Raw genomic sequence first — 65,677 nt, forward strand, 5'->3', positions numbered from 1 at the left:
AAGCCTCTGAAGTCAGCACTCTTGGCAAGTTACGACAACAGCCTTTTGCTAATGTAGATACAGGTTATGTTTAACCTATAACATTTCCATCTATATGTGGCATGTACCATAGATGAGTATTTCCTCTGGATTGCTTAAATTTACTTCCCAAGTGAAAACATAGTTGCCAAAGGGTCTGACAGTGATATAGACAGTGTGCTACGAAGAATGCTAGTAAGACTAGCTGGTGGAAATTTTTATTCTTACTATGTTACCCTCCAACAACTGAAATGTTCTGGAACTTATATCACTAATGCCTGAGACTCAGGAGTGCAATTTAACCTTTGGATTGCTAATCTTTACAAGTACTTAACAGTTGCATTCTCGTATAAGCATGGGTTTTGTTTCTATGTTTGCATGACAGCAAAAAGGCATTTGAACAGCATTGCTTCAGGTGTGGCAGCACTTATTACAGCTCTTCTTCTTGATAAGTTTATGGAAAAATATATTGATATTTCCAAAGTTCAATTTTAAGAAAACTGATTATCTTGTTTGCCACATGCTATTGGTCTTATCGCTGGTGGGTGTTGACAGATTTTTAACTACAATTACGGCACTTCTATAGCTAATTTTGTTGTGACTCCTGGGCACAGGAGTTTATGGCATATAGAAGTAATATACAACTTGGACAAGTATAATTTAATTCCCGAAGGCAAAAGATCAGTCTCTTCACATGGGCATCTGTGTAATATCACACTAAAGAACTACAGACTTTAAAAATGGCTAAGCATATTTATCATTTTCTCCAGGTATCCAGCTTCAATTACAGGATTTCCTTCCCTCCCCTCCCACCTTTCCTTGAACATTTAATTAATTTCAAATTATTGACATAAACACTTTGATCAGTGCAAAAGGATCAGGGAGGAAGGGTAAGACCACCCTGACAGGGTACATGTTATCACACAACTCTTCAAAGCAAGAGTGGTATGCTCTGAGCTGTACTCTCAGCTAAATGCAAGCCTCTGCTTCCTTTTTCAGTGGCACAGCTGACATTTCTGATCACCTCTACTCCTTTAAAAATATTCTTCTTTGACAATTCACAAGCAGAAGGAATACCCTGGGAGGGAAGTTGAAAGAATTAAAAGATGGGTGTTTTGCCCATGCCAGAAAGTAAGGGAAGGGCTATGCTCGATGAACACCCTGGTGTGCATACAAACTCTTTGCAGTGCTGCTCCATCATCTGGAGAGAACAGGGACTGTGCACGTGAAGATATAAAAGTAGTTTTAAGTTGTGCACATTCAAAGAAGTGCTGCATGAGTAAATTCCAAGGCGGTAATGTAAATACACAAATCAAAGGTCTCTAGCCTTTACAGTGGGGCATCAATTTATAAAGAGATACAGAGATAAGACAAGGAAAAAAAATACAGTATGTGTTTTTACTGAAATCTCACAAGTCATTTGCCCGGGTAGGGGAGAGAGGATAAAATCAACATCAAGCAACTTCTCACAAGTCGGTTCTGTGGGTGGGGAAGCGAGAGTGCTTTCATTACAGTCATGGGAAGGGTAAGAGAGTGCTTCACTGTGAAACTGGGATAAAACTGACATCAAGCAACTCAGAAAAAAAAAAACTTCTAGAACCTTAGAAGCTACAAAAAACAAAATTTTAAATGAGTTACATTTATTCAGTTAAAAAATTGACAGTTAGTAATGGTCACATGAACACCAGGGAACTGTATCTACATTTCCTGACGTCAATATGAGCGGCACTAGGGTTTTTGTTTGTTTTCTTTTATGTGTACAAATCTAATGCCAGTTAAAAAAATACAAAACTGAAACCCAAGACACTGTGAAATCAACACTGCTTAAAAACTCAAAATTCAATCTGATATATTTGAAAATAAATAATTTTTACCTTTCTTGTTAAAAAAGACAACTCACCAACTGCTTTCAAAGCAGTAACATCTTTAAGACCGTTCCCAAAAATGTTTCATAAATAATTACCCATTGATTGTCTATTAATGCAGCATCTCTCAGTCTTAGCTGGGGTCTTTTAAATTAGGCCATACAGTATTTTGTTCAGACACAGTGTTTTGTGTTTCCCCCCCCCCCTTTTTATTTAGGTACATCTTCTTTGAATATAGCATATCATGCTGGCAAAGTTCATGCAGATGACATAGCATGAAGCATAGCAGAGCTTAAAATCACCTGTTTAAAAACAAAAAAGAAAAAAAGACAAGGAATGTAGTGTTAAAAATCATGACAGTGAAAAAGCAACTATCCAGTCTCATGGATGACAACAATTTCAAATGTCCTCTCACAGTTGTCTCATCTACTACAATTTGTTTAAATATGTCTTTTTTAATCCAATTCATTTAATTCTCTTTAACTTTCTTCCACCAGGGATAAGTAAAAAAATAAAAGGTTAATTATTAAAACTAGTCTCTTTTCCCTTTTAATCAAAATAACCATTTTTCCAGCCCTCTGACTGTACATCTTATTTTAATAATGATTTCAAATAAAGAAACTTACGAATCTGACATGTTTGACATCTCCTGATGCCACGACATTTAAAACACTCATAACAATACCTGGGTTAAATCTCTGAAAATATAAATGGTTCTTGAATCAACTTTAACATTTGAAAAAGGCCACATCTTAAAACCTTCAGAACATTTTCACACAAATTGTAATCCTAAGGGACACTTACAACTACTGAGCAGGCAAAGAAGCCTCCAGATGATTCTCTCTCATAGGCAACTGTGCAACTTAAAAAGTCTCCTTCCAAGGAAGCTATCATCATTAATCCCTTCCCCTGGCCATATAAAACACAAAGCCAACTGGTTTTAGAAGCCTTTTTAATCTTGCACTTTGAGCCTCAAAGGATCACCATATTAAAGAAACATTTTCCAGAAATGTCTCTCTTGACAGTTTTATGCATGTTATTCCTTGATGCCCCCCCCTTTTTAACAGTTTCACTGACTAAAGAAATAAACTGTTTTCAAATAGTCTTTTCAGTAAAGTGCTTGTTATTACTCAAAAAAAAAAAAAGAGAGAAAGTGCTATTTGAATCTTAAAAGAATTTCTTTTTCTGTGAAAAACTGCCTGATATAGCTTTATTTTATTCATTTTCACATAAAGCTGAAACGAAACCTATCTCTTGTAAGGATACTGGGTTACTAATTTTGGTGTTTGGCAGTAGGCAAGATGCCCACAGAAGGTGGTGACACACTGGAACCGTAGTGCAGAAGGTAAACCTTCTAGATGAAATTGAAGGCATATGGAGAGCTCCTACTAGAATCCTTTCATATTTATATACAAATATAATATATATTAAATATAATATAAAAATAGCTATATTCTTTTTCTCTGAAGTTATCCTAGAAGCTTTTCTTCAAATCCTCACCCATCGCAGGCAAACAATGTCTGTCTCCTAAACTCCATGCAACTATCCCATCTTTTTCACTCCATTATGTACCACCAGCTCGTTACTTCATAAATACAATCCTCTCCTTAACAGACTCCTTCCCTTCTGTCAGAGTCATTCTGTAACATTTACACTCTAGAACCTGCAGCATCACAGCATTCATTATCATGCTATTTATTAGGATGTTGCAAATAAGTCTATAACTGTAGTAAATGAGTCGGGCAGAAGCAAAAGGCTGATTAAGAAAGAGGTAATAGCCTGGTCCTCTTCCCACTAAAAATGAAGGACAGTTCAGCAATTGGTTCAGCAACAGGGGAAGCCTGCAGACCCTTTAAATATACACTTTTTAGTCACTAGCTGTGAAACAAAGCATCTGCATACTTGCACAGAATGTGGACCAAGTTCTACATACTTGTTTTTGTAAAAAGTTCGCCTGATTCATGGCAGGAATTTTTCAAACGCGTGCTGTATTTTTCCAGTTTCTTTGAATTTTCCCATCTTCTATACTTTCTCTACTAGCTGGTAGTTCTGTAATTGAATGACCTCTCTCTGAGGTTACAGAAAGCTTCTTGATCAAAGCATACATTTCTATAGTTCTCTTTCAGCAGCCGTGCTATTGTCATCATCTAATTTCTCCCTCACCTAGTTTAGCCTTTTTACTGACAGACTTGTAGCAGCACACCAGAGTATCTGGGAAGGGGGAAATGGGAAAAGACGTTTAAATGAAGCTTTATATAAAAAGCTGCATCATTAACCGTCTGGCTGGTATCTCTATTTTCTGTAATTCTCAGTATAATAGCTTAATAAACCTATTTTACCACTATTCAATAGTTCTAACAGCACTATTAAAGCTCTCCCAGTTTTCTTTTTAGTGCTATATTATTATTGTAATTGGTTAAAAAAAATTTACCTAACCTATTTTCCATTAAGCAAAAGTACTGATAAGCACAGACCTCTAGTCAACGCAGCTTAATTTAGAAAGAGGTGGAATGGTGTGGTAGGGATAGTAGAGCAAGGCAGGATTTCTTTACAGAGAATTTTGCAGAAGCAGGTTTCTGACAGTTATTCTAGCCCAGAGAAGCCAGAAATCCCTTTAAAGAAGGGGAAGTGTTCCTTGCTATGTTTGGTATTGGCTCCTTGCTCCAGGTTGCAAGAGGCTTCCTGGAGCAGAAAGCAATCTGATTCTCTTTGGTACTGTTTATCATGCTCTCCTTCCTTGTTCACTACTCTGCTTTTTGGTGTCGAACTCTTGGTTTATAACCGGGGAATAACAAAGATCTAATGGTGGGACATGTTCAGAGGCACAGGCTAGCCTCAAAATGTAACCAACTGTATCCAATGCTTGGCTAAACTGGTATTATCTTCCTGTGGGTTTGGTTCATCCAGTAATACAATCAAACTGCTTCATAGTACAAAACAGTCCATCACCATTTAGTTACATTCACTCAGCTCCCTCCTCGGTATTCAAGATTTACCCAGCTTTCTCTCCCTAGTACTAATTTTAACTGCTTTTACTGTTTTTGTTTTTAATTATCAGATCAGCATTTATTCATTTTCTTCTGAAGTTCTGGTTTCCACAAACTAGTACCCTAAAACCTACTGAACATTTACTTAAAATAGCACATCTGTTGGAACTTTTTATTTTCTTTATAAAGTGAAGTTGCCTTCTGAAGTCTTAGTTCAGTGATATCTCTTAAATCAATAGCCTGGTAGTGTTAAATGCAATCATGATCTCCCCTAAAATACACTTTAAATGCTACCAAAATTATTTAAAAAAAAAAATATATCAGAAAAAGCTCCCAAAAAATCAGCTTACTATTCCTTCTCCTGCAAAAGGAGTTCTGTACTTCTAGATTTTCTGATCTTTTAAGAGTATTACCTTCAAGATCTGAGATTTTAGACTTCTCTGTTTCTGGCTAGTGTTTGAGGGAGAGTACCACTCAAAAATGCTCATGGTCTCAACTCAGACCATTATTGAAATCAACACAATACAGAAATATCTATGAAGTAAATACACAAGTTTGGTTGACAATGTACTAAGACTTCAAAATTGAAAATGGTTACAGATTCAAGACATTGCAATTCAAGATGTTCAACATTATCACCTGAATTAAAATCAAGGCACTATGGGTTTGTTGTTGTTGTTAAAATGACCCTGAATTAGTTCTGACTAATTTTTGAAGGAGAATAAAAAGATTCCAACACATTTTAACAAGTTACAATTCTTACCACAGAGAAAGTGGTTAAAAAGTGCCCAAAAGGTTATTAAATGTAAATATATTTTTGTGCAAATTACTCCTATAACTGAAACATTCTTGAAAATTACTGTCTTTTTTTTTTTTAAACCTTTTACATAAATATTTCCAACTATGAACTATATCAAAAGATAGCTCTGGGGAATAAATTTCCAAACCATCCGCAAGAAAGCAGTGCAAATTCCTATTTTTCAAATAAAACGATGAATTAATTATGAAATGATGGATGATATTTATGAATCTGAATGTCCTGAACCCTGATGCATGATCACCAGTTCAAACAGTTTCATCAATAATTTAACCTCAAGAAGTCAACTAACCAACACACTATACCTCACCAAACAAACCCTGACATCACAGACAAAGCACAAACAAGAGACTTGTGCCCACATTACGGGTGAAAATAATGATGCATCATGTTGTAAACAAAAGGGTAGAACAGAGGAAAACATTAGTGTGACTATGGCGTGAGAATTCAGGGAAACATATTCAAACCTACGAATAACAGATTACATTTTCATGCATCATATAAAATATTTTGCTCTTTCTCCTTTTATGCAGACATATACACAATATTTTACAGCATCTGTACAACAGAGAACTAGATTTCACACAACATTTTCAAAATATTTACTGTCCCATAATCATCTGAAAAAAATTAGATGGTTTTTGGACTATATTCCTGGCATTTTTTTTCCTGCTAATTCAAACATTGCTCCATGTCCATTTTAATACTTTAAAAATGTACAGAATTGATAAAAATACCAATATTTTCAGCATTTCAGTCACATTTTCCGATTTCACCCGGACAAATTAACACATGGCAGCAAATCCTTTAGAACACAGAAACTGGGGCAACTATCAAAGTTGGCCATGTCCCATCATCGTCTTGTGGCTTTTCTTAACAGATTCCAGAAGTTAGAAGTAGATCTCAACACCATGTTAGAAAGCCTTCGTACTGCTACCTCTGTAGCCTCAGTGCAACTGCTTGTGGAGCAGCTCCCTCCTCATAGTTTACTTTAAAAAGAGGCAGAGCCCCACACTATTGTGGCTGAACTTTGGAAGGATCAGACATCTTGTCAGTTCTGTGTCGTGCAAGTTGCTGCTGCTGCTGCTGAGACTGATGCTGCTGGTGGTGGGACTGAGTAAAAGTGCTTTGTTGTAGTGGGAAAGCAGCAGAGAGGATAAGCTGAGCTGACTGATTTCCGTGAAGTAACCTGGATGTCTAAAACATGGAAATAGAAAAAGTTTGGTTTTCCTGATGTACTGAGAAACATAGGCCTAAGCTGCTTTTTAACTTTTCGTAAGGGTTCAATCAAAATAAACTTTTGATATGGTTGTTTAAGCTGAGCAAACAATGCAAAGATTAGTTCATCCTAATAAAGTTAATTAGAGCATCTGACCAATTAATAAAGCAACTGTGACTGGTCTTCATAATTTCCTGTGACAGTGGGTAGGAACACATGGCAGTTTGTCTCCATTTCAAACCATAAGAGCATACCAGGGCTTAAGAATCTATTTGAACAAGTGCAGGTGGCTGTCATTGCAGTCAAATGAAAAAAAAGGGCATGACTTGGCACAAACCACATTTATCCCCTACAGCCAAAACGAACATTCAAAGAAAGTGTCACATTTGCAGACTTAAACATCCACTTTGAAGAAGATTTATTACTACTGGAAATAGTATTTAGTTTTAATATTCATCTTCTTAGAACTAAAAGATGATGGTTACTGAAGAAAAGCCATGAAAATGCACTTGGACATCTCAATCCTGAAACACGTTCTGCAGCGGAGAGTAAACTACATCGACTGCTGCACCTGCAGAATCAGACTGTAAGAAGCTCCAGTGAGCAAAGGCAGGAAAAGCACTTTTCTCCCCTTTAAAAGAGCATTTGCTTCACTTCAAATTCTAGCACTTTAATAGTTTGTATTAAAAACACTAAACTTCTGCCTATAAAGAAATTCTTGGACAGGGACAGACCTTTGGAGATCATCACCTTTTACAAAGCTTCTGTTTCACCAGAATTAAGCCAAAATTGTACAAACTTTTAAATTTAGAAACAGATACAGACACTACCAACCTGGCTAAACAGCACTGTTGTTACAGCATTTATCTGACTTGTCAGGGAACACATTCAAATTGTGCTCTGGTTTGATTCAGTTCAAGAGTCTCCCACTACATGAATGAGTGCTGAAATTCAAATCACTAGGTATTTGTCAGCCATCTTTTTGAGAGTCAGCTTGCAGCTGAAAAGCCTTTGCCTGATGCATGACTGAAATCGGTATGTTTCCATGAGAGGTTTTTTCAACAAGGCAGTATTTTCTGTCAATGACCTAGTGAAAGAAAATTTTACTCAGCCCTAAACAGAACTGAAACCATTCCTTGTGCATATAGATGTAGGTTAAGCCTCCAATTACCTACTGCATTTGTATATATTCCACCTATGCACAGGATCCCAAATTTAATGTGAATGGGAGTCTACACATAGTGAGAAATACTTGCAAAATAAGGACTTTTAATTTAAAGAGTAAAAAAATAAATTTACATTCCCAGAGTAGTTAAAGAATGTTAAGAATGTGCACAAACTCCATCATGATGGTTACACAGAATTTATCTTTCTTTAGAGAAGGCAACATCAGAGGCCAAATTAATATGTTTTTTAACCCATGTCTTCTTGGAGGCACTTCCTCTCTAGTGTTCTAGCTACCACTGTATCTCTCTCATGAACATCACCTGCTCAGTGAGCTTATGTGCCAGTGATTAACTGGCATCAAGTGGCAATAGATTGCCTCATCAATTCTTTCTATCTTCTGGTTCTTTGCCTTTTGAGATTTCCTATCTCTAAACTCCTTGGGTTTTGCCTTCCTTCTCTTTTGATCCAATCTCTCTTCTTTCTCCACTAAAATAAAGTTCTTGTCTACTCTCTGCTTACAAGGTTACTTGCTGTAGCCTAGACAGATGTTCATGCCTCAAGTTATGGGGACATGTCTTGCTTTGGTCTGCATACTGGTTTCCAGCCCAACCAATTCTGTTTGAGATCATCTCTCATATCTCTTGCATTAATATGTGAATGAAAAGAAAATGCAAGCTGTTTTTTCAGATAAAGCACCCCTAGGATAAGCTAGCAATGCTGAAAGTGTCAGGACTTTGAAAAATTTGTAGAGAATGCTGCATTACCTGTAGGAACTGCTGGGGGTGCTGGGTCAGCTGCGGCTGAGCTGGTTGCTGAACAGTGGTGAGCTGCTGCTGCTGGTCTTGCTGACTTTGCTGCTGCTGCTGTTGCGTTATTGACAAAGTCTGTGGCTGCTGCTGTTGGGCAGCAAAAGTGGGATATGCTGTCACCACCTGTCCCATAAACATTGTACTTGGTACCATTACTGCTCCACATGCTACTGGGGCTGTGACAAGTTTTGTTACAAGTTGTTGACCTTGAGAAAATCTGTTGATAGAAAAAGACATTTGGAGTCCCTTTAGGAAAAAAGAACAATCAGGCATCATGTGCACTTGAGAAATGCAGGTTTGTCAGGTTCATACTTTGCTATAACAACATGGGTTTTGGTAAGCCTGTGAACTTGTTAGTTTGGGCAAAGTTTAACTTAACAGTTGCATCCATATATAGTTAAATAATAAATGAGGTGATTTTTTTTTAGTGCGACTTTACCTCTTTTTGTAGCTATGTAAGCCTAGAATTACAGAAAGTCATCTGAGTATTGGTCTTGAAGATTTACCTGATTTGTCTATCCTGTGTAAAAGTGGTTACTGCAGCAGCATTCTGGTTATTGTTCTGTGGTAAGCTAGAAGGAACCTGGACCACATTTCCTGTTGTTGGCTGAGAAATCACCATAGTGTTATACAAAGATGCCGGGACTGTGTTCTGTGACTGACTGGCAAGAGAAGACTGTTGATTATGTCCACTAAGTACATTTTGTTGATTATGCTGAAAAGAAAAAATATTTTATGAGAGAGTAATTTGAAAACAGCCAGGTATTACAGCTGTCCTCCTCATTTTTATTGCCCATACTTCACAACTGCCCATGTTTTGCTATTACAAATGAATTCTTAATTTAAAGTACAGAGGTATTTCTACTGACTGAGGATTTGGAGGTGGGACTGGCCCTTGGACATCTGAAAATTTCTCAGATTAACCGCTTCTCCTGTTCAGGTTATTTTTTTCCTGAATTTTTCACATTGATAAATTTCTTACTTGAAAATTTGGAACTAGCTTACTGCTGAGATGGTAATGCTGTCCACTGCCAGTCTGCCTCTTCACAAATTTCAAAAAGAAAGTATGGAATTTGCATAACGTTACAGAGGAGGGTGACAACAGAGATTGGAGGCATAAGGAGCCTTTATACAAAAAATGGTCAAACCCACCAGAAGTGTTCAGCTTGAAGAACAGGCTTCTTTGGGAATACATGTGACAGGGGACTTTGAAATCATGTATGACTGAGAAAATGAAAAGTGAATAGCTGCTCAATGTGTTTCCAAGTATATGATCTGGGTGACAAGTTTAAGAAACAAACATAATCACATTTCACAGAAAGTAAAGCTGCAAAATTCCCTACAAGATACTGTGGATTTCAAAAGTTTACATGGAATCAAAAGAAACTGAGTAAACTTATAGAAAAAAAAGGCTATTGCATTACAGATGTCACACCCATGGCATCTGACTGAAATTGCTGAAGAACAGAAAAATCAACTGCAGAAGCATCAACATATGCCTGTCCGGTTCCTATGCTTTTCTAGTTATTTGCTGTCTGGACACTGGGTGTCAAACTCACCTAGTACAAATCTCATGTTATGTGTTCTATCAATAGAAAATTCATAGACATTCAAAAAAAAGGCAAGCTAAAAGTTTTCTTGCTATTTGTCTTTCAAAACCCCTACTTGTTATTAATTATTTATGTGCCTGAGTCTTACAATAAAAACAAAATTGCATTATCAAGAACATCGTATTTCAACTGTAAAATCTGGAACATGAAGAAATTAATATGACTCAAAGAATGTTGTTCAAAAAATATTTGTGAGGGGGATGTCATGGAAGCTATTGTTGTGTTTCAGCTATGGTTTTCAGCATATATTCTATCCAGCAAAATCAATAATGAGAATTTTACCTGTGTTGCAGTAGTCTGCAAAGGCTGTTGCTGTACCATGTGTGGAGCACTTATATGGCCTGTGTTCATCCCACTTTGAGTCTGATTCGTCTGAACAACTTGACTTTGCATGTTTATTGGAGTAAGCTGCTGAACATTTGAAGAACTTCCAGAAGCAAGCTGCACAGAACCAAAGTTGAGTCCAGAAGCTGACTGCTGCAAGAACATCTTAAAAAAAGTTCCGCCAGTTATCTTTTAAGAAAAATCTGTTAATTGTTCAAGAATGTTTTAGAGAAACTAAACTTAATTATTTTAAATCAATATAAGATAAAGTTTCATCTTAGTTATTAGAAGTGTTGAAACAGCATTGCAACCACCAAGAGCAAAAGGCCCAACTCCCATATGAGGTCAGTGTTCAGAGATGCTACTGTAACTGATAAGAATCAGAATCCTGATTTCTAGAGCCACAAACATTAAGGTTTAATATTTGTTCTTTAAAAAAAAGTACTGTTTGGAGACTAACATAATGTAGTCTACAACTGTCTAAAGACAAAATGTATTTGAGATCACACTTCTATTTGTAGGATCTCCAGCAGTGAAACTAACTCAAATGAAGAAAATCTCAGAATCAATAGATCCAGGCATAGCACCAAGAATGTAATCTTCCTTGGCAATCAAGAAATCACAATGACTATACTATATTGAACTTTCCAACATTTTTGCAATAAATTGAATTCAGCAAAAACATATTTGAGCTTTTACAACAGGTTATGCCAAAGATTACAAGTCCCCTCGTTTCCACAGTCCTGAATCAGGTCCCTCCACAGTGCATGGGAAAAGAACTGTGAATCTCTCCTTTTGAGGCAGTCTACTGCTGGCAGGCTTATGCTAGACATGATAAAACACTGAAAATGGCACATGCCAGAAACTCCTACTCTTCCAACAGAATTTAAGTAACATACTCAATACTTCCAGGAATTATTTTTTTCTATTCTTTATTCACAATCCACACCAAAACCATTTAGATTATTAAGGTATTTTTTAGTTTTGTGGAGTGGAGGGTTTTCTTTAACTAGAAAAGCCAAATAGGGTCATTATTTTCTCCCAAAGATAGCTGCTGAAAAGAGAATGACAAAATTAGAAAAAAAAATACTGGTTAAAATACAGAAATCAGGTAGTCAGCTGCTAGACTGAGCAATGCATCCTCTAGACTTGTAGTCTTTCTGGCTCAGTAACTACTTCAGAATACTATGCAAAGTAGAACCACTTCACCAGGAGGGTGTGTAGGAAGACCACAGCCTCATCGGTAGGACAGTTTAAGGAAAAAAAGGTATGAATTTGGCGCCCTCAAGCTTAAAGAGGAAATAAATGATCATCTTGCTCATTTTGGATTAATATTCTAATGCAAAACTTTGCAAGAAGTAACAACTACTGCATCCTTTTATATTTAGGCTTAGGCATAAGCTAGGCTGGAGCTTCACAACACTGAAAAGATACACTGCGGCACTTCCAGATACATTCAGAAGCAAAATGGCAGGTACCTTGGGAACAGTAGCTTTGGATGCTAGGGATTTTAGGCACATTAGTTCCAGATGGCAGCTGACAGGGGGTAGCTGACAGGGGGTAGGGAAGATCACCTTGTGGAATTAAGTGTGAAAGTCTCATTTTAGATGTCTAAATTCTCCACGAATCAAACCAGTAAGAGTTACACTAACTTACCTGGAGTCCTTGACCATGGACAATTTGAAGCTGCTCTTGAATCTTACGCAACTCTTCCTGCTGCCGATGAATATTTGCCTCTATCATTCGTGTTCTTTGCTCTAGCTGGTCCTTTAGATGCTGCATAGCTCCTAATTGAGCTGAAAACTGAAACACAGGCTGTAGTGCAATGAGTAAATTAAAAGCTGAGCAAAAATAATGACATTTTTTTTACAAGCAGTAAATACACTCCTCCATAGTAGCAAAGAAATCAAGCACTTTTTAAACTGCTAATAATCATAATCTGAGGACAAATTAATTAGTATGAAAATGTCACAGAACTCACATATAATTGATGTCACATTTAACTGACGCATCAGAATTGGTGAACTAAAAGAAAAAAATCCATAGCAGAAGAAATTGACTTGTATCTGAATCACCAAGACTATATAAAAAGCCTTAGTAATTTACATGGTACTGCAGATGTTAAAGCTCTCTCAGGTTAAAAATTAGAATTATTCCAGTTTACCAAAAAAAAAAATCATCCAGAGCTAAAATTTATAAAATAACTTGGGAATACCCTCAGTCACAAACTGCTGAAGGCTGAGCCCACAGAGAAGCTATGTTTGGCACTTCTGTTCTTCCCTAGACATCTGCTACGGGCCACAAGTCAATATAACCTTTTGATATTTATATCCTATCTACAGGACATAGATCTTCAGTTGAACCTGATACCACTGTTTTTATTTCACAAAAGTGTTTCATAGACTAAGTTGCCTTGTGCTACAAGAATATGTGTGGAAAGTACCAGCACAGCTGATGGATTTTTAAATTCATGTCCTAAAATATTTTACCTTAAATTGTGTTTATATCTGTTTCTAATGGCCAAAGCTTAAAACTATATCCACACAAATAATGGGAAGAAAAAAAAATAAAGGAAAAGTGTCAAATTTGGGGAATTTGATCATTTCAAGAAAGTAATGTTAAAGGTGACTTTGGCACCAAAGAACATAATTTCTGAAACAGAAATTAACCTTACATTCAGAACAAGACTGATTAAAAAAATAATATACAATAAACCAACTTAATCCATACCTGGGACATGCCAGACTGGAGCTGTAAAGTTGCTGGCTGAGACATTGTTGGCTGTGTTACTGGTTGTCCAAGAGACTGGGAGCTTAAAGACTAGGATTTAAAAAATTATTCCATAACTGGAAGAGAATTAACTTCATACCTGACATGAAATATTTCTTTACATAAAGTGTCAATTCCAAACTAGCATCATATGAACATATGATAAAAACAAGTAAATGTTTCCCGAAATATCTAACCTTAAGTACTGGAGAATAAAGAACACAAGAGCAGTTGATTATATACAACTTATAAACAAATAAATAAATAAATAATGTTCCCACTGCTAAAAATATATAGAAGTAGCAGGTATAAACAAGGAAAAAAAGAAATTAAAATCACAACTGTTTTAAACCTCTTATTTGTAGTAAGGGAAAAACTTTTTCAACAAGTTTGGAAGTTGACATCTTTGATTTATTCTTAAAGTAATAATTAAAAAAATACATTTTTTTAATAAGCATTCTGTTTTTGAAGTGAATGTATTAGTTCAACTGGAACATGAACACCAAGTACATGAAGCATGACATCTTCTCATGTTACCAAGATTTCAGAAACTATATGAAAGTATTCACTGATATTCTTAGAGTCATAAATGTATATGAATTCTCTACAGGGACACACAGAGCATTATGTTGGCAATTATATATATATAAATATATTTATATAATTGCTTATAAACATACATATATTAAAAATGCAGAATCATAGAAAGAAGTTATGTGTGAGTGAAAGCAGAGAGTCATACACAATCTTGTAAACCCTAATGCCAAAAAATTAAATACTTATATGTTTAATTATTGCATTCTCTTAAAATGTCATACACCGAAGTTGCACATTGATGATACAATTCTGATAGTCACGTATTCCAAGTGAAACTGTTACAGTTTAAATGTGTTTTCAGAAGAAATAAAACAAAGGTTATACGGATTTAATAATACCTTTTAAAGGTGAATTACATTGATTAAGTACAAAATTCTTCTCTGAAGAGTTACCTGACTACTCAGAGATGATCTTCTTTGTGCAGTCTTTTCATGACCAGATAAGCTTTGCCTTGGAGGAGTGCTAGTGTCCACCGTCATTTTAGTTGGTGTTGCTGACAATGTTCAGAGTTACAACAGAAAGAGACACATTAATAGTAATCTCAATTCTGCAATCCAATAACCAAATCACAGGAAGCTTTTAGTGTATAAAAACATCCTTTGGGCTTGGACTTGGTTTTTTACCCTATTGTTGGATGGAACAATAATGCAATCTAATGGACTAAAACAGGGTGTTCTAGGGTCTGCTAGTGTACTTTGAGAAGCAGAATTCACTATACAACCTCTGAAAATCTGAGTGGTCATCAGATCTCTGAACCATCAAAAAGGACGTTTTCATTTGTGCACTTTTCATGAAATTATGATTAACTGCTAGTATGCATTTAATTAAAGTAAGTAGAGAAGGCCTTCACTAGGAACACAATTATATTTTCAACAGTTGGTGCTTACATGAATGATCTGATACTGCAGTATGTGAAGATTTTCTTGAACTCCTGGAGGAAGCAGAAGGCGTGGGGCTGGTATCAAACCTTTCCAGTGCTTCTTTGAGACTTACTGTGTTTATGTGATTGTCAGACCCAGAATCCTGATTCTGAAGAGACACACATAAACAATTATTTTATCTGATTCAGTACATAATGTATATTTCTGTTAGTAAATACCTAAGACCATGCTGTGTCTAATCAACCCCATTATACAGGTGACTGCAGAAGTAGTGGCCTGTTTGGTATCTGTAAGTTCAGTTTCCATTTGTGGTATTTACCCTTGGAAAAGAAACCAAACCAAGGCCGTATAAGCCTAGAAACCAAAATGCATGCAGACATAGGCCACAAACTCACTGCTGAGCTGACCTCCTTCCCTAGCAACTCAATTCACAACACCAGTGTAATGAGTCAACTGATTATTCTTTTGAGAAAGGATGAGTTAATTCCACTAGAAGGAGCACTATCAGATGAAACTTGCTGAACTGTCAAGGGAAAACATTTCTGAACTGCCAGGGGAAAACACGACAGAGCACCTGCACAAGTTGGCTTATCTAAGACTCACTTTGCTTCCAAGGATATTAATTCAAAATTAATTTTGTATACTTCTAAGAAGTGGGACTGAGTCACACGATGGAACAGATCTTGCTTTCATCTTGTGAATTTTCTTTAAGTCATTTTTGTGTGTTGACCTTGTTTTTTCAGATTATGGGTGCTTCCAGTAAGGAAGAACATTTATTTATGAATCAAACTCTGCAGGAATCAGATCTTAATAAGGACTTACGGATGTTGCTATGTTATAACTACATGCACGTGAACTCCTGAAGAGAGGAGGGCAAGTGTTCAGGGCAGAATACAGTTAAACAAACACCCTTCCTAGACTTCTTTGATCATTTTAAATAGTCGTATTATTTAGAGATCAAAATAATTACTATCATGACTTAATTACAAACCACTTTTTGCTGCTGTATATTTGCTTACATATTATTTTTAGTATGAAATAAAGAAGAGGTAAAATAAAATTGTATAAGACACTCACTTTATCTGCTGTTAACTCTGGAAGAGACTCCTCAATACCAAGTTCTCGTCGTCTTTCTGCCCTAACTTCTGCATAACTAGAAGAACAAACCAAATATGACTACTGTATTCTTGGACAATTTAAAACGCATACCTCAGAAAGCAAACTCCTCAGAGCTACCTTGCTTACAAAGTATCTCAGAAGTTTCCCAATGAGTCTTTAAACTGCTATGATTTCTCTACCTCCAAAAAAAACAGCAATACAGGTCCCATACAATTAGAATTTCTCTAACATAGATTTTAAAAAAAATAACTTACCTTACAACAGTGTGCGTACAAACAATAAACTCTGGCCTAGAATTCCACTGATGATACGTGATATAGTAATGTGTTTGCAGCCAAATCCATTGCTGTCCCTTTGTAAGGAATCTGTAGTAACATGACTTCCCTTTCCCATATTGCATTACTGTAAAAGTAAAAAATAAAGTTTACCCTCTTTCCAGTCTGTAAATATTGCAATTACATAATTAACATTATTTTCCAATTAATGTGCCCAAGCTCATGTCTAAATCCAGTATTATGACAATGACTAAGAACAGGTTTAAAACTGTAGCTTTCTACCAAAAAATATTTACACTGCATTTTTCAGAGAACTGCAGAACTCAAACTTCCATTCTTGTGGGGTTTTATAGATATTGTGAAAAATTTATGTGCAAAAAAATTAAATGCAGTTGTATAAAGAAAAACATAGCTAAACAGAAATCTTATTCTATTATATGTTTAAACATTTTTTGCATTTATTAAACATCACAGAGCCTTTTAAATGCTATTGGAAGAACTGCAGAAATATTAATCATAGTACTGTGCACTCCAATTTACCATAGTGAAAACTCTAAATTATAAGATAAAGTTAAATCTGTTTTGTACTTCTGGATCAAAATTAAAAAGATGAAGATCAGCAGCTCAATAATGTCAAATGAATGGGAGTAAGGATGCTTCACTCAAATATATGACAAAATTTCAGTACAACAGTTGTACAATTTAACAAACTTTAAACCAAACATCTATAAAGCAAACTTGCTTGTTTTAGCAATCTAGTCATACTCACAATGCTCGTGACATTTTGCCAGATTATCTAGATCATCCACATGATAATAATCATACCCTGATGTTCCCAAAACTTCAAATGGAAGATAACCTATTATCGGAGGTGCCCTAAATAATACAAAAATCAATGTCAATTTATTTTTACACAAAAAAACCCCAAAAGTTATTTCATTATATGTTTTCTTGTTTACAGTATGTGCTCTGAAAAAAATCTAAAATTAAATCCAACACAAGCTATGAGTAGGTAATACTGATTAGTTAACTCTAAATATTATAGCCACCACTGGGATTCAGCTATTATTGCTGCTATACATAGAAGGAATTGCACCTGTGATCCAAGAATAGGAACTTCCATTCTAAGCTATGTCTAGATGTGAACTCTTCATTGGGTTCTTCAACAGTGCACATTTCCTAAAAAGTAAAAAAAAAAAACAAAACAACTCTCTCAAAACTGCTCTATTCTAATTCATAAACTCTTTTGAAATTCTGACTTACAGAAGGTAGTAGATAACTCCACAATAGTTATTACGTTATTTTTAGACAGTTTCATTGGTTTTGCTTGTTTAGATGCGTAGTACTGAGGTAGAATCTAATCTCAGCTGTGTCAAACTGACAGTTGATTTAAATGGAACAACTCCAGTGTGCGATTAAACTCAGGCTCAGTATCTACTAACACAGATATCAGAAAGGCAGAAATCAATAGTTCCTGCAGTTACACTTTTAACTTGTAACAAGCAAAAGAGATGAAACACTCTCACCAGACACTCTGATTACAGTATATGTTTCCAATGGGTAAAAACCAACACCAGCAAGATGGTCAAATTATTCTAAGTTTAGGAACAGGTTTCTACGTTTTATTGAATACAGAGTATTTTAAATCACTTTGTCTTAAGGGCATGGACAGGTACTACAAATAACACACTATTCTTATGTTTAGAACTCATTAAAAGTAAGAGAATAATTTTATTTCCACTATTACAACAAATCCTCAAGGCATTTTGTTCACAATTTAAACTGTATTCTGCTCAGACATATGTGAAATCAGTGTTTGTCAGTCAGTTTCTAATGTCCCCTTCCAGAGAGGTAAAGATGCCCCACAAGTACTGTGCCTCATGCTGAGACAGTAAGGAAGCTAAGTACCCGAAACCAGTTGGTTCTTTTGCAAACTCCTCTAGTACTGCCTCACAAGAAGAAAGATGGATGATGGAATACATACAACTACACCCCTCAAAGAATTACAATAAAATTAGAGTAAATCTTTCTTTTTTGGACACCTGCACATGTTTGCCACACTTGTTGGAGCTTGCAATGGTATTCCCACTGCCAGGAACACAGCAGACTATTGATGATCAGGTACCACAACAGTTTCCTAAAGACTACAATATGGAAACTGCTGCTGCACTGACATAATATTCACAACAGACATGGACAGACAAGCGCACTGCTGCTCTGCAAACACCTATAACTAAAATATTCCCGCAGAAAAATACAGTAGAAGACTAACTGTTGTTCCTACAAAAGGACCACCTTCCTTTTCATTCTTGCAGATTATAATACGAAGTTTATATGGATATTTTGCAGTTCTTTAAATAGATATTTCTAAGTTTTCTTTCAATGAAAGAAAAAAACGAACATGTGCAGGCAATGTTTTTTCCTCACCTTCATCGCTGTAAAATCCAAAGACCGTGACTAGAAAATGAGTCAAATTTATGACTCTTGGTGTGACTTCCAGTCAGCAAGACATAAGCTTAAAACTGAAACTACTCCTAAAACCCAAAGTTCATCTACTTTCCTAAGATTACAGCATTTAATAAAGCACTACTCATAGCAAAATACAAGAAATGACAGAGCAAGTGTATATCCTTGAGATATACTTTTGGTTTCTTGATTTTTTAAACATAATTATTTTGTCACAACTCAAAACAAAAGTAAAAATAACTTAAGTGCAGGCAGTAAAATCACAGTAAACACATCACTGTTAGGAGAGGAGCTGACAGGTTAGTATTTGATTACTCAATGCATTTATATCAACGATTTGCAGATATTCCACTGTAAAATACTCCTGGGAAGAAGCTATCTTGTTCAACAAGGCATTTAAAAAAGAAAGGACTTTCATTTGTAACAAAAAGTATTCTGGTAGAATCCTTCTGGATGAATTAATCCTGTCTTCTTGATAAGATTCAGTCATTTACCAGCCAAAATGCAAGACAAATATTTTAAAGAATGTATAGAGCCAAATCCCTTCACTGGTGAGCAAAATTTGTGCCTTAGTTTTTTACAAAAGTGGTAGAGTCATATGCAAAAAATAAAAATGTGAACTTTCAGAGATTATTCTCATGAATACTCTGTATATCCTGGAGAAATTACATTCTAGGTTAAAAAAAAAATCCAGAACCATATAGCTTCTGAAATAAAAAGTGGCAGATGGGCAGACAGATTCTACATTAAATAAGGCAATCCAGTACTAAACTACACATCTCATTACTGGCTGCATCATGCATCTGTTAGTAAAGTTACTGGGATGGTAAAGTTCCTGACATAACACTTATTTTCTAGAGTCTAGTCGATGCTAACCTCAATAGCAACAGAAGGTATCAAAAGAGGATAAACAAGTATTGTCAGATTAAAAGTCTTCATTCTAATGTTAGTCGTCTTCACAAGATTTCCCAGATGAACAACTCCAGTTGAAACCCTTAAGAGGATCTTAAAATCTCTGTACATGAAAGCTTCCTTAGACACTAGGGGCCCAGAAGTTCAGGCAGAGAAATGAAATTTTGGCCAGAGTAAGGCTTTTGCTCTCAGGAGACTGTGACACCTAAAAGATCATAAATGAATGTTCCTCAACTTCCAAATGTCCTGTTCCAGAGATAGGAAACACAGAAGTTTTTTACTACAGTACATTCTAAACTCTTAGACTTTAAAAGACAGAAATATTTGCAAATACTGCCAGGTTGGTCTTCTTTCCCGAAGTATTTTATGTAGCAATAATCACACTTTTAACATGTCTACTAACTGTAGGCACAACAGGAAGCACATTATTTAGACCCGTATGGAAAGAGAAGTGTCAGATGGAAGATTTCCATGGCTTCAGGAAAAATAAACAACAAACTCTCTCTGGCAGCAGTCTGGAGAGATCCAACTCCTATTCGGCCTGAAAGAACTGAAGAAGTTTATATAATTTCTCCACAGGCTCCCTACTATGCTTTCAAAGTGTAAAGTATATAGATAATATCTTCAGAGACTACCACCACCAATGTTCAGTTTAAGACACCAGTGCATTCAACTTTCAGGCGTAATATTTAAATGTTCAGAGTTCTGCATGACAGCATCCTAACCATGTGCCATATACATTTCACAGCATTTTTTTACAACTGAATTGCAAGAACAATGTTAGATAGTAAACTATCCTGTACTGTGATCTGAATCACAATTACAGACTATCCTGTTCTGTATCCTCAGTATTTATTTTGACTGATTTTGGTGAGGAACAGGATTATACTTAGTAAACCACAAATTTCATTCACATCCAATCCTAAACTTGGAAAGATAACTTCATTAGCAGTTAAGCAAAATATTCTCTTTAAACAACAGAGTTACTGAATAACAGAACTGAAACAAAACGAAAGAGTTCTACTACCTCAAACCCAACTCTCAGTTACTGACAAGTAATGTAAGGTTTCATTAAGCCCTACCAGATTTACCTGCATCAAACTACAGCAAGACCATCAGCAACATAAAATTCACATTCAAGTGTCATCTAAAACTATTTCTCCAATGAAAGTGGAATCTCAATGTTATCTTTCATTTTGCTTAATTTGCTAAATTACATTCCTACAGACTTCTAAATCTATTTCTTGCATATTAGTCTTTTATATGACTATTTAGAAATGGCACTCACCATAACAACTTCATCGATGCTTTGCATAACATTTAACCTATTTGTGTGTGAATTAAGAAACAGACACTTTCAGTTTCCTGTAAAATTCCTTATGGTTTTCATTAATAATCCTTGAAATGTTGTGTACATTCTCTCTGAAGTTTTCCTATTCAGAGTACATTTAAAAATGATACAAAAAATAATTTCATTTGCACATACCTTGATAAATTGAGGTGTAGCTAATCTAACTGTGGCTACAAAGCAAACTTTGTCTTCATAAGAAGGTCGGTGTGATCGCTGAATAGTTCCTTCAAAACCATTGTGCGCCGAGTTGGGAACTGAGGAAAGATAGAGGAGAAGAGGTCAACACAGATTACAATATAAGCATGGAGGAAAACGGCCCATATTATTTATCTAATATATTTATAGATAATATTTATCTAATGTGGTCTGCTTATAACAACACACATTAAGAAAAATGCTACATATAATATATACACATATATGCACAGGAATAGTAGTTGTACAGTAATAATAGGAACATAACCATCAAGTAACTTTCTCAAATAACTAAGACTTGTTACAGTTAATATAATATCATCCAACAAAGAAGTTTTAAAAAACTAGTAACAATTCTAATCCTTGTTCATAACTACTAAAAATGACTGGAATACACCTTCTTAAAAAATATCTTTAAAGTTTCTCTTTTGTATTAGGTTTTGCTAACTTTTTCTTTTGAACTTTGAGGTAAGTATTTATTTTCTAGGCTTCCATCACATTCCGACAACACAAGGTGAAGACATACTGAGTAACACAACAATCAAAGGCACAATTATGTATGTGAAAGAGTCAGGACACCAAGCTGAGAATAAACAAATTCCACTTACTGAATCACAGAGGTGGATGGAATCATAAGGGGGGAAAGGATGGACTAGACCTCAAAACAGATTAACCTTATCTTTCATTTGCAGCAGATATCAAATTAGTTTATCTTTACTAAGCTCTAATGACGGTGACTCTAAAACACTGTCAGGCTCTTCCAAGCCTAACTGGCTTTAGTTGAACTCTAGATTAGAATTTTCCCTGAAGCTTCTTCATGCAATTTCAGCTTACAGCTCCTTGCTCTTTACATCAGAAAGAAAACAGATAATTTCCTTCCTCTTAATTTTATCCCTTATCCTCTGTTCTTCAGAGTTTATCTTGTCTTGTAAGTCAGATTTTTAAATTTTTGATTGCTTTCATTGCTCTACTCCAACTGCTTTACTTACTCCCAACAAATAGTGTCAGAAATTGGATGAGGACATATGGGTTCTAAGAAGTGCAGTGGGATTACTTCATGTGGTTTAGACTGTATTTTAGACAGGCTTTTGTATTTTCACAGTTTAGTGATTGGTCATGATGATTTGGTCATATTCAGCTTACATTCCACAGTAACTCCTTTTCCTAAACGACTGATATCTAGCTGACTGTAACCTTTTCCCCTGGTTCATACAGTTTGCTATTCCTAAATGTAGTAACTTGCATTTGTTCTTAGTCAATTTTTCTGTTTTATTTTTTTCCCCAAAATAATTTATTTTCTAAATTCGGGGCTGAATTCTTATTCTGTTTTTAGCATTCTTTCATCATTTCATGACTGCAACCTACATTCCTTACTCATAACATTAAAGAAAATACTGATCAAATCCAGAAGTCCATTACAACTGCATTTTGGTGAACCAGTAACCTTTCCAACCAATTTCTGCAGCTAATTTCCAGCAGTTTCAACTACTATGTGCTTCCCTTACATGTTTGTGAGACCAGAATATGGTAGCGGTCAAAAGCATATTAAAGAAGTTCATCATCATATATGCTTTATCCTTTTATCCACACAGTGTGTTACTCTTTGGTGGAGGAAACTGAATTGATTTGATGGTATTTCTACCTGAAAAATCCACAATGGTTGCTATTCAATTCCTTGCTAGCCTCCTGGAGCTCACATATAGTTTAGTTATTTGTTCTGGAATATTTCCCAATACTGAATTGCTGCCTATAGGTCTGCAGTTTCCCAACTCCTCCTCTTTCCAAGACTATCACCATATTTGGCCTTTTCAGACCCATTTCTTCAGACCTTCCTATGATACTACATACCTGCATTTGGCACTAAGACTCAACCTATCCCCATTTTATGAGAAAAATACTGGTATCACATAAAAAAGCATATGTTTATTTACAAGATACTGGTTTTGACAATATTTGTGGAGGGTGATCTTTATGAAGATCTGCTACTGACAACACTGCACAACCCATTTGTCTGGTTGACCAAATAAACATGCCTTTCAAGTAAATAGTCAGCAGAGGCTGGACAAACAGATTAGAGATGTAGTACAGAGAAAATAATATAGTATGTAACTAATAAAAATATCTTCAATGGAAAGGAGAAGGAACTCAGTGTGGAAAATTATACTGGCCCATCCACTCATCTGCGTGGTAACTCCTGTCAGTGAAAGCACGGAGTTCAAATGGGGGGAAAACCTACATTTTACTTCCAAACTCACTGCATAATGAGAACCTCAAGTACTCAGTACCACTGATCTTCAAGTCACCTGCTTAAGTATGGATTATGCTTAACTAGATTCAGGCTCTTTATTTTAAAGCATTTGCTTAAATTTCTCTTACATTCTTTTAAAAAATGTCTTACAAGACACCAGTTTTCTTTAATTGAAAGCATTAAGCACAATTACTACATTTTGTATTCAAATGCACAGACCTATAATACTTGATAGGCAGTTTTTCTTCTTTTTCATTAAAACAATGTAGAAGTGATAACTCTGCTTCTTTTGAAAGATTGATTTTAGTTCATCATTAAGTTTTGCACAATGGTCCCAAGCCTGTTTAGCTGTGAAGCTGCCCAAGTATTCCACTCTAACATCACTGAAATTACTTACCATTATTCAAACACTTGAAATTTCCTATAAATTTTACATATTCATATGTAGGTTGCTCTTTTGGATCTATTGTTCCTCGCAGCATATGGCAACAGAATTCTAGTTGATTTTTTGCTGAGAAAAGAATAAACAAATTAATAGGCTACATGCTTGATGAAGCACACAGGCAACATGAAATGGAAAGCAGGAATAATTAAGCTGCATACTTATTAAGATACTGTAAGTGTTGTGATTACAAATGGCTACAGCCTCTGCTTTTAACCAGCATGATAAACCTAAGAAAACCTAACCTAACCTAAGAAAACCTAACCTAACCTTTTAACCAGCATGATAAACCTAAGAAAACCTAACCTAAAGAAAATTCCTTTAGAATTTGTGCATGAAGGGTCTGAATACTAACGATACAGAAAACCCCTGAAAACTAGAGCTATTTTAAAGAAGCTGCTGTCCTAAACTTAACTAAAACATGCACTTCCAAAACCCCTTAGGCTGCTATGTTTTTATTCTTGCCAACCACTATAACACGAACATTTCTTACACATGGGAAAGTCATAGAGTGAAATACAATGTAACACTGAAAATTTTACTCTTGGGGGGGGGGAACCCACAAAGAAGTGCTACTGTACTTCAAGACTCACCCATACGTTTCTGCTTAAATAACACTGGAAGAAAAGTACTGATCACATATGATACAAAGCAGATTACTTTTAACACAACTACCATACTGATTTCATCTGGGATAGAGTTAATTTTCTTCGTAGCAGCTCATATGGTGCTGTGTTTTGGATGTGCGGCTAAACCAGCACTGAAAACACCAGAATGTTTTAGTTATTGCTGAGGAGTGCTTACACAGTGCAAAGGCCTTTTCTGTTTCTCACACCACCCCACCAGCAAGTAGGCTGGGAGTGTGTAAGAAGCTAGAAGGGGACACAGCCAGGACAGTGGACCTAAGGGATATCCCATCCCATGTCACATTGTGCTCAGCAGTAAAAGCTGGGGAAAGAGGGAGGAAGGGGGAGACATTTGTGCTTATGGCATTTGTCTTCCCAAGAAATCACTACATGTGCTGGAGCCCTGCTTTCCTGGAAATGGCTAAACACCCGCCTGCCAATAGGAAATGGCAAATTAACTCCTTATTTCACTTTGCTTGCGCACATAGCTTTTGCTTTACCTATTAAACTGTCTTTATTTCAACCCAAGAGTCCTCTCACTTTTACCCTCCTGATTCTTTCCCCATCCCACTTTGGGGAGTGAGAGAGCAGCTGTGTGGGGCTGAGCTGCCTACCATGGTTACCCCACAAAAACTACTTACATTTTAAGTATTCTGGTGTCAATGAATCACTTTCCAGCAGATGAGAAGACAATATTTTATAAATTTCTGAATGTTCCCCCTCTGGGATAAAATTAAATACACTCTGATCCACAAGATCAGACTGGAAGAAAAAGATTTAATAAGCATTAAACTAATGCAAGATGTACAATGTCACAAAGCCTACTATTGTAGTGCAAAACAATTCCACAGTTCAGAAGAACATTACTGACTCAACAAAGCCACCTGCTGGAATACACATGAATATTCTGCAAGAAAAAAAATCTCACTTTGATCTGTCTTAATTTTGACACTGCGAACCATTTAATGAAAAACACCACGAATGCAGCAGATATACATACACGTTAAAGTACAACGGAGCTTGTATTAACCTCTCTGAAATGCAACAAGTCCAAGTAAAGAAGCATTTTAATTAGAAATTATAGGGTGTAGTTCTAGGGCAACGTAACCTGTTGGTGGCATCCAAAACACTGAAATGGTATCTTGGAACAAAAGACAACTCCTCCCTACAACGTATAGGTTATTATGTTACCAATAATTATATCCAATTGCAATTGATTTTATGAATACATTTTATAATCAGCTCCGCAACTATGTACACAAAAGTGTGAACAAAAGAGATGAATGCAATAAAATTGAAGAACTGATTATATGCATAAATACATTTTATTAATTATTCAGAAAAGAGGGGTCACAGAATGTATGTTTAGAACATAAATCACACTTAAAAGTAAAGAACAAATATGCCTCTGAGAACTTGGTGGATTTAACTTTTTTTTTTTAATGAGAATTATCTGTACATTTTTCAAAAATCTCAGGCTGATATTATGCATACCTTAGAGGAATTTGTGTTTTGCAGATTTTTTTTTAAATATGCCACTCCAAGTTTTACAAAATACTCTTACCTCAGTAAGACAACTACCCTTTCTCTTCTAGAAAAGAACTCACTGTTTACTCATCAGTTGTTTGCATTTTTGAGTACTAATTTGCCTCATTTCAGAATAAATTATTCAAAGGAAACTTTAAAATCTAGAATGTTAAATTTACTAGTGAGCAATGCCACCAAGATTAAAGATGAATGAATGTGATAAAACCCAAAGTATATACCTAGCTCAAAGAGCAGAACCAGCAGCAATGTGTTTCTTATAAGAGTTCTTTGGCGAGAAAGGAATAAAAAAGTAGTTTAAAAATATTGCAGAGATATAGCTCTCTAGCAATACTCTTCTGACTTATGTAGAGGCTGTGACAGGTGTGAACTCTAAAGTGTGAACTCTAAAGGGTCTCCTGCAGTCAACTGTGTTATTTCAGTTATGTTGAAGAGAAACTGATGGTAGTCTGGCACATCATAACCCTGCCTAACAGAGTGCCAACTGCATTCTGTATTTCCAAAGGAAATGTTTAATATAGGATACAGACCAGTAGGAAGGAGTCGTGCTGAAGCAAAAGCAGAAGCATTAGAACAAAACATGCATCTGTTCTATAATGCCCAAAAGGCTAATGATTAATTAGTACTCATAGCAGAACACCATCCATAGACAAACTGATATATTACTGAAAGCAATTTGTACTTACTGGCAAATGTTCAAGTAAGGGAGTTATACTTTCAGATACATATATTATGTTTCCATCTGTCATAATTGCTAAAAAAAAACCATCAAGAGCCTGAAATTAAACATAATGGGCAGTTAAAGAAAAAGAAACAGAGCATATTAAAACTGTTAAGCTATGTTCAATATGGAAAATAATTTAGATCAATTTCTGTTTAGTTTATTATAAAAATGAGAATGCCTTTCAGTGCTAAAACTTTTTAGTCTTGCTTTTACACTATGAACATTACAATTCCCATACTCTTCTGTTCTTGGTTGCAGAAGCAAGTCCATATACAGCTAGCCACTGTTTACCCCATCTTCCACTCTGCCTGCCTGTTATTTTTAATTTCATCATCATTTTAAACATTTGAACACTCAGAAAAATGAGCTAGAGACAAAAGCAAGATTTTATTGAGACTTGAAAACCGTGAGATACAGTTCTGGCTGCCTTATCTACTGCTTAACTCAAACTTACTTCTACTAAACATAATACAACTATGTTTAAGTTGAATGCTACCAAACATATAAAGCATGACATTTTTTAAAGCTCACAACTTTGAAAAAATTTCTTATATCATATTGTTCTATCTCGAGAGTCACTAGTTGTGGACACTTATTTTGTAAGAGGACTTGAGAAGCACTAAAAACATCTACAAAAAACATTGAAAAACATAAGCAACTACTTCACTAACTTGTTGAAAAACATAGGCAAATTTGCCACAGAGGATTTTTTGAAAATTTTAAGTACAGGAGAACTTTTTATTTTTAAATCTGTGCCTCAAAGAAAATGTTTAACTATGGAATGAAAACAAAACCTGCTTGTTCATTTACTTTAATATTTTTCATTTAACTATTACTAGAAATTGTTTCATGAACAAGGTACAAGTGACTGATCCTCATTTCCAAGGAAACGATAGCTTATACTGAAAGTTTATTTCTAGTAGCAATCCAACTATTTATGTAACCTTCTTTAGCAAAGTAATACTCACACACTATTTTTGGAAAGCATAACAAGCAAAGAAATTAAACACTTTATTGCTCACAAGGTAAATGGATGTTGAGCCTTTTTTATAAATAGTATTTTATTTTACGCATAAAAATTCTTTAGTTAACTAGCACTTTCCTTGTGTTGATAATTTAAAATATTCACTTTGATAGTAAATATGTTCATTTGTGGACTTTCTCTTTATAATGTTTTATGTAACAGAAAATGTAGTTTATATTGCATGCATAGGAATTCTGACTGTTTATCTTCATGAAAATGTATAATTGCAATTAAAATATGAAAATAAAAAGTTATGTCATCAAACTGAAAAATGTGATCATGGAATGACTCCCTGTGAGGAAATATTCTACGCCGAGAAAAACAGAAAACAATATACCTCTAACATTAACTGTGTGAACTCTTCATTACTAAGGAATGTTGGTTTCCAGTCCTGTCGAATCTCACTGGCATCTGATTGTGCAGTAATTTCTACAACCAAACATATATACAATATGAGGATTCACACTTCCAAAAGTCATTATTTTCCCACTGAGCTACACATACTCAGTAGGAAATAGCGGAAGGTTCTCCAGTCTCCTCTGTTGTTCACTCATTACACATAGATGTTGTTCCTTAGAAAGAAAATAAATGTCTTTTCCCCCTTCTCTTTCCTTCTACCAGTTTGTGCTACAGTCCTGCAATGTTCCCAGTACCTTCAAGGTAATGCTGAAGTTAATGACAGTAAGTAATGGATTTTGACAATTGAAGAATACTCTTTCCTCTGAGACTATAATAAAACGTTTTATTAAGAGTGTTGTTTTTAAAGATTTAGAAAGCCAAAATTCCTGATCAGTTTAGGTCATCAAAATGCCTAACCCTCAAGTATCTCGGTCAATCCTGATCATTCTAACCTTTGCACTAAGAATTGTCACTGTTCTTTCTCTCCACTCTTTTCTGTAAAGAAATAAGGTTACATTAAAAAAGAAGGTTCTCAACAAAGACTCTTAAGAGCTGTATAACAGACTCCACTGCAGAATTACTGTCTGATTCATACACAGAGACAAATTTTAAACAGAGATTCCTGTAGGACTTAAGATTAACTTACTATACATAGGTGAGAGAAACAACAGCTGCTAAGCAAAACCAGACCCCAGGTTCGGAAAGCTGATGCTTCCCTATCAACTGGTAACTGAAACAAGAAGCAGCAAGACCATGTAGTACTTCAGTTTTTATGAGTAACAAGAGCATTACAGAAGTACTAGTTTTAAGAACAACCTTGAACAAGTAATCATGAATCAAGTATCAAGACTAACTGAAAGAACCAAACCATGTCTTTAAGGCTTTTGATTTCTAAAGGATAAGTCTGTACAAAGGCTGTAAACTAGTTTGTCAGTTCAGATGGCTCAAAGAGCAGAGAAAACCTGGAATTGAGTTAAATATGCAAAGGGCTGAAACAGTTCAGAATTTTGGTTCCCAGACTGAAGGGAGAAAACTTTATGAAAGAGCTTTAGACTTAACTAGAAGAACAGTAAACAACAGCAACATCATGCAAGAAACTGGCAAGAAGTGGAGAGCTGCAAGGTGTGGGGAGGCGGAAATCAACAAATAAGATGGACCAGAATTTACAATAATCAGATCTCACAGAAGACATAAATTGATCAGGCTTTTGCTATCTGTTTTGAAACAGTATCACAAAGCAGTAAACAGTGGGCTGAAAAATAAGGATAACCTAAGTATAACCCCCAAATCTAACGTTTTGGTCAGAACAAATACAATGAACGCTGAGAGGCAAAGGACACAGAAACAAAAAGCTCTACCACCAAAGTAGAGGCAAAATTCAAGGAACTTAATGCATTCAGTCCACAGGACACAGATAATCTCCACTTCAGAACTGGTAAATTCATTGGCTCATTCTGGTCCATATAACCATCCTACTTCAGAATTTAAAGAAAGAAAAAAGTCAGTCAGGCTTCTGTAGTAGAAAGGATTTATACTAAATAAAAGCTGAAGTTCCTGCCTTTAATGAACCATTCTGAATTATCTTACCACAAGTACAGGTGTTCTTTTATGTTTTCCGTAATTAGAACAACAAATATGATATTGAAAAATAGAGCCAAAGTAACATGGAAAGAACTTGTTTCCTTTGGTAACTTCAGAGAAATGCCTAAAAATTCTGGCAGAAGATTGCATCCAAAGATAAATAGCACTGAGGTGACATTCCTGAGCTAGACACCAGACAGAGTACCATAACCAAACTTGCACATTGAACTTCAGTCTTCAAATCCTGGATCTGAAGCAACTCGGCTTCCGAGTTGCAGAGCATCCTCAGAAGAAATTACCAGCTGGGCCAAGATCTGTAGCATTTATCCATGGGTTGTATGAATATCAGTCTATCAGCTGTAATTATAAGCAGCGAAATTCTTCAGTATTTCATAATTTTCAAAAACTTCCTGTTTACAAATTCAAAGGAAGATGATAGGCAATATTAGCCAAGGAGAAGCTCTCCGTAATATAATTTCAGTGTGTTTAGCCTGCTGTCCTTTCCCAATGAGAAAGAGACTCCACACTGGCCAGTAATCAGCTCAGACAATTCATCTGGAGCTGCTTCCAGAGTACCAAGCCTGGTCAATGTTGAAATGGTCCAGAAAGAACCAGAAGCAACAGAGTTAATCAAAACCTGGTGGCTGAACACAGTAGGATTTTCAACAATAAAGCAGCTAATCAGTGCTGAACAATTCATTTATTACTAGGGTAACTGCTTTATTATAACAGATCCAAGCACCTCAGGAGGCAGAATATGCTCCTGACCTTGCCAACATTTTGTCCAAAACATTTTAATGTAAGCCAGTGCAGAGCAATGCTAGTAAGCACTGGCAGCCAGAGCTTTAGAGTCCTTAATACATTCTGTGCAGTCACAAAAAGCTGCACTCTTGTCCCACCAGGTGAAGGACAAAAGTGCCATGCCCTAAAAGGCATCCCTCTCCAGAGCTGCTTTTTTTCCCCTAAAAAAATATTAAATAATAACAATAATAATTTTAAAATATAATCTCAGAAAACACTTTGAAGAAAAAAGTATGACTGGTGCTGCTGGCTGGCTGACACACGTGTTCATTCTACTCTATATTTTATGACAGGAATCATCAATATCAGATAAAGTGATTTTGAAACAGAACGAATTTTCACAAAGGCCTTAGAACCTACAAAACTGTCTTTTACAGAAAAGAAGCCTTCATACTGCTTTTCTTTTTGTCATGAGACAAACATGTCACAGAGAATAACAACAGCATAATCAATATTTAATTGGCAAAAAACACCCCCAGCCTATGAATTCTCACATAAATTATTCCCCCCTCCCTTTCCATTTTACTTGTTACATTACCCTTTTAATAGCACTATTCAGTATACATCTGGTGCTACCTGAACTATAACACTAATGGAAAGTCATGCTAGGGCATGAAAAATTATTTATCATACCTTAAATTGACACACATACTGTTGATAACTACATACCTATTAATCCATTCAATAGCTTATTTTATAACCTTATAGCTGCTTCTTTTGTCCCTACTGTTTTCTAGTTTGTATGCATGCTCAGAAACTACTCAGGAAGTGGGTTAACTAGCGAAAGAGTTCACTTTCTTGAATTTTTCATCTTGTTTTTGGCAGTGCGAACCATAAGGTGCCATATTAAGAACAAGTGTAGAATCAGGAGGAGGGATTCTTTATATACGTAACTATCAAACAGCCACAAATAAGTGTATGCTTGGTGGAAGAATTTTTTTCATGACAGAAACAGCGATCTGTAATGAACTTCAGTACAACACATCTGGGTACATCCCACCATCAGCTGATGCAAACGACCAGAGAAAGAAAACATAGTAAGAATGTTCAAAGACACTAATTGTTTTGACATTTCACATGATGGTTTACAAAACAACAAACACACACTCATTGGCTTATACATCAGTGAATTCATCTTGAAAATTAGAAAGTTCAGCTAAAAATATTTATAGTTTTATCAGGGGATTTTTTCCAGCTAAAAGGAAAAAAGAAAATGCCCATAATCCTGGTCTGTATGGCCACTCATGACACCCTCTCTCATTAAACAACCCACCCAATAACACTTGTTGGAGACCAAAATACCCTATCGCCTTATCCTCTTTGTTAAAGCAGCCAGTTGAGTAGATACCTGATATGAAGAGAAGGAGCATTAAGTTCCCTTGGACTAGCTTCTTCAGTAATTTATCTTTCATTACAGGGAACATGGAAAGACAAACCAACTGTTGGAACCAGTCTTATCTAAATATCAAAATAAGTACTTCCAGCAAGTACTTCCACTGAAATGGATCAGCAGTTTTCCTGTGAAGCAAAACTTTGACAACTTGCACCTTATGAAACTTATGAACTATATTCTAACAAAGAATTTCAAGGTTATTTAAAAAATAAATGCTTCTCTTTATGAAACAGACTTCTTTGACAACTATGAGACAAAAAAATAATTAGTACTGGCTTTTGCAAAATATTATCAAAAACATATCTCTGATACCTAAATTATGATCCTAAGAATATGTTTTTTCATAAGCTCTTTACATTTAATTTCCTTAAAGGAGCTGCAAAATCGCTAACATTTTATGTACTGAGTATCATTTTAAAAAATTAAGAATTTACAAGTATTTTTTTATTGCTCAAGTAATTACCTTTGTGCTTCCGTAAAAAGTCAATGCTCTTCTGCAGTACAGTGGATTTATCCATCTTCCGAGCATTACCTGGAAGCATGGAACCCAGCTCTTTGATAAGTACATTGAACTGATCTCGACGTTTCTTTTCAGACTTGTTTCTAGACACTCTGAAAATCAAAACAGAAAATGTTCTATAACAACTATGAAACTTTCTTATAATAAGCTGCATACTACTGACAGGTTCCTGATGCAAACAGCCCCTTAAGAATTTCTGCTGTGAAAACTGTCACAAAACCACCTACTCTGTATCTCAGACACAATTTTTGAAGAGTGGCTTCCTCCTTCTCACAGAGGGGTGCAGCTAAGCCTTTGGAAGTAAGCACCCTTTTACAAAAAATACAAATCACTGAAGCATAGTTATAAACACACAACATATCTGAAGAATAACAGTGAAAGATATGCTGTTGAATAATATTGGTATTTATAAAAGAATTACATTTTTATTGTTTAGAAATCACCATGTTAAATTCGAGTGTACAAGTATAGGACATATCTTAGCTTTAAGTAACTTAAAAACTTACCTTTTTGCTTTATCTTTATCATCCTCTTCCACCAGCCCATCAAAAATGCTTCCATCATTTCTGAAAAAAACAAAGGTAAATGTTGGAATGTAAAGCTGCTCTCTTGTGAAGTCCAATCACAATGAAGGGATGAAGAACTCATTATTTGCCTTCTCCATTACTTCAAGAAACTGAATTGCTGTTTTAGTGTGATGTCTCACAAGGACCATCATCAATAACCTGAAGCCAAGTCTGATATAAGTTCTCCTTGTAGGACATTTACTAAAGAGAAAGCAAAAAACCTTACATTTCTGACACAACTCAGATTTTCAGACTACTTCTAATGAGAACTTACAACCCTATGCAAACACTTAAATGAACATTACTTAATATTTTTTTTCTAGATTATTTGTATTACCATACCCTTTTGAAAAGATGAGAGGCCATATATAATTTATTTTTACTTTCTGGCAACTTCTATTCCAAATATTTAGAGTAATAAAGTACATTTTTACTAAAATACTGAAGTATTATTAATGGGAGAGGGCTGAGGAATATGCTATACTTCATCCATGTATATAATTTTATAAATATAGAATTAATATCAACATTAAATAGTAACAACAATTATCATCTCATTTGCTTCCTCACGAGGTATCACGTAACTTTTCCTCAGCTTGACAACTGTCCATGTACAGATAAAGAGGTATTAAAATATCAAAATGAGAATGTGTTTTCCTTTGAAAAGTATACTTTGCCTCGGTATACTTCATACAACACTTTTGTTTTCTTGTTTTAGAAGTCAAATCAAAACTGTTCTGTTTTCCAAAACTGCTGTATTCAAATTTTATTCCCCTAAATTCTTCTGTCTGCCTTCAGTCTATGTAGAGCTGTCCACACTGACCTCTGTGTATCTACTCTAAATTTTTTTGCCCTAATGTTTTCTTCCCTTAAGGCAAGTAACCATCTTTCTAAAGAGCTTACATCATCTCTCTGATTTATAACAGATAAAACATCAAGCAACTGTAAATGATGATAAGCACTGATGTTAGGAAGTAATTATTTTGTACTTTACTACACAAAAATAAAGCTTTAAAAAGGAATTTGTATATTCAAAAGTCTGAAGTTTCAGGGAAATGCCACAAAACTTCACTAAAAGAACTGACAAGTCAGACAAGCATTCTGAAAGTTTTACCATTTGCTTTTATTATTTATTTCAATCAGGTTTAACCTTCTGTAAATTTGATGCAAGTGTCATTTCACTAAGTCTCAAAAATGGTAATACACAGAATATTAAGGACAGATGTTCACCTAAGCTGCTAACAAAGTCCAGCTCAAGGAATCAAGTAGAAAATATGTCTCAGCTATTACTTTTCCCTTGAAATAGGTTAGCAGGTCACTTTACTACTATCTGCAGCATCACTAATCATTTAAATGTATTTTTTTTCCTTAATCAAATATTGAGGTACTAAAAAAAATTCAAGTAAACATTAAAAATCAGCTCAACTTGCACAGATGCTGTTCCATGGTTGAAAACAAGTAATACATTTTAAGATTCATCTCAAACAATAAAAATCACTATTTCCAGTGACTAAAAAACAACACTTCTAACAGCTACCAAAATAACTTTGTCAAAAATAGCCAAAAACTCACTCCTCTTATTTTTTTCATAAATATTCTCTATCTATTAACTGTAAGAAAAAGATTATTAAAGAAAGCATTGATTAAAGAAAGCACAGTAATTCCTACAAAACTCTCAGTATCTATTAACACACCTGTCTGCAATGGAGCTCATTTTATGGGTGCTTATGGTAAAAAACGTAACATATCACACTTTAGTCTTGTGGTAGACATTTGTACGTTTGCCTGTAAGAGAAGAAAAAAATATCAAAATGTGAATCTGGAGGAACAGACATGTTCTTTATTAGGGCATACTGAAGTTTTCATTTGCTCTATAAACTGCTCTTAATCTTCCCCTCTCTTCCAACCTTCAGCTCTGCCCTCCCACCTTCTCTAATGCAGTCTCGATTATCACCATAATCTGGACTTTAATATCTCATTTTACATGATACAGAATTCAAGAGAACATTGTTTTATTAAATGCTACAATAAATAAGTCTGGACTAAACCAATAAAAACCCTTTTCTGACTCTGAATTCAGATATAGATTTTTATTTTAACTTTTACCTAAAAGACTGTCATAATTTTGAAGGTTGAACACATGTAAAATACTCCTCAGTAATACATTCTCATTAGAAACTGTGCAAACAGAAAGCATTTGCAATATAGTATTTTACACTTATAAATTATTTCTCGCTATATTTCTTATGATATTTTTTTTGTTGAGCACATTGTTATAATAGATAGATATGAAACGATAACATGAAATTATACCTATTAGAATGTGATCTCCATACTGTGAGAAAGTTAGTTAACATAGCCATTTCTTAAAGGAGTCACTTATTCATTACTAAGTTTCAGCAGGAAGGTTTTGGTTCTCCAGTTGTACATATGATTTTAGATAAAGAATATGAATGAAGTATTAATAGTGAGAGAATGAATATAAAATTAAAATAAGTATTTAATTCAACAAGGACCAACTTTTAGGTACCCAAAAATTACAGATTTACAGGGCTTATGGAAAGGCTGAAAGTCAAACATAAATCAATGCAATCCAACCTTTTTCTCTGATATAGAAAAGTCAGTTGTCAGAGGCTGCTCAAATGGAGCACCAAGACTGTAACATTGTCAGTGATTAAGGAACAACTGCATGCAGCAAGAACTTTTATATGAGCTGAACTTACAGATCTTCAGGAAATTTTACATGTTACAAACTCAATAGTAAAAATGCATTGTATTTATTTCAAAGGAGCTGGTTTTAGTCACTTTAGTGACTCAGAGTTTCTGAGAAGGAATGTTTTGGTTTTTTTCTGAGAATGCCAAATCCAGTAGAACTTGCAGTGTTAATACCACAAGAAATATGGCAGCAACTCCATGATCAGACAGTCTGCAAAATGTTCCAGGAAAATCTTAATATATGGGGAAACTGAGGAAGAAAGCTTATGTTTCAACCCAACTGTCTCGGAGTCTACAACAGCCACGTACAATTTGCTTCACAAGACTAGTATTTTCCCACAAATTTTCATGAGTGCAGCAGGAAAGTAAATGGGAGAGCTGAGTTGCAACATAATCTCTTTCAAGGAGCACCACAAGGTCTGCATGAGGTTTTGCCCTAATACCCCATGAGCTCTCTTATCTACTTCTTCAATTAATACATCCCAACTTCACCTTGTCTTTATTCTCCAAAATCTAGTGCTATGAAGACACACTGGAAGCAAACCATTCCTTCACTCCTATTCTTCAAAGTAACTATTGCACTGGTCATACTGACAAATTAAATTCCCAAAGTAGTTGGTCAAGTTTTAGAAAGTAATAGAGTTGCACTAGTTGAAAACCAGCCAGAAATGGCACAAGGCAAGTAAATTACAAAGAAGTGTTTGAATTGCTGTCAAAAGCACACAAAACCAGACAGGTTGCTCAGCAGTAAAAGCAAACTATCATCACTGGCATGGAATTACGTTTAAAATCAAGACACCAATTAGCAACTTGTTTTCATTTAGCTTACATAGTATGCACTACTACAGGTAGGCACTAATTACACTTCTAGCTGTGTGTTAATTTTTAAAGTAATTTGGTACCTAACATTATAGGGATCAAGAGTAATATGAAATTCTGTAGGACAAATGATATACAGTTTCCTTGATTTGCAAGAGAAAAATACATGTACAGCTAAATACAGAAAACTTTCATCGTGACATAACTGACATCGTCATTATGCAGAATCAGAATTTAAAAGTCACTATTTTCACTTTAACAAAGCACCCAATTTATAGAATTCAACAAAATCATTCACTTCTTATAGTATACAGATCCTAAGTTGGAACTGGCAACTCAGATTTGGTATCCAAGACAAATAAATAGTTAAAAGAACTTAAAGACTACAGGAAATGCACCTGTAGTGCATTTCTTCCTCACTTTTCAAGGTCTGAACCTTCTGTCTTTGCATCCAAATTTGCAAGATCCTCAACATTCTCAGTGCTTATACATGCAAATGCATAAGACTGCATAGATAATTCCAATGAAACCAGTCAAGTCTAAAGGAAGCACTACAGATATTAAGGACTATGTTTATTTCAAAGATTCAAATTCAGTCATGTTCTGTGAACAAAGGACACCACTTAACACTGCTACTCAGACCTTCAGTGTCAACAACTGAAAGCCATAGGAACTTTATTAATTATAAGAATACAGTTTTACCTTTTACACTTTGGGACTTGCTAAAGTATGAGGTTTAGGGGTGAAATATGGTTCCTCTGAAGAACAATGTGGAGTTAAATGTATCCTCTTCTGCAGAAAAGCATTAAATTCTGAACTGTAAAAAAATTAAAAAGGAGAGTTTTAAAATCAATGAGTTTTTAAATGATCACTTTTTTTAATAAGAGAAATAATAATTTCAAGACGAGTAATTTATAAATGCAATATTCTGCTTATTAAAAATATCGTTAAGTATTTCACTATCCAAATTCACCTTGCTCTTCTCCATGGTAAGCGGGATATTCTGACACAGTTTCATCTCTGCTTTAAGATATCACTTTATGCCTACCTTTAATCTTGATGTCATTTTTAACTTTTGAAATTGCTATCACCCACACTATCTAAATCTTCACTTCCACTACCTTCAAAGTATATCTTTATATCATTATTTAAACACCTTTTATGCTGAAATTCTTACTTGGTTCTCTCTTGGCTTTTTCAGTTATGCCTTCTCCTCTGCAAGTCTCCAAAACTGCCACTCTCAGGACTCCAGAATGTGTAGAATGCTGCTGCTGGCAACTAGCAAAGTTGCCCAGCTGCATTATTGCTTCTCCCTCAGACAAAGCCATTAACCCCTTCTTTCAAAACCCACTTCGAAAACACTTTCAAGAATGTATTCCAAACTTACCTCACAAATCCACTTTTTCTATAAAAAAACTCCAGCATAAGTGATCACCAAGTTCTAGTCTCTTTATATCATTACATTTCAGTTAGTTTCTTTTCTTAAACCATGCTACTTTCCACATTTTAAAGTTACATGAAAACAGTTTTTTCTCTCATCTTTATCCCATTTCTATCTGCCTTGCTTAGTGTTCTTAAAATGTATTCATTATACAATGTACTTGTACCACTTCTGAAAAAAAGTATTTTAAACCATATTAAATTCTAAAAAAGGTAGTTGGGATCTAAAAACTAAATTTATGCTACTCTTAATGGATTAATGGATTTCATGGAAAACACCAGAATTATCTCTTATTTGATTAGAAAAGTTTTCTCCTCCCCTGCACCTAGCAGAGGCTCTTAAGTGGTTAAAATACAGATGCAAGTATTAACATAGGAAGTTAAAGCACAGCAGAACAATCTGCCAACAGGAGAAAAACAATTACAGCATGATTCAGTGAAGCCACTCGTTCTTGTCTGGCCAAATAACCTGCTGGCCCATTGACCTACTTTTTTAGGTGCTTACAGCCTCCTATCCTATTCTGATTTGTTCCGTTTGACAAGTGCAAACATTAATAGTGACAAAGAGTCCCATGGAAGTCTAGGTTACAGAGACTGCAACATGAAACCTGTGTTTTTAAACTGCTTGGAGTCAAACAACTCTGCCAACTCTCACCCAGCTCCCATTAGAGTTCTAATGAGGAAAATTTCAGACCACATCTCTGCAGTATGTAGAGGTGTATTTAAAAAAAAATCACAATTAAACACTTAAACACCACAGGACTTAAGCGCAAAACCATATTTGATAATGCCTAAACCAGAATTTTTTAAAAAAGAAGTTTTTAAGGTTATTTCAAAAAGGAATGTTAAGATGAGGAGAAAAGGCATATGTTTATGTCATAATGAACATAAGCAAGCTTAAACGAGACCAAAACGAAAGTTAATCACAGTGCTTTTGTAAACAAAACCACATAGATTTCTAACTCAGTAGAAATGGCATGCATGTGAAAGCCAGCAGAAAGGCTAAGACACCTACACACCAGCACTGTCAGCCTCAAGTGTTCAAAGGTCATGGGTCTGTCTGCACAATTCATGAGGGGTTTTTAAAATACAATGAATTATGTGTATTTGGCTCTAGATACTAGGTATTTTGTACACATTCGGTGCATGGTTTCAAACTTTTCTGCAACCGAAAAGGCTAGAAACTTACTATCTTTAAGAAAGCTGAGGGCCTCAATCAAAAACCTTAGCTGCTGCCATGGATAACGAACTATTAATAAACAACATTACTCAATCTGTAGCAAAATCACAAAAACTAGCAATACTGCAACTTCTACACTACATTGACTTACCACTCATGGAAAGGAAATAGGCTACTGGGTGCCACGTTATCGCTTGGTCAAAGAAACAAGGTTCTGAATAAGTCATAGGGTAAAAAGCCACAATCCAACCTAAGGCAATAGTGAAAAGTTCACACCATCTGACAAAACATTCCATGTCAAACAAAGAATTTCAGTAACTTTAGTCCAATTTTATCATCAATACTGGTATGCATGTTGACGATATTAAATATTAGAAACAAATTCAAAGATTGAATAAACTGAGAAATTACACTACAGTCTTGCTCATGATAGATGTTCTGTCAGGACTGGACTGAAAAAACAGACAGGACAATAGCCAGAGTGTTGCTTGTACTTAATTTTGCATATAGTCAGTGACTGAAACCCCTACATCTCCAGCACTTCACCTTAACGGTAACATTGCTAAGTATTTTTTAGGAAGAATCAGTATTGCCCTTATATTGTAAAAAATATTTAATATAAATGTCTTGACTTCATAAGTAACATTTTCATGACTTTACAGATTACAGTCCTCAGACAGAATTAATGTAATGTGACATGTATTATTAAGACAAATAATTTCACCCAGGAAAGATCACAGGAAAAATACAGGGAAAAAATACAGTTTTCCAACACTACAGTTTCTTCAAACAGAAAGAGATTAACTTCTTTAATACAACCTGATCTCTGTGCCATAATCCTATTTTGCCAGGAGAACAAACTAGTTACAATCACTGAGGATTAGCTTTTGAGAAGATCTTGTTTAAAGAATCAAAATCACTGCACACCAGTCTGCACCTCCATAGAACTTGATGGCCCCAGCAGAGCTCTAACACTAGTTACGTACCAGAGTAAGCAAGCCAAGGAGTAGAAAAATCACACTGTGAGCAAATAGCTGAGCCAGAACCTGACTGCCAATGTAAGCACCTCACCAAAAGCCCTATTCATTATACAAATTCTGAGGATAATTATAAACCTTATTGATACTCTTTTCCAGGAGCAAAGAAGCATTTGCTTCTGATAACCTGGATTATGAACTTCTGAGATTTTACTCTACTAGGACATTACACCATAATGGTCAAGCAGAGATCCATCTCTAATCTCATGCCCAGAGAAGCACATCATGATCACTCACGTTTTCCATTTTGCTCTTTGCTTCATAGGTTTACCTCCAGCCCAACCATTTTTCTCTTCAGCTTTTTCTTTTTTGGAGGTGGAATAGAGAGGAAAAGAAAGGGAAGAACTGGCTTTGGTTTAATTCCTCTCTAGTAACCCCAGACTTTTGTAGAGAGCAAGAGATCTTTAGAAAGATAAACCAAAACCTGGTCTCTAATCAGATATAGTTATAGAACAAGCTAGCAGGTTTTGAGATACGTGCTCCCTTGCTTGCAATGGTATACACACACCAACAAGATAGCAAATTAGGGTAATGACCGTTTGATCCCTTCTTGCTAATCAAACGTTATCTGTTAAAATGCTATGTTTTTAAAACTGACACATGTATCATTTTCTACCTCAAAATAATAATTTTTAAAAAGGCAAACCAAACAAAACCATCAGAAAATAGGGCTGAAAGGAATTTCAAGAAATTCTGTCCAAACCTTGCAGATGAAAAGGTTATTCTAGTAGCTGGGAATAGTCATATATTGCAACCTTTTCTCTACCATAGCAACAAATCAACTGTAATCTTAGTCTGTACTTGTGCAGAAATGCTGACACATCCCAGAAGTGACATTTTCTGTACAAACATGCTATAACAGCAGGTATACATCTTCACCTGTTTCACAGGAAAACAGAGTAGGAGAGGTCTGCTTCTAGCACAGACATCCACACAACTTGATCCAAGAAGGCCTTTTAACAGGAAAATTTGTGAGTGGACACAAGTAGTCTACTCCGGCAGAGCAGCTTGCTTAGGTCCATTAGTTTTTCAGGGAATAGACAAGGACACATCTGTGCACACCAGACAAATAACTGGTGGTGTGGGTTGCCACTGTCCTCATCCACTCTCAAATCTGTTCCTGAGGGACTTTTGGGAAAGAGAATAAGTCCAAACAGAGAGAAATATTGCCTGGCAGGAGACCTGTTGTGGTAGTGGTCTGAGATAGCACATATTTATCTGAGTTATAATGGCACTTGAAAGAGTGCATACTATTTGCCCACAGACCTATTTGTACATAGTCCAAAGAAACAGCAGCATTTGAAAGAGCCTACAGGTCACTGAGTGGGAGACAACATAGCAACCACTGAGGTAAAAAGAGGTTAAGTTCTTAGAAAAGGTTTGTCACACATACGTGTCCTTGTCTACTCCCTGCAAAGGTAATGGACCTAAGCAAGTTGTCTGACAAGCCTGGCTAAACATCACAGTAAATAATATCCTCATAGAAACACAGATGATGAGGATTAGAGGAAAAATAAATTCTCTCCTGTGTTCTTTATGTATTAGACTGTCCTGCCATGAGGAGAGAACTTTGCTCTGTCTTGGGACTGAATGTAGTTTGCAATTTCCATCTCTCTGGCTCATGGTTAAAAAAACCACTCCTGCCCATCACTTCTCTGTTCTGCTGCCACTCTTCCACTCCTCCCTGGAGTGTGCATGTCCTTCCCCTTCCTCACCAGAGAGATGGGCCCAAAGCTCCCATCTCATTACAGTGCAGCTCTCTGATCCTGTTTCAAACTGCGGCAAAGATATGTGGAAAAAAGCCGTAAGAATTCTGACTCTTTGCCTGGACTATGTACCCCACTAATCTGTTTTCGGACTCTGATTTGACTTCTTGACTCGTCCTCAGACCTGTCTGCTCACCAGGAACTTGCTAGTGATCTGGGCTCCTGCCTGCCCTGCCATGGGAGCAGCCTGCCCCTCCAGCTCCCTGAGAGTGACCAGTAAAGTGCTCAGCAGGTTTCCAGGCTTCTAATAACTTCTCCTTGGCTCTGGGTTGCTGAAGCACTTACCCAGCTTTTCTCCCCTCCATCCCTTTCTAGGCTGCCTGTATTATCTGCTTTCTAGGATCCAAATTAACTACATTGGGAGATACCTCTGGTGTTGTTTATACACTCCCTTCATATTATTAATAAAGATATTAAAAGAAAGTGGTGATAATACTGATTTTGAGTGTTTGTCAGTGAACATGCTCCCTGTTCCAGAAAATCATAAAGGATTAAAAAAAAAAAAAAGTACAAACCTAACTAAGTTTATAAGATAAATCTGAAAGGCAGTGTTTAATGACCTGGCCATCAGAAACAATTGCTGCTCTTCTGTATTCTCATTTAAAATATTTTCTCAGTCCTTTGTATTCACAATTCCTTACTGGAGATCCCCTTCCTTCAATAACAAAGCAGTAAGTGTGGCAGAAATAATGCTTGTAAATCCTGTGCAACTAGTCTGTAACAAGAGAAAGATTGTGGCTGCATGTTAGGATTCTGCTTGCATCCATTTTTATAAGGCTCCACCCTGCTTCTTGCCACCCACCCTTCCTTGGCTCTCACTGGAGGTGTGCACCCCCTTCAGCTCTGGCCACACAATGAAGCAGATTTGTGATGTGTCTAAAAAAAACCCGCATATCACACAGTTTTAAATACAATCTTTATTATTTTGTTCTTATTAAAAAGTGTGGCTTTACGTACTTTCGAACACTGGCACAGCTGAGAAACAGTACCCCTCTAAAAAGAGGAGCAGGAACCTCTTAACTACATCCGCCACTGCTGGATCTATAACAGGGAACCATGGGTTAGACTTAAGAGTATGCATTGCATTTGCACATCTAAAATACAAAAGTTCTGTAGTTGGTGTAAAATCTGGAGCGCCTGCTATTCTCTCTCACAGGAGGCATCTAAACTTGGTATATTTTACAATGAACAAATAAAATTCCAGCTTCCTTCTTCCAGCCTCTTAAATGGAACTGAGAAGGTATGTTCAAAAGAGGAAAAAGTTCAAAAGGGGAAAAAATACCACACACATATGATCAAAAGTTTAAATTCCCACTGAATATTACTAATGTTCTGGGATAATTAACTGCTATGTATGAAACAATGATTTTCTACAGAATAAAGTTACCAAAGTTCATCACTTGATTTCAAAAAAACTTCAAAATAGAGTACCCAAGATATCTATCCTGGAGTTAACAACACTGTGAAATGACTAATCTAATTACGAATATGCATATTTATGAAATGGAACATTAACAATTTTAAATGTTTTGTATCAGATACAGATGTTAGTGTAAACAACCATTTGTCTAAAATGGTTTGTCACATTTTCCTCAAAGCATAAACAATAGCAAGAATACTAATAAATCTAGCCAAAGAGAAAAAAATTAAACACTTTATTACTATACTGAAAAATATACATGAAAATTCACCAAGAAATGAGACAGATCAAAGAGTAAAACTCTGTTTTTCTTCTGCCCCAACAATAAGAGGGAAGAATGTCTAGATATAGAAAGTAAACTGATTTTTGAAAGCTCCCTTGGAGAAATTTCATTATCAAATCCAACAGACATAATTATTACATATTCAAAGGAAGATAATACCAAGTAAATTCTTCTTTTATTCCATACAAGATTTCTGCTTGGTGTTGATATAAACTCAAGTTTAAATTTAGAATTAAAAGTAAATTTAGAATTTAGCCTCTGATTGTTACTCTGATCACTCTTTTCCACATCCATATTAAATTCCCCTCTCTTCTGCTAGCATTAGTATCTGTGATCACACAGTCAACAGCCTAAAACTGGTCCAGCCCCAAACTACCCAAATATTGTTTAATTCAGCTAAATCAACTACATTTGTTTCACCATATGGCTGCTCAAAAGCTATGTTGGCACAGGGGAAGGAGAAGCAGTGAATCACCAGGTTAGACATCTTTTGGCAACAATGCCATTTCATGCTGACCTACACCATGTGTTAAATTACAACCAGAGAACAAAATTAGGAAAAATGAGATTCAGATTTGTGCTCAAAGAAACGAGCATTGTAGCTACTACTTGAGAAGTCTGCTTCATATTCAAATGAAACATCTGTAACTCTCCCATGCATTGCTGCATCTCATGTGGCAACCCATGACAAATGAAATTACTGGACAGAATGATGGTTCTTTGTATACACTGATCCAGACTCATGGATCAGCTTCTGGATATGAAAACAAACCCAAAACTCAGCCTTAAAGTCAATGGGAAGCTCAAACAAAATGTAAAGTACAGGAGTATACATACCTGATGCACCACTAAGTAGTTAACCTATCTATCAAGTAACATGTTAATTAGCATGAATTGTGTCTGTTTTATGATGATCCTCAATACAGACACTTATACAAGGGTATTCACCTAAATGAATACTATAAAACTAAGAAAATTTAGTGAAAGAATTATTTATACCTCAGCAGTTATTTGTAACTCTTAGAACTGTACAAGTGTACCAAATGGACATATATTAAAAAAATTATGATAGTTACTAACAGCAACAACCAAGAACAAGTGATGTTTCAGAAAGCTAATATTTAATCTGAAACTTAATTATCCATCTCATGAAGAAATGCAAACATGTAAATAAAACACTTTAAAAATATTCAGTGATGGGCACATTTTTTTTTTCCAAGTTGATTGCACAATCCTCGATTTGTGCAGCTGTGGAAGTGCTTCTGATGCTTAAACTTCCCAGCGTGGGTGACTCATGCACAGCTAAATTATTCTGTAAAGCTTTTGTGAAGAGTGGACTGCTTGACTGCCTGAAGAAAGGAGTAGGCAGTGCACTTCACTGGAAAGCTTCTTCAAAAAGAAGTGAAACTTCACATTCATGCTTCCATAAAATGAGAGTAGGAACATTATAGACTCCAAAACTGAAGCACAATCCAAGTCAAAAATTACCAAGCAGGTAGCTCCTTCTCCCTGCCTTCCCCCATCCATTTCCCCTGGAAGTCCTGCAACTTATCCTGGAGACCAGAAAGTGGTAAAAGAACACAGAATGATGTAGCAGAAAAAGAGAACAAAGTAAGGCAAACACCAGGGGATGCTAACTTCAGCATATTCAAAAAGATGCACCGAAATACATTTCTGTATTAGCACGCTTACTATTACATTCATAAGACTAACAAGACTAACAAAAGTAAAGACTTACTTTTCTAAAATTCTGGTGTCTGCCAGTGGATCCTTCAGGTTTTGCCCCAGTACAACTACCTGCTATAGAAAGAGAAATTTTATACATTAAATAAAAACTCAGTGCTATAGTTACAGAATTCCAAAGCCCCGCATTGCACTGCTCCTTAACTCCATTAAACAAAACACTAGAGTACTCTTTTGTCAGAATTTTCAGTATAACAATCCATGCTCAACTGGAATTACAGGGATTGCAAAACCTGAGATACAGGACAAGTACTTCAAATTACAAAGGCAAGAAGTGCCTCAACAGGAAAGGGAAAACACAAAAAATAAAAAAGCTTTGCAATTGTTACAGAGAGGAAATGTCTTGACTAACGAACAGACAAAACCAGGGCAGAAAAAAAATTTACTTTTCTTCAAAACCCTTTGTAAATCAGTTTGTAACCACTTTGGGGGTAGACGTTGGGTATCCTTTAGCCACCCTGCTGTAAGCAAGAATCAAAAGGCAATGGAACATCAACCAACATTTAGTCAATAACTGGACTTGGTCAGGCAGGAAAGATGGTGCATTATTTTAACAAATGGGATAGTACTGCATGATCTAAGCATAAATAGCAATGCAGAAATAGGAAAAAAACATATAAAGTCAACTCTAACATAACTTTAATCATTCTGCATGTATATTATTATATATACAGAAATACAAAAGGAAGAACATCTTTACTTAAGTATTCAAATAACACAACTTAACTTCTGAATGTTCAGTAAACATTCAAAGGAAAATTATAGCTTGAAGTAGCACTGTAACATTTAACCAACTGTTTTTTTAGCATTCTGTGTTTCTAAATCATTATCAATTTATGCAGATACAAAATTTGCTCAAATTCTTTCTTCATTCTCCTGAGCAGCAGCAGCACGCATTCCTGCTTTGTGGCTTGCTACTGACATAAGCAGTAATTTTCAGAGATTGTGCTAAGTCCAAAAAAATCTACCAAATTCACCTTTTGAGGGTCACCAGAGAAGCAGCAAAAGATGACCAACAAATTCCTTGTTCCCACAGCTGTGTATGATCTTCAAAATGGTGGGCCCAGTCTATTTAATTGTAAACTAAGTTGTTTAATTGTGATGACAATATTATTCTTCAAGGATTGGGAATTTTTTTAATGAAGGCTTTTGGGACCATGCAGACTGATTCAACAGTCATAACAAATATTATACCAATTATTTCCCATTTTTCCAGCTCTTACAAAAATATTTTAAGATCTTATTGACTGAAAGACATAAAGCATAATATAACAGAAATTTCTAAGCTAAGCTTTTTTAAGCCTTGCTGCTACCATATTTGAGACAAGAATTTTCAGGATTAGGTTACGGGGAAATAAAAGGTCACAAATTTAGCTCCTTTTTGAAATTTCAGATTTTGGGAATTTCAGATTCTGTCTCAGTAATTCCATATAAACTTTAAAAAGTTTCAAATGAGTCTTCCAAGTTATTTGTGTGAGAACTATTAGTCCTTTTTACCATCTACAAAATTCAACACAAAATCAACTACTTGGCACCATACTTAACTACATTTGCATAACTTTAGAGTCTTTTCCTCACCTTTTTTCTCTTTTACCACTTCTCAAGCTTTTATTTCAGAGAATCATCAGACCACAGTATTTCTATCTACCAAAATGTATCTTCGTATGCTCAATTCTTGCCCCTCAAAGCCTTCTCTGCACTCTCAAGTTCTCAACACCTCTCAAATTAGTATCACCATATTTTATATTTGCAAACATTTAGAACCTTCCCTTCCAGGTTGTTACTGAAGATAAAATTAGCATTGCTTAAAAGACTGTCACTTAACTAACTAGTAGGGCCTAGTTAAAAATCGTTGCACTACATGTGTTTTACAACTAATATTTTAAATCAAAGCAAAGGTGGTAATTCACCCCTTATAGGCTCTTTTCCCACTTTATTAACAGAATCTGACTTAGACCATCCAGTACTTAAGTCCTGAAAAGTAACATTAAAAAAGTATTTATAAAGGCATTATAGCTAATTCCAATTTTCAATTAATATGTTACCAAAAAGTAAAACTACATTCAGGTTTTATTTTCAATAGCAATTCTCTTCTGCTCAGAACATTGTGTATATAGTTTCAAGGACCTAGGATCTTCCTAGTAGACTAATACTGGTATCAAGGAATGGGATCCCAAAAGCTGTTCACAGGAGATCTTGAGACTAATATTAATTGTATGTTTAGGCCACATGCTAACAGGCTGATGAAAACAGCTGTATTGTATTTAAGCATTAACAAGCTGATGAAGACAGCTGTATTGTATTTAAGCACAGATTAAGGCTTGAAACAGTTTAGTTATGCCTAACAGATTAACAAATATGCAAATAGACTGAGAATGAACTATACACTTCAACACAACAGTGCAATATTCATAAGTCAACATTTCTTAAAATAATGAGGACTCTTCATAACTTGCTGGCTTACAATTCTCACGTTTTGACCCTCAACACTTTTCTTCATTTTAAATTGAGACTTGTACCTGCCTCAGTGAGGTCCCCTCCCAAAGCTGCTATATGAAGCACATAAGTACTAAAATTTTTACTTAATACGTGCATTTTTTAGAATAGAATAGAATCATTTAGGTTGGAAAAAATCTTTAAGATCACTAAGACCACCACTATACTATGCCCCTAAGGATCACATCTACACAGCTTTTAAATATGTCCAGGAATGGTGACTCAATCATTTCTCTGGGCTGAAGTGCTACACAGACATGTGGCAGTAATAACCACTCTTTTAGAAAGGATTATACAAGTTGAACAGAGGGATGCTTAAGTCTAGGAGAATAAAATATGTTAACTACTATCTGCTTATGCTAGTTACAACATGAGGGAATAGACTGAATAAAAACAATTTAAATAACACTGCAAATAGCTTGGTTCGGAATAAAAAAAAAAATCACTGACTTTTTTTTTATTAAAGTTCTGCAAAACACTTCTGATACTTGTGCTACTACAACTTTAGATTTGTGGGGGGTTTTAATGATTAAAGGACGGTTGATTTAAATACCCCTATCAACAGAACTCTTACTTGAATCTTGGAGATTTTGTGGGAAAAAAATGCCAAAAGCTAGACTCTCTAAAGATCTAATTAACAAGAAAAATTACTGAGTTTAGCCCTAACCATTGGCTTAGACATGCAGGATGTTAAACTAGCAGTAAGTGTGCAAAATTCATGGGAATCTCTGAACTTTAAATTTCACAGGGCAGATGAGAATTCTTACAACTGTTACTTTAAGAAAAAAAAATTTAATATTGGCAACTAAATATTTTCAAAACCTTAACAACTGCCATCTACAACCTCAAATTGAGGAATTCAGTCCAGAGGAAAAAAAAAAAATCTGTCTTGATTCATGACAGTTCAATGCACAGAAAGATGGTAATAACTGCAAACACCAGGGAAGACAATCTCTTTTTCATTTTGTCTTGCTCCTACTTAATGACTGCAATAAAACACTGGACCTGGGTTTTTTCCAATGTAGATGAGCAGCTCAAGCAAAACATTTGGAGTGGGAAGTATCCAAATTTTAGAATTCTATATGAAAATTAGGAAATTAAAGCAATCAGAAGACTAATTTTTAACAATTTAAGAATATAAGCAGGGAAGAAAAATAGACTAAACAATCAAAATTTCAAAAGGCAGTTACAATGTAGTCATTTGATTCACTGTCACTTGTAGTATTTATGTTTCTTAGACAGTTTGTATAAACGAGTTGCAAAGAACATTCCTTCCACTTAGAAAGTTGTGCATATTATCACTGAAACATATAACTGTATTTGTAGAGTAGATATCATAGATATAGTTATATGGTTCTAGCTATATGGTTATAGTTAAAGCTATATGGTTATAAGCCAGTAGATGACCTATAACCAAAGTGAACACTTTTGGCTATGTCTCCATTAGCAAGTAATCTGGAACAGTAGAAATGGATCAGTAGACCAAAGCAGATGGTGCTGACATTCCTATGCTATCTGTTCAAGAGGGTTTATTTTGGATTAGATTTCATCTGGTCTCCAGAAGCAAACACAACCATCCCACAGGCCATTCAAAGTCTTACAGGGATTTAATAATTAATTCAGACCTGTATGTCCCCAGTAGAGACAGAAAAGCACTTTGTATCTGCAGCAGAACTTACAAACTAGTTTTCTGCAAAAGGAATGCAATTCAAAAACCCTGAACAAGTATGTGGTAAGGAGAGATAATGATTTTCTACAAAACAGTACTAATGATCCAAATCAAAATGGTAAAGCATACACTGAAATTATTCTACCTTTGCAAACCAAACTAAACCAAAGCAGGTGTAATTTCTCAAAACAGAATACTTGAAGGTACTGAAAGACTCTAAAAGAATTCTGTAAGCTTTTCTTCATAACTCCTCACCACAATAAAAAAAAAAAAAATAAAAAATGAATAGATCATGGTACATGGCAATCTACTGGTGACCACAAAAAGAATTTATTTTCCCTATTCCAGAATTCAGCAGAAGACATAAAACTGGTTATGTCCATCACTTTGGCTACATTTCTCTCTTCTTCATTTCTTCATCTTTTATGTCCTTTCCCTTTTAATATTTAATTTCTTTTCTTGTTTGCCCCTTATTTCTTTCAGATTTTTGTCTCATTTATTTATTTCCTCCCATTACCTGTGCTATTATATGCAGCAAGAGAAAACTGAGGATTCTGGCATCTCTGAACTTTCAGACAGAGCTGTCAGCGTTGTTTTTTATTTGGAAATTCAGATGGTGCAGACTGAGACAGGCATGTAGGCACTACCACTGTGATTTAACTTGCCCTAACTCAAACAAAATTTAAAAAGGCTAAAGATGAACATGTGTTTGCTTCAATCATTCAAATTGATACCTAAATCCAGTGCTAAGCAGCTATGTGAATTGAGAAAAATCAGATTAATGACACAGGAATATTAGTCTACTGTAAGACTGAAATTAGCCTGGTTCTAAACATCATCTCAGAGAACAGTCGCAGGAACACAGAACACAAAAATGCTATGGGAAACTAAAAAGCAATTTATACTATGGAAACACTTACTTACAGAAACACTAGATAAAAATATTTTTTGCGTATACACAACTTTTTACCTTAGGAGTAAAGCCAGGAATATATTGCTTAATCTTTGCCTTTTTCTTTTTCCTTTCTGAGCGATGTCATTTGTTTATATAATAATTTAATCTAGATTTTAGGTTAAATGCCAGATTTTCTCTTAGCATTGTAAATTATAAACAGGATTTTGTCACACACAATTAACTCATTAGTTGCTTAAAACAATCAAAATATTCAGAGACTCACCTAATTTCACTGACATTCAATATACAACATCCAAGCAATTTTCCAGAGGATTTTTGCTAATGAAAGAATGGGCTTCACTCTGCATTTGCTAAAATTTAGATTAAAAGAAAAACAGATCTCTTTAAAGCAATTCCTAAAGAAAAACTGCCTTTTAAGAAAAACAGAAAACAAACTACAAAACAACATTATACATACTTTCACATGTACATAAATTGAAAATTTTAAGTATAATCCTTTTCATTATTTCATTTAAATATTATCTTTTTCATTTCAGAAGCTTCCTTCTGTGTGGACCTGGGCTTCAAAGCAAAACCCAGAGTTTGTAAGTAATTCTGGTTTTAATAACAAACATCAGTTTGCAGCAATTTTCATCAACATTAAATACAACTTATTTCATCAATATTTTTAAGCTCTATTAAGCAATTACAGAATTTTAAGATGAATTCAATACTACATTTTTAATACATAAAAATCTAAGAAGCAATAAATCATTCCATTTACTCCTATACTGAACACAGATCTTGTCTTCCTGTAACTCACAAACACCAGATGCTCTTGTGTCACTTCAACACAAAAACCCCAAAATATTTGAAGAGGAAGCTCAGTGCAAGTCCTACAATAAGCAAAAGGTAGAGGTGGAAATGTTACCTCCACACTATAAATTCTAGTTTCAGCAAAAGTAAGTAGGACTAGAAGTCCCCAGCCTGTCTTGTAAATCTGTCTTCTAATTTGAATCTTTAGACAAATAGGGTGGTGACTTCTCCCACAGAGGACCTCTACCTCCTCTGCCTGGACCAGGGCATACCTTTGCTTTGGTCAGCAACTCCACTACTTTATTTCATTAATTTAAGTCAACTCCTCTGATCCAAATGTAAAACCTAGGATAATCTCTTAGTTTGCTCAGAAACATTCTCTTTTTCCCCTTAAATCTCACTTAGGAACCAAGAGATCATTCTCAGATCATTAGCTCTCTATACCCTATTAAACAAATTTTGATTTAATGAGTTGCAATTTTCTGTACTGTGATAGGCAGAGCAGCCCCAGTAATAACAACCAAGATAAGTAACTGCCCTACGATATCCCACTCCTTGTGGATGGGCTCTGACTATGCTGCTGCTACTCCTCATTCATTGCACTTCTACAGCTGGTGTACAAGAATAAATCAGAGTAAGACAGTGGTTTGGCTTCACTGTTCTCCTGAGTAAATGTGGTTTTGCACACATAGTGACATGGGCATGTTTCCAGAGAAGCACAGAGCCACTACTGCAAGCACTCACACGTGCACACAAGTCAGTGAGAGTGCAACAACTTGAACATTAAGAAAAAGATGCATAAAAAGATTTTTCATATAAGTAAACACAAAAGTTCTGTAACTTAAGAGCAGTTTTAAACTAAGGTTTTTCAGCACAAGTTAAAAAAAAAAAAAAAAAAAAAAAATGAGGTAGAAACACAAGTAAAAGGACTACTGAAAATGTATAGGTGAAAGAAAACAGCCCATGGAGAGACAAGCAGTAAATAAAGGTGAAGTGTGCCCTGGAGAACACAACTCTTAATTTAAAAAAAAAAAAATTAAAAAATAAAAAGCAGGTCCTCATGGTCTAAAAAGGTTACTTGAAAAGCAACACCAAAGATGCAGACCATGCATAAGTTCTGAGGATGCTCAAAATGAAGTCTTTTGTAACTTTTAACCACACACAGTATACATTGTTCTAAACAATCTATTTCATTATGAACTGCTCTGAACACAAGAGCAACAACAAAAAAGAAAATTCAAAGAATATAGACAAGTTCAATCAAAAAAGCACAACAGTTATGGAAATATGCTACTGAAGCAACATTTGAAGGACTGCATCAATAGTGGAGGAGGGTGGAGTTCAGGAAAAGCACATGGAGGGGAGAAGTCTCCTTATTCAGTGTTCATACTTGACCTTACAATGCAGTAGAAGAGATCAGGCCTGTTTACCTCTCTCAGTCCAGCTAGAACATGCTCAGTAGCTCTGTCTGGTTATGACTAAAAGGATTTGGAATATATCTACCTCATCTGATCTGGACAGATGAAATGGATTCAGGCAAGTCACTGAACTCATACAAACCATATTTTCAGAAATACATCATGCCACCTGACATAAGTTTGGAATGTCACCATTAAAAAAAAAAAAAAAAAAAAAAAAAAAAAAAAGCAAGCCTCGTTCTGCAGCATAACAGTTTAAGTTTTCTCCTAAAACCTTGAGTGCTTGCTCTAACATATGCAGGGGCTTTATCTTTCCAGTGGTAAGATTTTCATTGCATTTCATTGCATCAAGAAAATAGTATATTCCTCCCCCTCATCTCATTCTCAGACAGAGGCTGACTTCTGGTAAAATTTTAGCTGAAGCAGATATACAACGCAAAGAATTACTCTTCAGTGATTTAAATCTTGCTAAATTATAAGCAACTAAAACAAGGGTCTTGGAATAGAAAGTGTCAAGCATCATTAACTACCAGCACTGCTACCAGCAACACTATTCATGACCAAACTTCACGCACGCCCAAACACCTCCAATGCATAAGCCATTAGGAATATAGGAAGGTTTTCTGCCAGCAAGACAAAATAATCCAGCTTCAGTAACATTGGCACAATGGCTGATCTACATAAACAGACAAGTTTCTTGGTGGGTTTTTTTTTGACCCAGTAAAAAAACCCCAACAGAACAACTGGAAAAGTTTAACAATAATATCTACTTAAAAAGAAAAAGCATATAAATGCATACATGGAGGCTACAGAAGGCCATGGCCAGATCCTCATGATATATCAAATCAAAATCCCTTTGTCATGCATAGCAAAACTTAAACAAACTACCCTGTCTGTTCTTTGCTTCTCTTTGCATGACCATGGAAGTACAGAACCAACAAGGTTGGAAAAGACCTTGAAGACCATCCAGTCCAACCATTAACCTAACACTGACAGTTTCCAACTACACCATATCCCTCAGCTCTACGTCAACCCAACTCTTAAACATCTCCAGGGATGGGGACTCCCATCCAACACCTAATACACCAATAGCCCATTCCAACACCTAACAACCTGTTCTGTAAAGAAATACTTCCCAATATCTATTCTAAACCTTACCTGGTGCAACTTGAGGCCATTCCCTCTTTTCCTATTGCTTATTACTTGGTTAAAGAGGCTCATCCCCAGCTCTCTGCAACCTCCTTTCAGGCAGCTGTAGAGGGCGATGAGGTCTCCCCTCCGCCTCCTCTTCTCCAGACTAAACACCCCCAGTTCCCTCAGCTGCTCCCCGTACAACCTGTTCTCCCTGCACCAGCTTCGTTGCCCTTCTATGGACACGCTCGAGTCATTCAATGTTCTTTTTGTAGTGATGGGCCCAAAACTGAACGCAGGAATCTAGGTGCAGCCTCACCAGTGCCGAGTACAGGGGTCAGATCCCTTCCCTGTCCCTGCTGGCCACGCTATTGCTGACACAAGCCAGGATGCCATTGGCCTTCTTGGCCCCCTGGGCACACTGCTGGCTCCTATTCAGCCGGCTGTCAATCAGCACCCCCAGGTCCCTCTCTGACTGGCAGTTCTCCAGCCACTCCTCCCCAAGCCTGTAGCGCTGCTGGGGGTTGTTGTGGCCCAAGGGCAGCCCCCGGCATTTGGCCTTATTGAAACTCCTCCAGTTGGCCTCAGCCAATGGCTCCAGCCTGTCCAGGTCTCTCTGCAGAGCCTCCCTACCCTTGAGCAGATCAACACTCCCACCCAACTGGGTGTCATCTGCAAACTGACTGAGGGTGCACTCGATCCCCTCGTCTGGATCATCAATAGAGATGTTAAACAGGAGTGGCCCCAAAACCAAGCCCTGAGGGACACCACTCGTGACCAGCTGCCAACTGGATTTAACTCCACTTACCACCACTCTTTGGGCCTGGCCATCCAGCCATTTTTTTTACAAAGCAATCCGTAACCTTACTGTAAGATAAAACATGAAAAAATCTTGCAAAGATGAAAATTTGCACCTCCTGGCCCTTCTTCAGCTGGATAGTACATAATGTCCAATCAAGGAAATGGGGAGTTGCAACTCTTTTACAAATAAGATGACATGTGAACAGAGATATTGCTACTTGAACTAAGATGCATTCTTTTGCTTCCTATATATTCTTACATTAATGGGTGTTAAGACCATCTCCACTTTAAGAAGAGCATCTTCAAAAAAAACCCAACCCACCCATACAAAAAAGCTGTGAGCATGGCTCATTCACTGCAACACTTCCCTATAAGAGAGAGATTAACTCAAGTCTCCAGAAACCACAGGGCCAAATTAGTACACTTCATTTCTGGGGACAGCGCCATCATGGCTCTTTTTTTTTTTTTTTTTCCCTTCTACTGTCCAAGGCAGCTCAGGTACAGTTAGTTCAATTGTTTCATTCCATGCTCCATGGATGAAAGTTTATTAAAAGCTTAAGTTTATTCTTGCCCCCACACAACATTAATTTCAATCTCAAATTGAAGTGGAATGTCTACCTTGCCTGAGGTTGAAAAAGAGATGCTTCTGTTTAAAGCATTACTCTTCTAGTAGCAATAAAATCTACATACTTACTTAAATTACCTAGAAATGCATTGTGCCTTGTAGAGTGGGTGGATAGCATTAGTAGTCCAAATGTGATGTCATCTGAGCAAGTCTTCTTTGGCACAGTCTTCTGAAAAACAACAACAACAAAAAAAACCCACAGTTCTAAAGATTAATCCATTCAAAACAACTTTCAGAGGTGAGCCCTTGATTGCTACTCTGTTTTCTCTCTTGCCATTTCAATCACTTTTTTTCCATCCCTAAACTGTTCACAATTTCTCTTTCCAATTCCTCTATTCACCATAATGAAGCAAATACATATGAAGGAGAACTTCAAAACTGCATACCACCTTTTACTTAACTCTCACACTTAAAAAAGGCAAATGCAACAGTCTAATGGTAACATCAAAGTTACAATTCTAACACTGCCTACAAAACATTAATATTACAATTATCATACTACAATTGCTTTGGAGTATATTATGACCTTGCAGAACATCAATAATACACCAAGCAAATTTCTGGAAAGAAAATACACCAGCACAATCATAACTCTGTGTGTATATTATAGTTCAAACAGGACACGTGATCTACCTCAGAACACAGTTTAAAACTCTCAGAGAACATGGCGCACAACAGCATAAGACAGACAAACATCTTCCCCTCACTAATGAAAAACTAATTTCAGTAAACAGTACTGAGCAGAACCTAACTATACAACAGAAATTTCTATACACAAACACCCTACTTATGCCACAAAGAAACAGCTCCCCATCTAGCACAGATCACAAATTCTGTATTGCTACATACTGTGTTGTGTGTTAAATACACATGTATCGTTTTGGTTATATAATCTCATTGATGACAATCCTACTGAGAAAACTACTGCTATTTATCACTGTCGATATTTTCTATTCAGTACTGCCATGTGGCAAAGTATAACCTTTAAGGTATACATAAATCTCTTTCCATAAATTTATTTCCATAAATCATATGCAAGGATAGTTAGATTTCCTTTGACATAAGATAATTTTTAAAAAGGAACTTCAAAACCCCTGTCCTTTACCACCTTGTCCCTCAGTACATACAACATAGAAAGAAGCAGCTGTCAAGCTAGGGAAGAAGAATGCCAGTGTTTGAAGAAGGTCTACTGGACAAGCCTAATTGGGATAAGAAAGGGAGACCACTATGATCTACTTCTCTATTTTTCTATACAGTGAAATGAACTATTCTCATGTTAGAAATGAAAGGTTTGAATGAAATACTAGTATATAGATAAGAAATTGCAAACTATACGAAGCGGCAAAAATGTCTAGGTACCATTTTAAAAAACAATATAGAAGTTTATGAGAAATTATTTTTCATTTCTTATGCCAGCAATAGAGATTAACATAACTCAATACAAATCAACGGCAAATTTAATTATCCATGTAAAGGTAGTATTAGCTTAACTAAAATACTTCAGAAAAGCAATTTCAGTTATTTTAATGCAAAAAAGTTTGTGATCTTTTTGACTTAAAGTGGTAGTACCTCAATTACCTCTATGTTGGAGGATTCTATAGCCCCACTTCTATTGTGCTGAAGCTCATAAAAAGTCCTCCAGTTTATACAGAAACTGGTTGTAATAGGAGGTAACAACAAAGCAACAGGAATGCCCAAGACTGAATTTTCAGGTACAGTTGCCTGTTGTTTTGCCTTTAAAAGTAAGTTAAATCAACAGCTAAATTTATTAAGGGGTTAAAAAAATTTCTCAGTACTAGAATTTGTGTCCTGACTTTCCTGTCAAACCAATCAAACCAGCACATTCTCAAATACTTTTCCTGTCTCATCTTTTTTCATCATAAAAGCCAAACCCATCAACATAATTTGTAAGTTTCTACATATCTGTTTCCTGCTCCATTTTCTAACACCTTCTACTTACTCTTCACCTTGATTCAGACTACTCTTCTGATTTTATTATGCTTTCCAGATCCTGCAAAGTAACACATTTTCCCTCTTTTCCTTCAAATCCCTATACTATTTGGACTTCATTTGTGCTGTCTTTTACTTCCATATTCTCATCTTCTTCCTTGCTGATCTACCTTATTCTGTTCTTAGAAATGACAACTTGTTTAATTCAATCACTATGACTCACTTATTCATTTGAATCCTTGTCCCCCTTTCTGAGGTCATTCTCATTTTCTATGTCAGTGAAATTCAGATCATAAGCTCTTCAAGGCTGGAACTATATCTTTTATCTATGAAACAGCATGAAAAGCTTTAGTGCAGCACAAAATGTTTAACTAATGCTTCTGAGATGGAAAAAAAAAAAAGAAAAACACTGAAGTGCAGTATTTTAACAACAAAAACATGTTCAGAAAACATATTTTAAGCAAAAATGCTGAGATGTTAGATAGAGTTATCATTGGAACTACCATACTACTTCCAAACTCTAGTTTCATCCTCAACCATGCAACTGCTAGTAGTAGCTTGATTACATATAATGAATGTTGCTCCTGTGGATGGCAAGAAAAACTATTAAATCACATTACTACATTAAAATTGGCAGCAAGGAAAGTGTGTATGTGTGTGTGGGAGAATCTGCATTCCTATTCTGACAGTTCTTGGAAGCTGTGATTCATGCTGCTACTTGCTTTTCTACTCACAGTCAGAGGAAAATCCTGTTTCCTTTAGAATATTTGTTGTTACTATGAAAACTACTTTAAAATAAGCACAAGTCAAAGTCACCTAAGTATTTTGCAGCCCATTATGATATTTTAAACATGAAGTATTTTAATACTTGAAGTTAATAAATGAAAATTTCTGATTACTACACATTTGTGTTGATTATGTTGGTTACTGAAGGCTTGAAAAGTATAATTGATGTTATTAAGTAAGGAATTCTCCAGAAACAAAAGTAGCAAGCTAATGAAGTTTTCTTCACTTTCACCATTACTAAGTCTATGGGAAGTTTCTCTAAACCTATCAGCAAGACACACCACAATTCCCCACCGAGAGTTGATAAAATCTTACAAGTTGAACATAATGAGGCAAATTTCAGTCTGATGTTTATCACAACTAACAGGTAACACAAATACAGGCAAGACAGGAAAGGAACAGAGAAATGTCATTCTAGACAGAAGTCCAGCTCCTCCTGCTTTTTAATTAATAACTCCATGTTACAAGAGAGAGGAGTAGGCTTACAGGAGATACCATCTTTTGTTCTTATGATGAGAGAAAAATCTTATTCTTTGGCTATTAGTGGACATATTTCATACAGTAACTGGTATAAACAGAAATCTTTAGATGGCACCCTTTCAGCTTTATCTCTTCCCTATTTAAAAACACTTACTCACCAAGGCCTTTAAAAGGAAAAGTCCAATTTCTTAAGCTTAAATTATAATTGCTTTTACTCTTTACTACTGAAAGCCAGGTCTAAGTTCTAGTGTTTTCAAAGACATACACCAAAAGCATTTTTCCCCCCCATAACAATGGGAAAATATTAAATCACAGCTTAAAGCTATTCTTTTAACTTCAGGATTTATTTTACATACTAAACCAAGAGTCAGGCAACCCTGAAGTCAGCAAAATGTAGTATCATCTAATTCCAATCAGGACAGTAATTCCCTAATTAATGGTCAAAATATCTTTTATCAGCTTGTCATTAGCAAGTTCTTCAGTGGGCAGTAAAGCACATTTCTGATAGCTCTCCTCTCTCCCACCATAAGAAGCCAGCTTCCCTCCTGTCATCCCTCTGACTCACACAATACTCTTAGTCCCCAGCCCCTTCCAAAACAGTCCAATGTTCTGCCTGTCCCCTCAAGCCCTGTTGGCACATCCAACCATGTCCTGTTCACCTATCCAACACAGACTCAGCATGTGCTGAAAAAAACAGGTCAGTATCAAACTCACGTTGCATTCTCTCTCTCTGAAGAAAGCACAGTGACACATGTTTCTCTCTACCCAGTTTGTCTATTTTCCCAAAACCTGTAGGAACATTAGAGTCTTTGAGATTTCTATCCCTCCTACAAATGTGGTCGCAATTGGTCAATAATTTCAAAAGCTACTGGCGAATACGTAAGGAAAGAATGAGAGAAAACAGGGAAAAAGCATAAATCACGTTTTCTTAGGAAATCAGGCTTAAAAAAGGCAACTCCCTACAGCTTTTAATGGAGAAAATGTCATGGTTGTTTACTGAGCCAAGGGAAATAAGCAGATTTTGGCAAAACATTTTCCAATTTCTGTGACTTTTTACAACTTCACGCTTAAGTTTCAAATATATCTTAGCGGACTAAGGACTGGGAAAGTTACTTCCCCTAATATATCTTGAAGTTTTTGGATGATAGATGAAAATCCAAACCTTTGACACTTTCCTAACAACATTCATTAGAAAATTTACAAACCTTCTACCTTACCACACCAGCAGGAGTTTACCCCCTCTGAATTCACAACTACCTTCTCACCAGCAACTACTAAACTGATAAAGTATTATTCTGTCAGGGTGCATGTCTCTGGATTTATATTTTTTTAAACTCTGGCATGTTTAATTATATTAAACATGCAATGAAATAGCCAAACACATCAAATGCTCTTAAATGCCAGAAACTAGTATTTACTGTGTCATTAAAAACTTTAGTCAAATGTAAAAATGGTGACATGCTTTATTTACAACAGCAGCAGCATTCTCAAAATTGGAAATACGAAATCAACTATATTAACACAATTTACTTTGAAGTATTCTTTTTTATTAGGTAGCTTAGTATCTTGTACTCTCATTCTCTAAGATCATAATTTAATATGTAAGAATAAATATTTCCTCAAGACGTCTAATGTACATGTTAGGAAATTCACACATTAACTTTCCCCCCTCCTACAAGAGCCACTTGCTACACTGGCCTGCCTCTTCTTACGTTCACGAAAGCTTGCCCTGATGATATTTAAAAGAAAGTGCTGGAACTTTCTAGATATCTACCAGTTCAGCAGATAATGAAATACTTATGGGATCTGAGATCATCCTTCTGCAGGATAGATTGAGATACACTCACAAACCTGTGGAGCTGCAAACTAAAAACTCTTGTAGAGAATGCTGTTAGCAACACTATATCATCCTATAAAGCACTTAAAATTCAGACATCATGCTTGGATGATCAGTCTGTTCCCAGTTACTCCTCGTCCAAGTGTCCCACAGCAACACCACTACCATGCAATGAGTTAGCAATTAAGTTCTGCTGCCAGCTCTGGCTGTAATAGGCAATACTACCCCAAAGTATAGTCTTCACTAAAACAGATTATCAGCATGGCACAAAAAGGGGATTTCATACAACAGGATCCACAATGCTAAAGTACCAAAGCCAGGGAGAGTTGCACTGCTCAGCAAGACTTTTGAAAAAGTTAGTAGAGATGAAAAACATAAAGGCAACCAGTGAACACAATTCACCTGTTTCTGAAGGCCTACAACACAAGTAACATTAGTACTCACAATCCTGGCCCCTGTACTTGACATACACAACTAAGCTTTTTCCATCAAAACAGCATTAATACATTCTTTTAACATGCCAGCAGAAGGACACAGATGTGCTCTCATTTTGTCCAGCAGCACACAGTTACAGCACAGTAAACTGGAACAGAGAAATCTGGAAGCCAATCTCTAGTCTGCCAGAAGGGGTCCAAACCATAATCTCTCAGCAGGCTCCATGCTGCACTGGGAAGATGGATCCACTCATAACTTCTCATTTCAGTGGCAATCTTCAGAGCAGCGGGGGGAAAAAAAAAAAAAAAAAAAAAAAAAAAAAAAAAAAAAAAAAAAAGAAAAGCAGAGCAGAACCAGCAGTGTGCATGCTTCTCTAGGGAGAAGGGCACCCAAATGAGAGAGACTGAGTCCTGCTTTCCAGTTCCCTTATGGCATTTAAAATTTTAAATGGAAGAAAATATGAAATAGTTTTTGGATCACAGGCCAGAACACAGGTACTTGCCTCCTTTTTCTCCAATAACTGGCCTAGTGTCTCTCTTTGGCCCAATTAGACATTAATCATCTCACACAAAAGGAAAAGTGGATTTTTCGGGCTTGGGGTTTTTTTAAAGGAGACATCAACAAAGCCTCTTCCTCCTCACCCCTTTGTGTTTCTGAACAAAAGGGAGAGTCACCACAGGGTTTTGATCTCAGCCCAATTCCATAGGTGTGCCTGAGGTGTGGTTTGAACATGCCTTTGGACAACCGAATGCCTAATCTACAGATTGCCTAATTTATGAAGAGTAAACAGATTTAGATGCCAAGATGTTCAGTTGTGACAAGATTACGGAAGATCCGAGTGAGAACAAAACTTTAAGACATTTGGAAAACTTTACTAGTGACAATTTTATCTGGGGCTAGATACCCAAAATCCATGTAAATCACAGGTTTTGACTCCTCTATTATTTTATGGATCTGGCCATATAACATCAAAATAACATACATCAGAAACCTCAGAGATACTGCAGATATCCTTTTTAATGGAACTCTAAAAGGACCTCTATAGAAGAACAAGGCCACATATATTTATTTTAAAAATCCACTTTAATTTGATCTTACTCCAGGAACTGTTTTCTTCTGTTTCAATGTAAGCATAATAGTCTAGCACCATTTATCTTGTGGTTCCAGGCTGTCATTATGGTAAAACTATACTAGCTTCAAATCCAAAGCTTTCTCACATATTTTTAAGCATTTAAGTAGGCACATTTATGTCTAATTTGCTACATTTTTATCATAAAGATGAGTAATGCCTATAGTATCTATTAAACTTCTCTCTCTAAATATATCTTTGTCTTCAGTCTCATAGGTATATCTAATTTTTAAGGATCTGTATTAAATAAAATATTAATACTAATGATGATTTTATAACATATTCAGCGATGCTTCTCAGAACATCAGTGCAAAATAAGAAAACTAATTTAGTGATTTTAACGGCAAAATGTAACAGCTGGAAAGAGTCCAAAGTGTGCCAACACTAAACTGCTGAAAAAATCTGAGAAGCCTTGTTGCTTCCACATAATAATAAATATATGACAACCACAGAGCACTGAAACATATGACATACATGATTACATATTCTGAAAGCGGCTATAATTAAGAATTTATATTATACATAGAAAGTACGGTAAGAGAATATTAAGACTATAAAATTAAACACTCAGGGATGAGGTATGCCAAAATTAAAGTGGCTTTTGCATTACAAAGGAATTTTGTGGCAGCAGTAGGGGTTGAGAATTCAATCCTTCAGGGCAGCACACAGCTGCATTAACCATAAGTCTCCTTCCTCTTCCGTGATTTTGCATTTCACATCTTTAACGCCTGCAAGAAATGAACAGGGGAATGTGCAACAAATAGTTTCAAACTATTACAGACCCTCACCCTCATTAATTAACAAAATAACCAACTGCAGTAGTAAGGTGTTTTCCCCAGGTGGGCCACCCACAGATGTGAATGAGATATCCTCCCCATGGACATAGCTGAATTTGCTTGTGCCAGTTACATTGAGACACTGGAATCTTTCATTTCAGACTCAGCTACATGACTAAAGGTATGTTTCCTGTATCTCTTTATTCTGAAAGACCACTAAATTCAAAATAATAATGCAAATACTACTAATAATTCAGTATTAGTAGAAGATGAGAGAGAGAGTTGAATGGTTTGGCCACTCTGTAGTCTCGGGTATTTTTTTCCCTTCCGGAGATAAAGCTACCTTAAAGCAGCTACTGCTCTCCCAGCAGACTGGCGACTCTCTGCTGTTCTTGTGCCAGTACAGCTTTTTACGAGGGTGAACCAGCTCAATTAATGTAGAAACGTTAAAAACACTTTGCAAAATAAATAAATATAAGAATGGCATGAACAACTACTACTGTCTGCTACATAACTGTCTACTAATACAATTTATCCTCAGAAACATTTCTAGATCTGCTTTATCATCCAGCCTTTACAATTTCTAGCAGTCATATGGAAACTAGTACTTATGCTGAAACACTAAAATGCACTTTTCTTCAGACATCTACCAAAGTCTTTTCCTCAAGAAAAACTAACTCACTACAATGCAACGAAAAGGAAGGCACCTTAGCTGTAATCCCACTTCTTCCTAATTATATTGTGTGGTTTGTATTAAAAACTTATTAGGGTACAAATTTTCTATTCTAAGAGAAGAACTATCCATATTGTATCTCCTGAAGGGATGCATAGCTAAAAAAGGAACTGTTTTCAAATGATGAAATTACCTAGAGAAGAAATTCACAACTATTCTCAACACAAGTCCCTTATTTTTAGTAAAAAATTCACAACTTTTCAAGTTGATAGAAACATTTCATATAAAGAACATGTGGGGAAGATGGGAGTCGATATCTCTACTACTAATTTATATCTTCAACTTTTCACACAAATTTAGAATTGGGCCAAAAAAAATAGCAAAGGCTCAAAGCTCTTGAAAGCAGCAACTTTCTTGGTAAGACCAATCCATCCATGAAGATTCATGACTTCGGTGAAATTCTATACTAACAAGATAATTAACCAACATTACAAATTAAAGTAATTACCACTCAGTTTTTAAATTGCTGAGTACAAAAATAGTAAAATTAGCTACAACAGAGAGTTTATGGAGTCCTTAGAGCATTATTAAAGAACACAAATTCTGCTTTCCTTGCATCCTTTTAACTTACCCATGTGTGCTACATTTTTCTATGCAAGAACACGAAGCGGAAGAAATAAAGAACAAGAAATGGCTGAATGACATCTTAAACTATTAAATATCAACCCAGAAGTTATTTTTTTCCTATTTGGACTGTTTCTTGAGAAGAGGTAACTCTTGCCTAACCAACAAAATTCCCAGACCTTAAAAACACTAACACCCACATTCAACCAAAAAATCCCCCAACCCAAACATGTAATGCTTAGCAATCTGAAAGCAGTCTGTAACAGTTTTGAGAAAGTATCTTAAACAGCTATATATGAAAATTAGTAGTTTATTAAAAAAAATATTTGCAGTTACTTGTCCCATCAAGTAGATTATAACAAATCAAGTAGTGCCTAATTGCAAATAACAGGTCAAAACCCACAGGTATTCATAGACAAAATCAACTTTATTCCTGTAACATTGAACAGTATGAAACAACTGCAACTGCTTATATTGAACTTTGCCAGGGCTACCGCAGTTGAGGTGTATTTCTCAAGTACTTCTTTTACCGGAGTATTTGCTTAAATAATCCTTTTGCCTTCTGGCACACCTGTCACCCAGAGAAATGATCTAGGTTAAATATAACCACATTAAAAAAAAATAAAAAAAAAAAAAAAAGTAGTTAATTTTAACCTGGATCATTTCCCCAACCCAGTTATGGGACAGGGTTCCATGGACCGTTGTGCTGGCACAGCTGAGGGTGGCAGCAAAGAGGTGAGAGCTGGGAGCAAGGAACAGTCAGGCCTGTTTAAGTCAACACCACCACCAAAAGCACTGCTTGTCAAACTGTGTCATCAAAAAAACACTTACTTTAAGGATTTAGAGGATCAGGATCCCTGATCAGTCACTCCGCTTCTACATGCCACTTCAAATCCCAGTTAGAACTATATCTGACTTTCCTCTTGCCTTTTAGTAGGTCAACTTTTAACATGTACATGAAAACAACAGCCTTATAAAAATCTCCCTACAAATACATTTGATTCGTTTACAAGCACTCCTCCTCATGAAAAAAAAAAAAAAATTCGAATTTATATCCACGCCTGAAGTAGCAGGAATTTGAAAGCGAATCCAACTGAAAATCCCAATCTGCCTTAACAGAAACACAAAAATGAAGTACCACGGATTTCCAGTCGCTCACTTGGTCATATTTCACACACGCATGGAGTATCTGACACACTGATTTTAAGGATGCACGTAAGCCGGGAGAGGACCGGGGTCTACCGAAAGTCCTCACGTTTAGGCGCACGAACGCGTTGTAGGCACCGCAATAAAGTTATCGGCAGGAAAAAACAGATTAAGCGCAGAAGCGCGTACTCAAGCCCGTATCCCGCAGCTCCAGTCCACCTGCCGCAGGGAGACTGGGCGCCGCAGGAGCGCCGGGCACCCTCCAAGCGCCCGGAGCCCCGGGCCCCGCATAGCCGTCCCGCCGCGGGGAGGGCCCGGCGGCCCGGCCGTCTCCTCA

At 35.9% G+C, this 65,677-nt stretch overlaps 1 protein-coding gene across 6 annotated transcripts; it reads right to left on the reverse strand.

Moving 5' to 3' along the window:
* Positions 1-1,402: 1,402 nt before the first annotated feature.
* CLOCK (clock circadian regulator) lies at positions 1,403-55,673 on the reverse strand. 6 transcript variants are annotated; one of them, XM_026846745.1, is made up of 24 exons: positions 55,583-55,673; positions 50,997-51,084; positions 45,649-45,707; positions 37,487-37,601; positions 34,945-35,035; positions 33,191-33,250; positions 32,628-32,776; positions 28,328-28,419; positions 26,929-27,018; positions 25,339-25,459; positions 24,027-24,140; positions 21,322-21,440; positions 17,554-17,636; positions 17,227-17,333; positions 16,437-16,584; positions 16,141-16,216; positions 15,070-15,211; positions 14,575-14,675; positions 13,547-13,636; positions 12,473-12,631; positions 10,775-10,981; positions 9,389-9,597; positions 8,838-9,099; positions 1,403-6,884 (listed from the first exon to the last, which is right to left on the reverse strand). In XM_026846745.1, exons 5-24 carry the CDS (start codon positions 34,962-34,964, stop codon positions 6,702-6,704), a joined length of 2,532 nt encoding a protein of 843 aa, XP_026702546.1. In that variant the 5' UTR covers positions 34,965-35,035; positions 37,487-37,601; positions 45,649-45,707; positions 50,997-51,084; positions 55,583-55,673; the 3' UTR covers positions 1,403-6,701. The 6 variants fall into 6 exon arrangements, with proteins under 6 accessions (XP_026702546.1, XP_026702549.1, XP_026702545.1 ...); XM_026846748.1 differs by having other exon boundaries at positions 12,473-12,619; positions 55,574-55,673; XM_026846744.1 differs by having other exon boundaries at positions 55,574-55,673.
* Positions 55,674-65,677: the final 10,004 nt, after the last annotated feature.

Source organism: Athene cunicularia, assembly GCF_003259725.1.
Source record: "Athene cunicularia isolate RWA chromosome 4 unlocalized genomic scaffold, athCun1 chr4_part1, whole genome shotgun sequence".
Classification (NCBI taxonomy): domain Eukaryota; kingdom Metazoa; phylum Chordata; class Aves; order Strigiformes; family Strigidae; genus Athene; species Athene cunicularia.

Excerpts from the sequence above, each read along its gene's own strand:
- CLOCK (XM_026846745.1), bottom strand. The coding sequence starts at position 34,964 with ATGAGCTCCATTGCAGACAG. Across the intron at positions 32,777-33,190 it reads GATAAAGATAAAGCAAAAAG|AGTGTCTAGAAACAAGTCTG; the intron begins GTAAGTTTTTAA and ends TTTGATTTTCAG. Across the intron at positions 12,632-13,546 it reads TCCAGTCTGGCATGTCCCAG|CCTGTGTTTCAGTTTTCAGC; the intron begins GTATGGATTAAG and ends ATTGCACTACAG.